This window comes from Symphodus melops (genome assembly GCF_947650265.1).
Source record: "Symphodus melops genome assembly, chromosome: 2".
Taxonomy (NCBI): Eukaryota; Metazoa; Chordata; class Actinopteri; order Labriformes; family Labridae; genus Symphodus; species Symphodus melops.
Genome location: NC_136692.1, coordinates 9,696,895 through 9,768,364, shown reverse-complemented (window position 1 = coordinate 9,768,364; position 71,470 = coordinate 9,696,895). Strand labels below are relative to the sequence as shown.

General features: G+C 40.3%; 5 protein-coding genes across 5 annotated transcripts in view; 4 read left to right on the top strand and 1 right to left on the bottom strand.

The window, feature by feature from the left end:
* Positions 1 to 27,063: 27,063 nt before the first annotated feature.
* LOC306820080 (aminoacyl tRNA synthase complex-interacting multifunctional protein 1-like) lies at positions 27,064 to 33,222 on the top strand (the record flags this gene model as incomplete). Its single annotated transcript, XM_079337735.1, is given in 8 exon segments — positions 27,064 to 27,119; positions 27,121 to 27,152; positions 27,155 to 27,430; positions 30,031 to 30,197; positions 30,199 to 30,246; positions 30,964 to 31,132; positions 31,953 to 32,041; positions 32,043 to 33,222. Coding segments are annotated over 8 exon segments (915 nt in total). The 3' UTR covers positions 32,121 to 33,222.
* A 1,946-nt stretch (positions 33,223 to 35,168) lies between these two features.
* Positions 35,169 to 58,274, top strand: tbc1d9 (TBC1 domain family, member 9 (with GRAM domain)). The gene is made up of 21 exons (XM_079338552.1): positions 35,169 to 35,988; positions 42,917 to 43,027; positions 45,187 to 45,305; positions 46,548 to 46,776; positions 47,408 to 47,669; positions 48,290 to 48,497; positions 48,827 to 49,033; positions 49,181 to 49,345; positions 49,839 to 49,989; positions 52,067 to 52,281; positions 52,387 to 52,504; positions 52,593 to 52,878; positions 53,046 to 53,175; positions 53,485 to 53,583; positions 53,820 to 53,888; positions 54,317 to 54,557; positions 54,690 to 54,755; positions 55,218 to 55,304; positions 56,072 to 56,140; positions 56,273 to 56,376; positions 56,466 to 58,274. The coding sequence occupies exons 1-21, from the start codon at positions 35,868 to 35,870 to the stop codon at positions 57,240 to 57,242; spliced, it is 3,834 nt and encodes a 1,277-aa protein (XP_079194678.1). The 5' UTR covers positions 35,169 to 35,867; the 3' UTR covers positions 57,243 to 58,274.
* A 1,215-nt stretch (positions 58,275 to 59,489) lies between these two features.
* ucp1 (uncoupling protein 1) lies at positions 59,490 to 62,235 on the top strand. Its single transcript, XM_079336976.1, has 7 exons — positions 59,490 to 59,597; positions 59,754 to 59,890; positions 60,114 to 60,312; positions 60,723 to 60,920; positions 61,017 to 61,118; positions 61,446 to 61,626; positions 61,731 to 62,235. Exons 2-7 carry the CDS (start codon positions 59,765 to 59,767, stop codon positions 61,843 to 61,845), a joined length of 921 nt encoding a protein of 306 aa, XP_079193102.1. The 5' UTR covers positions 59,490 to 59,597; positions 59,754 to 59,764; the 3' UTR covers positions 61,846 to 62,235.
* A 61-nt stretch (positions 62,236 to 62,296) lies between these two features.
* Positions 62,297 to 67,589, bottom strand: elmod2 (ELMO/CED-12 domain containing 2). The gene is made up of 9 exons (XM_079336977.1): positions 67,437 to 67,589; positions 66,023 to 66,171; positions 65,908 to 65,936; positions 65,290 to 65,387; positions 65,067 to 65,196; positions 64,594 to 64,727; positions 63,584 to 63,652; positions 63,248 to 63,381; positions 62,297 to 63,125 (listed from the first exon to the last, which is right to left on the bottom strand). Exons 2-9 carry the CDS (start codon positions 66,165 to 66,167, stop codon positions 62,971 to 62,973), a joined length of 894 nt encoding a protein of 297 aa, XP_079193103.1. The 5' UTR covers positions 66,168 to 66,171; positions 67,437 to 67,589; the 3' UTR covers positions 62,297 to 62,970.
* Positions 67,590 to 69,743: 2,154 nt separating this feature from the next.
* The window catches only part of gprin3b (GPRIN family member 3b), a 4,732-nt gene continuing 3,005 nt past the window's right edge, over positions 69,744 to 71,470 (top strand). Inside the window, exon 1 of the mRNA XM_079337960.1 lies at positions 69,744 to 70,087. The gene's annotated coding sequence lies outside the window, so the exon portion shown is untranslated. The remainder of the gene's footprint in view (positions 70,088 to 71,470) is intronic.

Here is a 71,470-nt window from a genome sequence, read left to right as displayed (position 1 = left end):
GGCTGACTTTTTCTCTTTTTTTGACTGACTGACTTTTTCTCTCTTTTTTTGACTGACTGACTTTTTCTCTCTTTTTTTGACTGACTAACTTTTTCTCTTTTTTTGACTGACTGACTTTTTCTCTCTTTTTTTGACTGACTGACTTTTTCTCTCTTTTTTTGACTGACTGACTTTTTCTCTTTTTTTTTGACTGACTGACTTTCACTTACTGACTGACTCTTTTTTCTCTTTCTTTTTTTTGACTGACTTTTTCTCTCTTTTTTTGATTGACTGACTTTTTCTATCTTTTTTGACTGACTGACTTTTTCTCTCTTTTTTGACTGACTGACTTTCAATTACTTACTGACTCTCTTTCTTTTTTCTGTCTGTCTGTCTGTCTGTCTGTCTGTCTGTCTGTCTGTCTGTCTGACTGACTGACTGACTGACTGACTGACTGACTGACTGACTGACTGACTGACTGACTGACTGACTTTTTCTCTTTTTTGACTGACTGACTTTCACTTACTTACTGACTCTTTTTTCTCTTTCTTTTTTTTACTGACTGACTTTTTCTCTCTTTTTTTGACTGACTTTTTCTCTCTTTTTTTGACTGACTGACTTTTTCTCTCTTTTTTTGACTGACTGACTTTTTCTCTCTTTTTTTGACTGACTGACTTTTTCTCTCTTTTTTTGACTGACTGACTTTTTCTCTCTTTTTTTGACTGACTGACTTTTTCTCTCTTTTTTGACTGACTGACTTTCACTTACTTACTGACTCTTTTTTCTCTTTCTTTTTTTTGACTGACTTTTTCTCTCTTTTTTTGACTGACTGACTTTTTCTCTCTTTTTTTGACTGACTGACTTTTTCTCTCTTTTTTTGACTGGCTGACTTTTTCTCTTTTTTTGACTGACTGACTTTTTCTCTCTTTTTTTGACTGACTGACTTTTTCTCTTTTTTTGACTGACTGACTTTTTCTCTTTTTTTGACTGACTGACTTTTTCTATCTTTTTTTGACTGACTGACTTTTTCTATCTTTTTTGACTGACTGACTTTTTCTCTCTTTTTTGACTGACTGACTTTCAATTACTTACTGACTCTCTTTCTTTTTTCTCTCGTCTGTCTGTCTGTCTGTCTGTCTGTCTGTCTGTCTGTCTGTCTGTCTGTCTGTCTGTCTGTCTGACTGACTGACTGACTGACTGACTGACTGACTGACTGACTGACTGACTGACTGACTGACTGACTTTTTCTCTCTTTTTTGACTGACTGACTTTCACTTACTTACTGACTCTTTTTTCTCTTTCTTTTTTTTACTGACTGACTTTTTCTCTCTTTTTTTGACTGACTTTTTCTCTCTTTTTTTGACTGACTGACTTTTTCTCTCTTTTTTTGACTGACTGACTTTTTCTCTCTTTTTTTGACTGGCTGACTTTTTCTCTTTTTTTGACTGACTGACTTTTTCTCTCTTTTTTTGACTGACTGACTTTTTCTCTCTTTTTTTGACTGACTGACTTTTTCTCTTTTTTTTTGACTGACTGACTTTCACTTACTGACTGACTCTTTTTTCTCTTTCTTTTTTTTGACTGACTTTTTCTCTCTTTTTTTGATTGACTGACTTTTTCTCTCTTTTTTTGACTGACTTTTTCTCTCTTTTTTTGACTGACTGACTTTTTCTCTCTTTTTTGACTGACTGACTTTCACTTACTTACTGACTCTTTTTTCTCTTTCTTTTTTTGACTGACTTTTTCTCTCTTTTTTTGACTGACTGACTTTTTCTCTCTTTTTTTGACTGACTGACTTTTTCTCTCTTTTTTTGACTGACTGACTTTTTCTCTCTTTTTTGACTGACTGACTTTCACTTACTTACTGACTCTTTTTTCTCTTTCTTTTTTTTGACTGACTTTTTCTCTTTTTTTGACTGACTGACTTTTTCTCTCTTTTTTTGACTGACTGACTTTTTCTCTCTTTTTTTGACTGGCTGACTTTTTCTCTTTTTTTGACTGACTGACTTTTTCTCTCTTTTTTTGACTGACTGACTTTTTCTCTCTTTTTTTGACTGACTGACTTTTTCTCTCTTTTTTTGATTGACTGACTTTTTCTCTCTTTTTTTGACTGACTGACTTTTTCTCTCTTTTTTGACTGACTGACTTTCACTTACTTACTGACTCTTTTTTCTCTTTCTTTTTTTTGACTGACTTTTTCTCTCTTTTTTTGACTGACTGACTTTTTCTCTCTTTTTTTGACTGGCTGACTTTTTCTCTCTTTTTTTGACTGGCTGACTTTTTCTCTTTTTTTGACTGACTGACTTTTTCTCTCTTTTTTTGACTGACTGACTTTTTCTCTTTTGTTGACTGACTGACTTTTTCTATCTTTTTTTGACTGACTGACTTTTTCTCTCTTTTTTGACTGACTGACTTTCAATTACTTACTGACTCTCTTTCTTTTGTCTGTCTGTCTGTCTGTCTGTCTGTCTGTCTGTCTGTCTGTCTGTCTGTCTGTCTGTCTGTCTGTCTGTCTGTCTGTCTGTCTGTCTGTCTGTCTGTCTGACTGACTGACTGACTGACTGACTGACTGACTGACTGACTGACTTTTTCTCTTTTTTTGACTGACTGTCTTTTTTGACTGACTGACTTTCACTTACTTACTGACTCTTTTTTCTCTTTCTTTTTTTTGACTGACTTTTTCTCTCTTTTTTTGACTGACTGACTTTTTCTCTCTTTTTTTGACTGGCTGACTTTTTCTCTTTTTTTGACTGACTGACTTTTTCTCTATTTTTTTGACTGGCTGACTTTTTTCTCTCTTTTTTTGACTGACTTTTTCTCTCTTTTTTTGACTGACTTTTTCTCTCTTTTTTGACTGACTGACTTTCACTTACTTACTGACTCTCTTTCTTTTTTCTCTCTCTTGTCTGTCTGTCTGTCTGTCTGTCTGTCTGTCTGTCTGACTGTCTGACTGACAAACTGACTGACTGACTGACTTTTTCTCTTTTTTGACTGACTGACTTTCACTTACTTACTGACTTTTTTTTCTCTTTCTTTTTTTTGACTGACTTTTTCTCTCTTTTTTTGACTGACTGACTTTTTCTCTCTTTTTTTTGACTGGCTGACTTTTTCTCTTTTTTTGACTGACTGACTTTTTCTCTCTTTTTTTGACTGACTGACTTTTTCTCTCTTTTTTTGACTGACTGACTTTTTCTCTCTTTTTTTGACTGACTGACTTTTTCTCTCTTTTTTTGACTGACTGACTTTTTCTCTCTTTTTTTGACTGACTTTTTCTCTCTTTTTTTGACTGACTGACTTTTTCTCTCTTTTTTGACTGACTGACTTTCACTTACTTACTGACTCTTTTTTCTCTTTCTTTTTTTGACTGACTTTTTCTCTCTTTTTTTGACTGACTGACTTTTTCTCTCTTTTTTTGACTGACTGACTTTTTCTCTCTTTTTTTGACTGACTGACTTTTTCTCTCTTTTTTGACTGACTGACTTTCACTTACTTACTGACTCTTTTTTCTCTTTCTTTTTTTTGACTGACTTTTTCTCTCTTTTTTTGACTGACTGACTTTTTCTCTCTTTTTTTGACTGACTGACTTTTTCTCTCTTTTTTTGACTGGCTGACTTTTTCTCTTTTTTTGACTGACTGACTTTTTCTCTCTTTTTTTGACTGACTGACTTTTTCTCTCTTTTTTTGACTGACTGACTTTTTCTCTCTTTTTTTGATTGACTGACTTTTTCTCTCTTTTTTTGACTGACTGACTTTTTCTCTCTTTTTTGACTGACTGACTTTCACTTACTTACTGACTCTTTTTTCTCTTTCTTTTTTTTGACTGACTTTTTCTCTCTTTTTTTGACTGACTGACTTTTTCTCTCTTTTTTTGACTGGCTGACTTTTTCTCTCTTTTTTTGACTGGCTGACTTTTTCTCTTTTTTTGACTGACTGACTTTTTCTCTCTTTTTTTGACTGACTGACTTTTTCTCTTTTGTTGACTGACTGACTTTTTCTATCTTTTTTTGACTGACTGACTTTTTCTCTCTTTTTTGACTGACTGACTTTCAATTACTTACTGACTCTCTTTCTTTTGTCTGTCTGTCTGTCTGTCTGTCTGTCTGTCTGTCTGTCTGTCTGTCTGTCTGTCTGTCTGACTGACTGACTGACTGACTGACTGACTGACTGACTTTTTCTCTTTTTTTGACTGACTGTCTTTTTTGACTGACTGACTTTCACTTACTTACTGACTCTTTTTTCTCTTTCTTTTTTTTGACTGACTTTTTCTCTCTTTTTTTGACTGACTGACTTTTTCTCTCTTTTTTTGACTGGCTGACTTTTTCTCTTTTTTTGACTGACTGACTTTTTCTCTATTTTTTTGACTGGCTGACTTTTTTCTCTCTTTTTTTGACTGACTTTTTCTCTCTTTTTTTGACTGACTTTTTCTCTCTTTTTTGACTGACTGACTTTCACTTACTTACTGACTCTCTTTCTTTTTTCTCTCTCTTGTCTGTCTGTCTGTCTGTCTGTCTGTCTGTCTGACTGTCTGACTGACAAACTGACTGACTGACTGACTTTTTCTCTTTTTTGACTGACTGACTTTCACTTACTTACTGACTTTTTTTTCTCTTTCTTTTTTTTGACTGACTTTTTCTCTCTTTTTTTGACTGACTGACTTTTTCTCTTTTTTTGACTGACTGACTTTTTCTCTCTTTTTTTGACTGACTGACTTTTTCTCTCTTTTTTTGACTGACTGACTTTTTCTCTCTTTTTTTGACTGACTTTTTCTCTCTTTTTTTGACTGACTGACTTTTTCTCTCTTTTTTTGACTGACTGACTTTTTCTCTCTTTTTTTTGACTGGCTGACTTTTTCTCTTTTTTTGACTGACTGACTTTTTCTCTCTTTTTTTGACTGACTGACTTTTTCTCTCTTTTTTTGACTGACTGACTTTTTCTCTTTTTTTGACTGGCTGACTTTTTCTCTCTTTTTTGACTGACTGACTTTTTCTCTCTTTTTTGACTGACTGACTTTTTCTCTCTTTTTTGACTGACTGACTTTCACTTACTTACTGACTCTCTTTCTTTTTTCTGTCTGTCTGTCTGTCTGTCTGTCTGTCTGTCTGTCTGTCTGACTGACTGACTGACTGACTGACTGACTGACTGACTGACTGACTGACTGACTGACTGACTGACTGACTGACTGACTGACTTTGTTGAAGCCATTTGAGTCATTCCTAACGTTCGGCGACATTTGAGTCCCCATGACATATTATGGTGTATTTTGTTTAAAACTGGGTCAATACTCTTTTTGAAACGTTTTTCTTCAAGTATAAATCTTACTCTACCATAGAAAAAAAGATATATCCTCAGAATTGATTGTTTTAAATTAAATGTTCTCATGTTAGTGAAGGGCAGGTTAAAATGCCATGTCCCCAGTCATGTTTACGCAACTAAAATTGCATAAATATTGCATAAATATTTTAAAAAATCCAGATTTCTTTTTATTGGTATATAGTCTTTTTTTAAATGTTGCTCATCATATAATAGTTTTTGTCATTTATATAATTTTAATGCATAAAATCATTAAAAGACATTGTGTCCCTGAATTGACTGTCCACCCTGTTACTCTGGTGAGAGTCCCTTTGGACGCGCCCCCTAAATGTTCCCATGGTAACAGAACTCTTAGGCTATGCTCTCAAGAAGTGATACATTTTTGGAGGGAAACATCAACAAGAAGCCCAGTGAGAATCACTCTTTAGTCAACCTTTTGTTCATTGTTTTATAATTGTTTATTGATGTGGTAAAGCATAACATGTCCACTCTGTTACCCTTATATTTAGTGGAAAACAGTATTTTTTTGTGGTATTGAAAATATTGCTGATAAATATGTACAAAATAGTCCTTAATGGTCATTTTGTAATAGGTTGTTTTCCTTCATGGGGTAGAAATGGCTAGGTTTAGGATAAAATGTCCCCCCTGTTACCGTCCACCCTGTTACTGTTATGAATCAGTAACAGGGTGGACACAGTGAATGAATTTGTGTTTACAGTATGTTTTGGCATTTGTTATACGTGTATTATGTATTCTCTATTATAATCATTATTTAAAAATCAATTATTTAAATCAGTATACATGTATTTGTTAGAAAAATGGCACCAATGTCTGCTGCGGAAAAGCAGCAGCGTTACAGGGCACGTCGTGATGCAGACCCTGTGAAAAGGTTAAATTACCTGAAAACAGAGAGGGAGAAATGGAGAAGGGACAGGGAGGAAGGAAGGAAAAAGAAAATATCAGAACAAATTAAACACCGGGAAATAACGTGCTTGTGCCAAGCAGACAAAGGTGTGATTGATTGTGCTTGTTTTGATCTCAAAGAGGTTTGCCTTGAAGAAGAGGACAGCAGACATTCCTCTGAAGAACCATCAAGGCCAGAGATCATCTCCACAGAATGCATCGGGCAGTGGTGCATTGTCAGCTATGATGGGGAGCTTTACCCAGGAATCATCCAGAAAGTTGATGTCAAAGTAAAATGCATGCATAAGAACGGGGCCAACAAATTTTTCTGGTCAGGTCCACGAGAAGACATCAGCTGGTACAGAGATGACCAGATTGTGTGCCTTATGAAGGAGCCACTACCTCTGAATAAGAGGTCTTTCCAGCTTGAGAAGAAACTATGGAGTTTCTTAGAAAATAATCTTGGGATCTGGTTAGGAAAATAGTTAGCGTTTCCTCAAACATCTGGTTAGTAACAGTAATTTTTTTTCCTATGTTGTTTAATGGGTAGGGAGTAAATATGAAGTTTGAGGTGGAAAGATTCCTGTTTTGGTCAGGCGGTGGGGTAGATGAATTGTATTTCTTTAATAATAGGAATGATTGTACTTATTTGGTAATTTTGTTTATTTGTTAAGATCCCCAGTAGCTTCTGTGTTAAACAGTAGCTACTCTTCCTGGGGTCTCCATATTTTCATTGACGATATTTCATTAAATGGTGCATGTGTGTGTGTCCACCCTGTTACCCATGTGTTTTTGGGATATTAATAAAATACAACAATATGATGTTTATCTTTGTGGTTATTTGCAGGGAATAAATTGGTGAAATACAATCAATTAAAACATTTTTCAAATTCCATCAAACTTCCTTTTACTTCTAAAAGACATCTGTAAGAATTACGTTTTATGTTGTGACTCAGAAAATCTTCGGAACCAAGCGCACGACTCAGAGACAGAAGGACGTTTAACAAATAATTTATTAATAAGTGACACGGGGTGAAATAATTGTGCAATACAATAATCAATGTGATTCTAGTGCAACCTAACAACCCTAAACACGCGTGATGAGGAGCCAGATCGGACACACGAGACGAACAGGGGAAGACGGAGTCGCAGGAAGGACGGGAACGGGGACTACGGAGAAGGAGAAAATACAAGAGGTTAACAAACACGAGTAAATACAAATATCCAAAAAGGTACGAGGAGCAAGAGCAAACACTGGAGAACAAACCCATGGAGATGAAACAATAATCTGGCGCTGGCTTCCTGCAAGGAGCCAGCTTAAATAGCCTGATGATGAGTGAAGACACCTGTGACCGCAGCTGAACCCGATTGAATAATTAGTGAGGGAAGGGGAGACACGAGGGAATGACAGACGGAAAAACACAACACCACAGCACGTGGAAAACACCCAAACATGACAGTACCCCCCCCTAACGACCGCCACCTGGCAGTCCACCAGGTTTACCCGGGTTGTCCCGATAAAAGTCTCTGATGACAGAATGGTCCAGAATGAGAGCTCTGGAAATCCAGCTCCTTTCCTCCGGACCGTACCCCACCCAGTCCACTAAAAACTGGAACCCCCGACCTCTCCGTCGAACGTCCAAAATCTTGTTCACAGTAAAAGCCGGATGACCGTCGATGAGCCGGGTGGGTGGAGGGGCAACGGCCAAAGGGCTAAGATCACTGGTAACGAACGGTTTGAGTTGCGAAACGTGGAATGTGGGATGAATCCTGAGAGCCGGAGGAAGTCTGAGACGAATAGCAGATGGGTTAATGACCTTTTCGACCTCGTATGGGCCGATGAATCGAGGAGCCAGTTTCTTAGAAGCAACGTTCAAAGGAATGTCTTTAGAATTAAGCCAAAGCTGTTGCCCCGGAACATACACCGGGGCCTGCATCCGCCGTCGGTCAGCCATTTTCTGGTTGCGTTCCTTCGTCCTGATTAACGCAGCACGAGCCTCTTTCCATGTCCTGTGAATCCACCGCAAGTGGCTTTGGACTGAGGGTACTGCGATCTCCTCCTCCTGACTTGGAAACAACGGAGGTAAGTATCCCAACGAACACATAAACGGAGCCATACCTGTGGCCGATGAGGTGAGCGAGTTGTGGGCATACTCCACCCACGCCAGATGTTGGCTCCAGGTGTGCGGTCTCTGCTCACACACACAACGAAGCATCGCCTCCAGGTCCTGATTCGCCCTCTCTGTCTGTCCGTTTGTTTGCAGGTGGTACCCGGACGAAAGGCTCACCTGAGCCCCCAAAGTTCGACAGAAAGCCCTCCATACTTGAGACGTAAACTGGGGTCCTCGATCAGAAACAATGTCTAGAGGAATGCCATGCAACCGGAAGACGTGCGTTGTCATCAGTTCGGCAGTCTCGGAAGCAGAGGGCAATTTGGGAAGAGCGATAAAGTGAGCAGATTTGGAAAAACGATCAACAACCGTAAGAACAACTGTTACCTTCAGAAACTGGTAATCCCGTGATGAAATCCAACGCCACATGCGACCAAGGACGTCCTGGTGTCGGAAGAGGTCGAAGAAGACCCGCAGATGGTCGATGAGAAGCTTTACTCCGGGCATAAACCGTACACGCCATGACGAACTCCTTGACGTCTTCGTTCATGGACGGCCACCAGAAATGTCTTTTTAAGAAGTCCGTGGTTCTGGTGATGCCAGGATGGCACACCATCCTAGAAGAATGTCCCCACTGCAGAACCTGTGAGCGAACCACATCTGGAACAAACAAACAATTAGGCGGACCTCCCCCAGGGTCCGGATGATCCTTTTGAGCCTCCCTAACTACCGACTGGATCTCCCACGTAACTGATGCCACCAGGCATGACGGAGGCAGAATGGTGTCAGGTAACTCAGTGTCTTTACTATCTTTAACAAACTGCCTGGAAAGAGCATCAGGTTTTATATTTTTGCTACCAGGGCGGTAGGTAACTGTGAAATGGAATCTAGTGAAAAACAAGGCCCACCGAGCCTGTCTCGAGTTTAATCTCTTGGCTGTTTGAATATAGGACAAGTTTTTGTGATCCGACCAGACCACAAAAGGTACTTCCGCTCCCTCCAACCAGTGGCGCCATTCCTCTAGCGCCAACTTCACCGCCAGTAACTCCTTGTTACCCACATCATAGTTCTTTTCCGCAGGGGAAAGTTTGCGTGAAAAGAACGCACAAGGATGTAATTTTTTGTCGTTAGAGTCTCTTTGAGACAGCACCGCCCCTACTCCGATGTCCGACGCATCCACCTCCACGATAAACTGCTTTGCAATGTCATGTTGCACCAGGATAGGTGCTGATGCGAATCGTCTCTTGAGACCAATAAATGCTCTCTCAGCATCCGTCGACCAAACAAATGGGACAGCGAGTGAGGTGAGTTTCGTGAGCGGTGCAACCACTTGACTATAGTTCCTGATGAACCTCCTGTAAAAATTTGCAAATCCCAGGAATCTGTGCAGTTGCTTACGTGACGTAGGGTTCTCCCAGTCCAGCACCGCCTTGACTTTCACCGGATCCGTCCTCACTTGTCCGCTTTCGAGAATGTATCCCAGAAAAGAAACAGAGTCAGCATGGAAAACACATTTCTCGGCTTTCACAAATAGTCTATTCTCCAGCAGTCTTTGAAGAACTTTTCTGACCAAGACCACATGTTCCTCGAAGGTCTTGGAGAAAATGAGAATATCGTCGAGGTAAACAAAAACTGAATGATCCAAAAAATCCCTGAGAACATCATTGATGAGGTTTTGAAAAACCGCAGGTGCATTCGTCAACCCAAATGGCATAACCAGGTATTCGAAATGTCCGAGATGAGTATTAAAAGCAGTCTTCCACTCATCCCCCTCCCTTATCTGAACCAAATGGTACGCATTACGTAAGTCCAGTTTGGTGAACACCGTAGCACCATGAAGAGGTTCAAAAGCAGAACTGATAAGAGGTAATGGATATTTGTTCTTTACCGTGATGTTGTTGAGACCTCGAAAATCGATACAAGGGCGCAGGGATTTGTCTTTTTTGTCCACGAAGAAAAAACCGGCACCCAGAGGTGAAGACGATGGTCGAATGAACCCTGAAGTGAGAGACTCGTTAATATATTTTTCCATAGCGTCTTTTTCGGGTTTGGACAAATTAAACAACCTGCTCGAGGGTAAGGGAGCACCCTGAAGAAGATCAATCCCACAATCATAGGGCCTGTGAGGCGGCAGAGTCTGTGCCTTCTCTTTGCTAAAAACCTCGCTGAGATTGTGGTAAACCGGAGGAACAGAAGATAAGTCAGTCGGTGAAACAACGCAGGCACTGGGAGGCGATTTTACCAGAGGTGCAGCAGAATTTAAACAATTAGCATGGCAAAAATTACTCCAACCCGTGATCCGACCCGAGGACCAATCAATGTCCGGATTGTGATGCTGCAGCCAGGGGAGACCTAACACAATGGGAGCGTGAGAGGAAGGCATGACGTGGAAACTTACTTTCTCTCTGTGATTGCCAGCTAATGTAAGCGACAACAGTAGTGTCTCAGAATGAGCTAGTAACTGACCATTTAATGCGTCCACTTTAAGAGGAACCGAAGTGGAACGACAGCTAATCTCAGCCTGCCTAACTAACTCAGAGTCGATAAAATTTGAGTCAGCACCTGAATCCACTAAGGCAAGTAAAGAAAAGGGTTTCCCATTCACGAGGATGCTAGCCTCTAAATTGAGACGGTTTTGAGGGGATTTAATTATCTCCGCTCTGCTCACCAGCACCCCTGCTGCAACTGGTGAGCGTCCTAGTTTAACCGTTTGGGGCAGTTAACTAGCCGATGTCCTCCTTCCCCACAATAAATACAGAGTCTCAAAGAAAATCGTCTATTCCGCTCTGTCGCCGTCAACCGACTCCGTCCCAATTGCATTGGTTCCTCAACATGATATGAACTGCTCGGTGGGTCATTATGAGCAGGAAAACCCGCACATTGAGCCCCGGACTCCTGAGCACCCGGAAATCCCCATTGCTGAGCTAACTGCAACTTGTCTCTACTCCTTTCGCGTTGTCTCTCATTTAGACGATTGTCAATTTTAATGGAAAGAGTGATAAGATCTTGTAAACAGTTAGTCTCAGCACGACCCACAAGTCCATCTTTTACCGGCTCATTTAACCCCTTTAAAAAGATCCCCTGTAAGGCTTGATCATCCCACCCCAACTGGGTGGCTAGCGTCTGAAACGCCACCGAGTATTCGGCAACGCTATGGTTACCCTGACGTAACCCAAGTATTTGATTCCCAGAATCTTTGCTGGCCACCGGGTAATCAAAAACTGTCTCCATTGCTTCGGAGAAGAGCCGGAACTGAACATTATCATTACGAGGGTTCGTCCAAAAAGCTGTTCCCCATGCCCTCGCTCTGCCCGAGAGTAACCCCAATACATAAGCGATTTTAGCTCTGTCGGATGCATATGTAAGTGGTTGGGTCTCAAACACAAGTGCGCATTGAAAGAGAAAAGACTTACATTCTCCTAGTTTACCACAATAACGTTCAGGAGCCGGGACGAATGGCTCACAAGGTTGCGCCCCACTGGGGACAGAAGCGACAGGGTTAGTGGGCATGACAGAGGAAGCCTGAGACACTAGTAGCTGATTCTCCACACGATTTAAACTAGCAGAGATCACGTTAAGTGAGTTAGCTAATCCCCGGAGAGTCCGATCGTGGTTACCTAACATGATACCCTGAGAAGTTATGGCGTTTCTCAGCAGACTATTCTCTGCGTCTGGGTCGGCTGGTTCCATTTTTGGCCAGATTATTCTGTTGTGACTCAGAAAATCTTCGGAACCAAGCGCACGACTCAGACAGAAGGACGTTTAACAAATAACAATTTATTAATAAGTGACACGGGGTGAAATAATTGTGCAATACAATAATCAATGTGACTCTAGTGCAACCTAACAACCCTAAACCTAAACACGCGTGATGAGGAGCCAGATCGGACACACGAGACGAACAGGGGAAGACGGAGTCGCAGGAAGGACGGGAACGGGGACTACGGAGAAGGAGAAAATACAAGAGGTTAACAAACACGAGTAAATACAAATATCCAAAAAGGTACGAGGAGCAAGAGCAAACACTGGAGAACAAACCCATGGAGATGAAACAATAATCTGGCGCTGGCTTCCTGCAAGGAGCCAGCTTAAATAGCCTGATGATGATGAGTGAAGACACCTGTGACCGCAGCTGAACCTGATTGAATAATTAGTGAGGGAAGGGGAGACACGAGGGAATGACAGACGGAAAAACACAACAACACAGCACGTGGAAAACACCCAAACATGACATTTTACGTCAAGCTATAACAGCTTTTTCAAGATAAAGCTTGTTCAAGAAGTAAAATGTTACAATGCTTTTCCAGTGTAAAGAAAGGGACATTTGAGCTTTAAGAAAATGTAATTAAGAATATGACTCGGTTTTCAAAACAATACGTATTTGTTGCACACTTATACCCGAAGGACCAAGCGTGCATGGGATTTTTTTATTTCTTTAATTTGCTCTGAAACACAGAGACACAACATATCAACTTCACGTGGCTGCACACTCTCGGACGTCTTGGTCAACTGCTATGCATGGCATCAAAGATCCGCTATTCAAAGATGATGCTTATGCCTCTCAACAATAATACAAATATTCTGCACACACATACACACAGTAAATATTCAAGAAGGCTAACTGTGGATTTTCTACTGTCATTTACATCACTTTTCTTACCTGAAACACAGAGACACAAACACAACAACTTCAATAATATGAGAGGGGGGGTGCCTACTGTCCACAAACATGCCTGAAATAACACGGGCCTCACATAATAGAGATGATAATGTCTGGTAACAGGGTGGACATTTGACCTCTGTCACACGGAAAGAATCTATCTAAAATTAATAGATTATAATATCCTGAGCTGGACTAATATCATTTTCTGATAGTTTATAAAGCCCTCCTTCAGATCAAATGTTGAAATCATGAACATTTTGACATTTTTTTATGAAAAGGTATCGAGCTGAAATGGCACCGAATAGCAGGAATGACTCATTTATCTATTCGCTCCCATTTGTTATTATTTCAATATACTTGTCATGGTTGTTATTATGAGTGGGCATGGCTACCTGGCATCGGGGGTAAGCGATGTCATGAGAAGGTGTGGCCGGGGCCTTTAATTGGGGACAGGTGTAAGATTCGGGGGAAAAGAGTGGAAGGGCAAACAAATTTCCAACCACGCCACACCACACCACACTACACCACTCCATAGCACACAAAGAAACGCTGTACTTAAATCCATTACAACGAATAAACGAACTGAAGAAGGATGAAATCAGGGTGTGCGTTGTCTAACTGACCACTCTTAACATAAAGTTGAAAATTTGCCCGTCCGATCACGGGGAGAGGAGGGGAGAGAGCAATGCTGGAAGGATTCCATGAATGAAAACCAGGAAAATAAGGATCGATCAGCTGTTCTGGTGTCTCGGAGAGCCAGGAACTCGCCGGTACCGTGAGTAGAGGCGCCGCTTCCTGACTGTGGCAAATCAAGCATTAAAGAAGATATACGAAATGTTTGGATGTGCATAAAGAAACCCCACGGTGACGTGAATTAATAAATACGGAAATACACGAACACAGCCACACAGCTGATCGCCACCTCTGCGCAATCAGCTGATCGTCTCTCCTTGTAACGCACGGATAAAACACAAAGCATCTTATGGAATAAGTCATTGTGCTCACATGAATCCAGTGATTAAAGCGCTAATAAACCCGAGGGTTTCTTGACAGACACTGAGCGGTGACTGCGCGTACCCGACACAGAGCGCTGGGTGCGCGTGCCGGACACAAAGTGACAGCTAATAAATAAAGACAATTAAACAAATCCGGCCAAGTGTTTATAAATAAAACAAATGAATAACGGGGAATCTGTGACGATGGCTGCAGGAGGGGATCTCGCGGACACAGAAACAGAAGCTGAAATGAACAGTAGACAGTATAAATCACTAAGCGCATCACGCAGAGGTAAACTCGGACATTGCACGCGCAAACTAAATGAAATTAAAACAATGATGGAAGAAAGTGCTGATGTTAATAGAGTACAAGAAGGTTTCGCTGAACTTCAAAGACTGCTTGATGAATTTAAAGTGTGCCATGAATCTGTTCAGATACTGTTGCCTGATGACGCAAGAATAAATGAAACTCTTCACTGTAAGCCCGGATGTCATATCTACAAAAAAATATTAAGTACAATGTACTTAAATTTGAAAATTTTGTTTCGTTACTAAAAAAATTTAAGTATGTTCTGCTGATCTGCAGAAAAAGTTGATTTTGTGAATAACTTTAAGTTTCATGCACTCAAATAATTAAGTTTTAGCCCTAACCACAACCAGAAGGCCTCATGAAATTTACTGAAATTTTAAACCTGTGTTCTGTTGTTGCTTGTTAATTTATCTTTTATCTGCCAAATATAAGTTTTAAAAAATCATATTGATTATTGAGTGTTTTTACATTAAAATCAGTTTCTTCTCTTCCAGTTTCGTATGTTTTAGGGCTCATCCTGCACTCAGGAGTATTTACTAGATTTGCACCCAGTAAAAATGCTTACTTAGATTTTTATATCACACTGTGACTCTGAATTTACAGCCCCTGTAAGCTAGTAGGCATGTGCAAGACCGACCACATTGAACATCCTGTTTCAAACTCGTATTTATAGTATAATGAGCCTTTATTTTGAAAACAACCGAAAGCGCGTTATAATTACTGCACACTTGACCTTAACATCGCCCCTCCCCCACAACGGTTACCTGCTGCATGTTTGACAGGTTGAATTGACATTCGGCTGCAACTTGTCTCAGTGAGAGGTTTCTACCTGCCATGTGGTTCCTTCCTTTTTATTCACTGGATATTTATGAGCAGTGGAAACTTATTTGAACTTAGCAACTGCGGACGTTTTCGGCTGCTAGCTTGCGGACGTTTTCGGCTGCAACTTGCGGATATTTTCGGCTGTTGGCAGAGGACAGTTTTTCGTGTGGCAGTTCGCCACTTTTTCACTGGAGAGGCTGTTTTTAAGTTGTGGACAACTGTTTCAACCAGTTCAACGGACCTTTTTTTTTATTGTTCATTCTTTCGGCGGACACCGCCCCACTTTGAACCATAGACTGTCCTTGAACCCGCGCCCCAGCAAAGAAAGGAGGGTGGACGGGACAAACGCTGCGCTAAGGTCCTCTGAATTTGGTGAGTAATTATTGTATGTCACTTGCATGCCTCGTTTTTGTAGCAGACGTTACTGTCATAACATTTTCTCTCTAAATTTGCTTTGTTTAACTGTTGAGGGTAATCAGGAGAGATGCTTTGGAGGTGCAAGTATTGTTCTCTTAACTATGGTAAAAGAGGAGAGCTGTTTAAACATTACAGGCTTAAACATGGAACTTATGCCAGGACCGAATCATTTCCTTGTTTACATCAGGAATGTCTCTGTACCTTTACTTCCCTAAATGCACTGAAAATACATTTATCCCGCCTTCATCCTAAAATTCAGGACCAGCAACCAAGTTTAGGTGTACCAGTTAAGTTTTGCTGTCTGTCATGTGACTTTGCTGAGTCTTGTTCTGAGACACAATACTTCAGTCACCTGCATACTGTACACTTAAAAGTTAACCATAAAATCAGGTGCCCTTTTAAAGAATGTAACTTTGAAAGCAGTGTGTACTCCACTTTCAAAGCTCACAAGAGCAAAGTACACAAGGGACAGAACTGGAAGAGTTTCAAGTCACAAATGATCGTTTCTGATGATGACAGTGGTACAGCTCGAGAGCAAATATCAGAAATGTCACATGATGACATGGACGAGTTAGAAGAGGATATTGGTGAGGCCAGTGCAAGTGATCTTTTTGATTTACAAAAACAGCTTGAACACAATTTAGCATCGCTAAAGTAGCCCAGCTAGCGGGGAAAAACCACCATCAACTGGGACGGGGGAGCATTCATGCTGTCCCACACCTGGGACTCTCTCCTCCAGAGACCATTGGACAGCGGGGGGCGCGGCCAGCCTGATAGACCTGTGAGATCCGTCAGGTTGACCACTCCTAGGAAGAACAACATATAAGGATACGTCACGGCGATCAGCTGACGCCTCTGAGAAAGACTGCAGATGACGGTCGAAACATGTCAAGGTAAAAAAACATCTCCTACTATTACTCGTCTGAAAAGTACAGTTTTATTTGTTTTTCCCAAGTATAGTTTTAAGAACATAAATGTTATTGGGTGGGGGTAGCTTTTCTTTATCTTTTCCCTGGTACCTTTTTTGTCATCTCTTTATTCTTCTCCTTTCCTTTCCGCTCTTCTTTCCTGTCTTTTTTTCTGTACATTCTTAAGTGTCCTCCTTTTTCTTGAATGGTGGTGAAAGTTCTGGCATTTAATTGACAAATACATGTAAATATCTTCAGCTAACTTGTGTTCTTTTGAGTACATTTTAGACTACTGAGCCCACTGAGACCAGATGCATATGTGTTCGGGGCCTGCCAGTTATCTTGGGGGATGATCCCTCAGACTTCTTCAGGACCAACACAGTAAGTAACTTAATTTTAAATTGTATACAATATGGTTTGCTGGCTTTGTAGCTAGGGACAGTCCCAGTCATGCTGAAAAGATTGGGAGGGGGGGATAATTACTTAAAGTACAGTTTATATAGGATGAAGCTTAATGATTATGTTCTCTCCTGGTCCATCTCTCTCTTTCTTTGCTATGCTGTCGCTGACTAGGAATCATTCAGTCAGACTGCAGTGGGAATCCTGTGCGTAGATGAGGAACATCATCAGCTGAACCCATCCAGAGTGGGCATAATCTTGGAAGGAAATGTTGTCATGAATGAACTGTCCAACCTGCCTCAGGCCTTCTGCATCCTTTTTGGACTGATTTATGCCCTTCACCTGGACTACCCAAAGTCCATGTAGTACACTTTCCACTTTGTCCAGCAAGTGCTACTCAACCTGGGTAAAAGTGAGCTGGCACCAAAAATTCAAACACTGAAAAATCTGCTTACCTTGTAAGTTCCAGGTAGGCATTTTATGACGTTTATGTTTGCTGTTGTGCACTGTTTGCATTGTAAGTTTTAAAGTTTCTTAACAGTTGCATCAGAAGGGCAACTCCCATCATTTATACTTGTTCAAGATGTCTAGTTTCTACTTGAACGGAGAGCCGTTACACATAATGCTGTATCTTAACATACGTCTTCACAAATCCACTGAAAAATTACAGACCGAGATGGGTTGGTAGTGATTAACCCATTTTAAAAAAAAATGGTGCGACATAACTTGTTTTACCTTTTTTTTTAGTTTTTTATGTGAAGTAAAACCCAGTGCTGGGAAGTTTTATTCAGTGCTGACTATTACTGCTCGCATGCTGAAGTGCACCTGTTAAAACAGGCATTCAATGTTTACGTTTGTAACTTACTTATGTTTGTGAAAAACATTCTTCTGTTGCAAATTACATTATTCCACTGTTTAAAATATGGAAATAAAAAGAATGTACTTCTGTATTTAGTGTTTTGATGTTTTCTTTATTTAGTTTTCTGGGTTAATTAAACAAATATAATCATAAATGTACTTTAAGGAATTAAGTGGAGTAATTGGACAAAGCAATTGAAATAATACATTATTTAAAGTTTAACTTTAACAACTTAGAATTTAGTGTATTGAACTTAAAAAACTAAGTGTAATCAGTGTGCATAGCAATTGATAGTACAGATGATTTTAAGTTAAGTCAACTTGGTATTCAGTGTATTGAATTCAAGCTTTTAAGTTAAATGCACTCAAGCTTCAAGTCCATTGTACTTTCTTTTTTAAGGCAACCGGTTTCCTCGGATTTTTTAAGTAGACTCAACTGAAATGGGTTTAAAGTGTTGATTGGTATGATCCAAAAATGTCTGATTTCACTGCATTCATGAGTGAGGTGGAGCGCTGGATAAAATCCCAGTCTGACCTACAGGCCCTTATTGATACGACAGACAGCGTATCTAAAGCATCAAGGAGCAGCTCAAAAGCCTCATCGGTCTCATCAGCCCGCATTAGAGCTGCAGCAGACAAAGCTGCTCTATTAGCCAGAGCTGACACTCTGAAGAAAAAGCATGAACTGGAACTGGAGAAGCTTCAACTATGTTCAAAAATGGAAACATTGGAATTAGAAGCAGATGTTGCTGCAGCTGATGCAAGAATGAAGACCCTGCAAGAATTCAATGACAACATGGAACATAACTCAAAACCCGGACTGACAAGGATGGAAATAAGTCGGGATGAACATGAATATGTGAAAGAAAAACCACCTGACCCAAAGGAATCACTGGAGGCAAAATCAGTCCTGTTTACAAGAACAAATGGAAGCCTATCACATCTCGGTTTTGCAGAGCTTGGAGCAATACCAAAAACCCCACTACAAAGAATAATTCAGGCTCAACAGATCCCAAAATCACACGGCAAAATAAAACCAGAAGAGCGTGCAAAAACTATAACTCATAAATCTAATACTGACGCGCCTGATCAGTCATATAAACAAGAACATTCTACACCTAAAAATGAAATGAATCAAAGCCTCGACCTCACAACCATTATGCAAAGACAAATGGATCTAGCAAACCTGCTTGTAATTCAGCAGAGACAGGCTTCACTTCCAAAAAGAGAAGTGCCTGTATTCAATGGTGATCCTTTTGCTTTCCGACCATTCATACAAGCTTTCAAGCATAACATCGAGGAAAAGGCCAACAGTGATGAGGATCGACTGTACTTTTTGGAGCATTACACTTCAGGACAGCCAAATGAGTTGGTTCGAAGCTGTTTTCATATGAATGCCACAAGTGGTTATGCTGAAGCAAAACGCCTGCTTAAACATCACTTTGGTGATGACTTCAAAATAACAACAGCATACATTGACAAGGCCTTGAACTGGAACTCAATACAAACAGATGATGGAAAGGCTGTTCACAGCTACGCTCTTTACTTAAGAAGCTGCGGCAACGCAGTGCAAGATCTTCCATACATGACAGAACTGGACCTGCCTTCAAACATGAAGCAACTGGTTTCAAAGCTCCCATTTAAGCTTTGAGAAAAATGGAGATCTGCTGTATGCGACATAATGGAAAGAACACAGCAAAGACCAAGGTTTCAAGATCTGATAACCTTTATTGAAAGACAAGCCAAAATCATTCAAGATCCTGTGTTTGGAGACATTCAAGATACAACTGGAGGTGAAAAGTTAAGAAAACACAAAACTGACTCATTGTACAATAAATCAAGCAGCAAGAAAAGTTTTGTCACCGCAGTTACTCCAGTTATAACCCGCACAGAACCCAACATGGTCCATGACAAAAAAGTAAGAGGAGAAAAATTACAGTGTACCAGTACAGTTAACAAGGATGCTTTTATAAGGCCTTGTGCATTCTGTCAAGGAGATCACGTGATGGAAGCATGCCAAGCTATGTCAAAGATTTCCCACAAAGAGAAAATTGAGTTTCTGAAGAAACTGAGATTCTACTGGGAACACTGGGACAAGAAAAACCTGTGAAAACCTATACCTTAGGCGGACTGGAAGTTAGCAGCCTAGATGACAGCGACTTCATAGAACTTTCAGAGGTCTTCACACAGACTGCTATTCCTGTTAGTCGAGAGAACATTCCTACAGAGGCAGATATAAAAGGATGGCCTTACCTGAAGGACGTTCACCTAAACTCCATCAGAGCAGAAGTTACACTGCTGATTGGTGCAAATGTCCCAAAAGCAATAGAGCCAATAAAGGTCATCAACAGTCGATGGGCCCTATGCAGTCCTAACACGCTTAGGCTGGACAATAAATGGACCGCTTGGAAGCATTTCACAAGCAGATATGCATGGCCGACCGTGCATTACAGCTAACCGTATTTCCGTGTCAAGATTGGAGGAACTGCTAGTCCAACAACACAATCAGGACTTCTCCGAGTTGGCCTACAATGAGAAACAAGAACATTTGTTTGAAGACAAAAGGTTCCTGAGGATAGTTAACAATTCAATCACAAAGAAAGACGGCCATTATGAAATACAACTTCCATTTCGCCAGGGTAACGTATGTCTACCTAACAACAGAAAGGTGGCAGAACAAAGAGCACTAAGTCTTACCAAAAGATTCAAGAAAGACGAAGCATTTCAGAACGATTACTTTGCTTTCATGAATGACGTCTTGAAGAAAAGATACGCTGAAAGAGTACCTAAAGAACAGCTCACCCGGAACGACGGAAGACTGTGGTTTATTCCTCACCATGGCGTCTACCACAAAAGAAAAAAGACAATCCGGGTGGTCTTTGACTGCTCTTCTTCCTTCCAAGGTACGTCCCTGAACTCGGAGCTGCTTCAAGGTCCTGACCTTACGAACACCTTGTTGGGTGTACTCCTCAGATTCCGACAGGAACCAGTAGCAGTGATGGGGGACATTGAAGGAATGTTCCATCAAGTAAGGATACCCAAGGATGATACAGACTTCCTTAGATTCCTGTGGTGGCCTGGCGGCGACACCAGTCAACCACTGGCAGAATACCGAATGATGGTATCTGTTCGGAGCAGTCTCATCTCCGAGCTGTGCTAATTCCGCACTGAAAAGAACTGCCGACGACAATAAAGGGAAACGTGGCACTGAGACCCTCAACACCATACGTCGCAACTTCTACGTGGACGATTGTCTGAAGTCTGTCTTCACAGAAGGACAAGCAGTCTCTCTAGTACAGGAGCTGAGAGCTACATGTGCCACTGGTGGATTCAAGCTCACCAAGTGGACCAGCAACAGTCGATCTGTCCTTGCTGCTGTTCCAGCAGAAGAGAGAGCTAAGGAGGTAAAAGATTTGGATCTCGACAGAGACAAGCTGCCTATAGAGAGAGCCCTCGGCATGAGATGGAACATAGACTCTGACACATTCTTCTTCATGATAACCCCTAAACAACAGTCAGTTAATCGCAGAAGTATCCTGTCAGTACTGAACTCAGTTTACGATCCTCTTGGATTTCTAGCACCTGTTCTGCTTAGAGGAAAAATTATACTCCAAGAACTCTGCAGGCTGAACTGTGGATGGGACGAAGAAGTTCCAACAGCCTTTGCAGAAAAATGGAAAGACTGGCTGAAAAATCTTGACCTGATCCATAATCTGAAGGTCAACAGATGCTTAAAACCCTCAAACATCAACATCTGTAGCGCCCAGCTGCATCACTTCTGTGATGCAAGTGAGCGAGGTTACGGGACAGCCACCTACCTGAAAATGACGAGCAGCAATGGATTAGTTTACACATCATTCGTGATGGGAAAGGCAAGAGTTGCCCCCTTGAAGGTGGTAACGATCCCAAGGCTAGAGCTTGCAGCCGCTGTCCTTGCCGCTAGGATCGACAGAATGCTAAAAAGAGAATTCGAGTTAAATCTCACCGACTCTGTCTTTTGGACAGACGGCACCTCTGTCCTGAAGTACATCCTAAATGACACACAGAGATTTCAGACTTATGTGGCAAACCGTGTATCTACCATCAGAGATCTAAGTCACAAGTCACAATGGCACCACATAAGAACCGAACTCAACCCAGCGGATATTGGATCAAGAGGTACTACAACTGAGACTTTCCTCAGAGAGGGACGCTGGCTAAAAGGTCCTGACTTCCTTCTGCAACCTGAAACAGATTGGCCAGTGCCTGCTCAAATATCACTTGTAATCTCCGACACTGATCCGGAGATCAAGAAACCTGCTGCTATCTTCGCTACAATTGCTTTGAAAAGCCAAGGCCCTTTGACTCGCTTCATTCAGCACTTCTCATCATGGGACAAACTGATCCGATCAGCAGCATGGCTCCTGAAAATCAAATGGATTCTGAAAAAACAGAGTTTACAGAAAAAAGCAGGTCACACACAAATATCCGTAAAAACTAACATTACTGAACAACTATCAGTGGAGGATCTTACCAAGGCAGAGGAATCCCTTTTGTCCTATGTCCAACAGCAATCCTTTCAAGACGAGGTGACTGCTTTACAAAGGAACCAATCTGTGAAAAGGAGCAGTAGGATCTACAAACTAGACCCTGTCCTTCAGAACGGAATCCTGAGAGTCGGAGGCAGGCTGAGCAGGTCGGTAATGCCGGAGGAAACTAAACATCCGGCTATTCTGCCCAACGACAGCCATTTCTCAGGTCTACTCCTGAATCATATTCACTCTTTAGTAGGTCATTCTGGACGAAACCAGCAACTGCGTAATCTGCAGACGATGGCATAGTGCTGCAATGAAACAGAAGATGGCCGACCTACCCCTTATACGCATAACACCTGACTTACCACCCTTTACTCACACCGGTCTAGACTACTTCGGTCCCATTGAAGTGAAGAGAGGCCGTAGCAGAGTAAAAAGGTACGGAGCCCTGTTTACATGTCTTGCCAGTAGAGCCGTACACCAGGAGATGGCTTACTCCCTAGATACAGACTCCTGTATCTCAGCACTCCGAAGGTTCATCTGCAGAAGGGGTCAAGTAAAGGAAATTGTCTCTGATAATGGTACAAACTTCGTTGGCACGGAACGTGAACTCAGAGAATCACTCACTAACTTTAAACTGAACAAGATCCAACAATCGATGCACACTGAAGGTATCAAGTGGACATTCAACCCTCCTTATGGTTCTCACCATGGAGGTGCATGGGAGCGCCTCATCCAAATAGTTAAAAAGATCCTTTACTCCATCACAAAGGAACAAACCATGGATGATGAATGCCTGCAAACAGCTCTGTGTGAAGTGGAAGCGGTCATCAACGACCGCCCCATTACAGTGATATCTGAAGATGCGACAGATCCAGAACCTCTTACGCCTAATCACTTGCTTCAACTAAGAGGAAGGCCCATTCTTCCACCTGGACTCTTTGAAAAGAGTGACATCTATTCCAGAAGAAGATGGAAACAGGTCCAATACATATCAGACCTCTTCTGGAAACGTTGGACACGGGAGTACCTTCCACTGATGCAGGAGAGACAGAAATGGAACGAGGTAAAAGGAAACCCGAAGGTTGGAGATATAGTGCTGATGATCGATGAAAGCTCACCACGCAATTCCTGGCCTATGGGACGCATTATGGAAACCTTTCCTGACAAGAGAGGACACGTGCGTCGTGTCAAGGTCAAGACCCAGAATGGCACGCTGGAGAGGCCAATTACGAAGCTGTGCTTCCTGAAAGACATGACCTGACAGACCCGACACACCTGACAGACCGACTTTCTTGACTAGGTCCTTAAGTTGACTATTATAAATTGCTTTAATACCTTCAAATCATGATTAATTTGAGCTAAGAAACTAAGAAGGATCAAATAACATTTTCTCCTGTATGTGTACATATAGTAAACCAGCTTGCTGGTGTTATCTAATTACCCTGCAGAATATTACAAATTTAAGTCCTGATAAAGGAATATTTGCCATGCATTTGTTTCGTGATGAACTCCGAAAGGATAACTTAACTTTCTCTCCAGGATGAACTTTTGACTTTGGTGAACTGTTCGAACTCTTGAAGATTTCTTCTTTTTCTACTCTTCCCCTTTTTGCCCAAAGACAATCTTGAGTTAATGGCTTCTTTATGATTTTAATTTGATATGAATTGTCACATAATGGCCAATTGGGGGCAGAGTGTTGAAGCCATTTATCTATTCGCTCCCATTTGTTATTATTTCAATATACTTGTCATGGTTGTTATTATGAGTGGGCATGGCTACCTGGCATCGGGGGTAAGCGATGTCATGGTGTGGCCTTTAATTGGGGACAGGTGTAAGATTCGGGGGAAAAGAGTGGAAGGGCAAACAAATTTCCAACCAAACCACACTACAGCACTCCGTAGCACACAAAGAAACGCTGTACTTAAATCCATTACAACGAATAAACGAACTGAAGAAAAATGAAATCAGGGTGTGCGTTGTCTAACTGACCATTCTTAACATACTTACTCTCTTCCTTCCTTTCTTTCTTTCTTTTTTTGTCTGTCTGTCTGTCTGTCTGTCTGTCTGTCTGACTGTCTGACTGACTCTTTTTTTCACTCTTTTTTTGACTGACTTTTTCTCTCTTTTTTTGACTGACTGACTTTTTCTCTTTTTTTGACTGACTGACTCTCTTTCTTTTTTCTTTCTTTTTTTTGACTGACTGACTTTTTCTCTCTTTTTTTGACTGACTGACTTTTTCTCTTTTTTTGACTGACTTTTTCTCTCTTTTTTTGACTGACTGACTTTTTCCCTTTTTTTGACTGACTGACTTTTTCTCTTTTTTTGACTGACTGACTTTTTCTCTCTTTTTTTGACTGACTGACTTTCACTTACTGACTCTCTTTCTTTTTTCTCTTTCTTTTTTTTGACTGACTGACTTTTTCTCTTTTTTTGACTGACTGACTTTTTCTCTTTTTTTTTGACTGACTGACTTTTTCTCTCTTTTTTTGACTGACTGACTTTTTCTCTCTTTTTTTGACTGACTGACTTTTTCTCTCTTTTTTTGACTGACTGACTTTTTCTCTTTTTTTGACTGACTGACTTTTTCTCTCTTTTTTTGACTGACTGACTTTTTCTTTTTTTGACTGTGTGACTTTCACTTACTTAATGACTCTTTCTTTTTTTTCTTTTTTTTGACTGACTGACTTTTTTTCTCTCTTTTTTGACTGACTGTCTTTTTCTCTCTTTTTTTGACTGACTGACTTTCACTTACTTACTGCCTCTCTTTCTTTTTTGTCTTTCTTTTTTTGACTGACTGACTTTTTCTCTCTTTTTTTGACTGACTGACTTTTTCTCTCTTTTTTTGACTGACTTTTTCTCTCTTTTTTTGACTGACTGACTTTTTCTCTTTTTTTGACTGACTGACTTTTTCTCTTTTTTTGACTGACTGACTTTTTCTCTCTTTTTTTGACTGACTGACTTTCACTTACTGACTCTCTTTCTTTTTTCTCTCTTTTTTGTCTGTCTGTCTGTCTGTCTGTCTGTCTGTCTGTCTGTCTGTCTGTCTGTCTGTCTGTCTGTCTGTCTGTCTGTCTGTCTGTCTGACTGACTGACTGACTGACTGACTGACTGACTGACTGATTTTTTCTTTCTCTCTCTGTTTTTCTTTCTTTCTTTTTTTGTCTCTTTCTTCTTTTTCCTTTCTTTCTTTCTTTTTTCTCTTTTTCTTACTTACTTACTTTGTTGAAGCCATTTGAGTCATTCCTAACGTTCGGCGACATTTGAGTCCCCATGACATATTATGGTGTATTTTGTTTAAAACTGGGTAAATACTCTTTTTGAAACGTTTTTCTTCAAGTATAAATCTTACTCTACCATAGAAAAAAAAGATATATCCTCAGAATTGATTGTTTTAAATTAAATGTTAATTGCCATGTCCCCAGTCATGTTTACGCAACTAAAATTGCATAAATATTGCATAAATATTTAAAAAAATCCAGATTTCTTTTTATTGGTATATAGTCTTTTTTTAAATGTTGCTCATCATATAATAGTTTTTGTCATTTATATAATTTTAATGCATAAAATCATTAAAAGACATTGTGTCCCTGAATTGACTGTCCACCCTGTTACTCTTAATAATAGGAACTTATTTGGTAATTTTGTTTATTTGTTAAGATCCCCAGTAGCTTCTGTGTTAAACAGTAGCTACTCTTCCTGGGGTCTCCATATTTTCATTGACAATATTTCATTAAATGGTGCATGTGTGTGTGTCCACCCTGTTACCCATGTGTTTTTGGGATATTAATAAAATAAAATACAACAATATGATGTTTATCTTTGTGGTTATTTGCAGGGAATAAATTGGTGAAATACAATCAATTAAAACATTTTTCAAATTCCGTCAAACTTCCTTTTATTTCTAAAAGACATCTGTAAGAATTACGTTTTACTTCTAGCTTTAACAGCTTTTTCAAGATAAAGCTTGTTCAAGAAGTAAAATGTTACAATGCTTTTCCAGTGTAAAGAAAGGGACATTTGAGCTTTAAGAAAATGTAATTAAGAATATGACTGGGTTTTCAAAACAATACGTAATAGAGATGATAATGTCTGGTAACAGGGTGGACATTTGACCTCTGTCACACGGAAAGAATCTATCTAAAATTAATAGATTATAATATCCTGAGCTGGACTAATATCATTTTCTGATAGTTTATAAAGCCCTCCTTCAGATCAAATGTTGAAATCATGAACATTTTGACATTTTTTTATGAAAAGGTATCGAGCTGAAATGGCACCGAATAGCAGGAATGACTCGTCTACTTTCCCTGTTTTAACATTATTTGCCTTTCTGGGGTATTCACTTTGTAAGGATGGCCTTGTGGCTTAAATGCTAAAAATGCAGTGAATAAATTTACATTGAAATAAAAAAAAAAGTGCAGCAGCAATACAGTTCATGGAGAAAATGAAACATTTCTCTACAAGAAAAAAAACCAACATAATGCAATTACCAAACAAAAGAGCTTAAAAAATACAGGGTCCTCGCAATGTGTTTTCTGACTTTGTTTCGTTTCTGTACTTGGATCGTGTATGATGCATATGCAGCAGTTTGCCCCTTTGCAGCGCGTTTGTTTCTTTTGCAGCGCGTTTGTTTCTTTGAATTTGTGAAGGAGTCTGCTTTTGCCTTTGAATGTGCACCGTCTGTTTCTCAATATGCAGCGCATTGTCGTTTCACTGCAATGCGTTTAATGTCCCGAGGAGAGCAGCAATGTACCCAGTCGCATTTGATGTCAAAAACCATCGAAGAAGACGGTTTATAGACGAGGAAGACGTAATAAATAAATAAATAATAATAATAATAATAATAACGTAAGATGCACCTTTGCAGTATCATGGGTCGCCGTGAAGAGCTTTGTGACTTTCAGAGGGGAACTATCGTTGGTTGTCACGTGTAAAAAGTCAGTCCGGGAGATTTGTGCTCTGTAAAAGCTGCCTCGGTCAGCGCAGTGATACTTCAGTGGAAACGTGAAGGTATAACCACGGCTTTGCCCCGGAGCGGCAGACCGCGCAAGCTGAAGGAGGAGGACCGACAGGTTTTGGAGAAAGTGGCGCTGGAAAACTGTCTGCCCTCGGTTGAAGCTATTGCCACCGAATTTAGGTCCGCCTCCGGGACCGACATGAGCCCCAGGACCGTCCGCCGGGAGCTCAGAGACATGGGCTTCCGCGGCCGAGTATCCAGTCCATACAATAAGACGAAAGGTGACTTGGGGTTCAATTATGGCAAAGGTTTCATATCAGTCCACATACTGCAACATGCTATGCACAACATTTCATTTAATTCCCAAACGCATCATTTTAGGGCTATCCCTGGGTATAATGGGAGCCCAAGCTAAATTTCTAATTTCTGACAAATATACCCAACACAAGCCCCTTCACTTACTGTATTATAGTATTGACGGAATAAACTAGTGATCTACTGGAGTAGCGACCAATAAAAGTCCTGGCATTTAGTCATCCGCTTTTGATTTGGTTTTGGTTTCTGAAGCCGACTTGTAAAGTTCATTGTAGGTAATGGTGTCTGAAATTAACTTTAAATGGACCCAGTTGAGGGCTGAAACTGAGGTGGGCCTGAAGCCCTCTGCCACCCATCCCTTATTATCAATATCTCTTATTCTTCACAAAATCATAGCTATGCAGACCAAAATCGTTTTTGAACGAGACTGTAAACATGTTTATTTGTGCTCTCTAACTTCCTGTGTGTGCAGACCTTTGGGGTCGTTTGTAGTCAGCCATAAGTGCAGTGTTGCCTTTCCCCATTGGTTTCATCTTTCAAAACCAGATGTTTCCACTTGGTCAGTCAACAAAATTAAAGTGCAAATATTATCATTCTTTTTAAATGCATGATGTCACTCATATGCTGTCTCTCTATCTCTTTTCATATGTGAGAGTATTTTCATCTGTCTTTTATTCCATATAATAATCAACTAAACAGCATTACTTGGATTTAGGTTTTTGGATCAAGTGGCTGATATTAAAAATTGTTCAGTTATTGTTGCACAGAAAGTTTGTAGTTTAAAGACTCCATAGTTGAGCCTTTTGAGTATCCAATGAAATAAGAGGATACAATATTTTCATAATAAAACCACAGTACTACACAGATATAAGATCAAATACAATTACAACAATGCTCAATTTACAGACATAAACTTCAGACCACAACTACTGCTTCTTAACAGTATTAAACTATATTTTGAAAACATGTCTCCTCCACAAAGTATAGTGTAACAATGTTTACCGGACCAGTCTTTGTGGATATTGAATAATTTATTAACATACTTTGAGTTAATGAAGTTACCCAAACCCATTGACATGCCGTGAACTTGGGACTTTGCCTAATTGATAATCCAGCTTTGTTGCCTGATATTTGTCAAAATCCATAGATGTTGTGAAAAATTCTGATTCCTTTAACCTGGACTCAGTTTGTGTAAGACTCTTACACAATTCTGCCATTGCTGCAGTAGCTAAACACAGACACTAATAGAAATGCAGGATGGGTAAAAACTGTTATAAAAGAGAACCAGATTTTGTTAAGAATTTTGTCAGGCCTTGTTTCTGTTTGCATTTTATTCAAGGTAATCTAGCTCTGTCTCAAGGTTTGTGATTTATGTTCTAAGGCTGATGTGTCTGCTAATTCACAACACATTTATGGCACAATATGTTTGGATCAGAAACTTTTAAGAGGTTTTGATCAGCAACATTTGCGCAATCTTTATTTCAAGCTGAAATATGGAGTCTTATTAGTTGAGGAAATGTGAGCAATTACAATCATGGACTCAAACAAGCTGCAGATTATCCATGCTTTACGCCAACGTTGTACTTGTAGTGGGAGAAAAAAGCCAGGAGCACATTTTTTTCACTTCTTGTTTTCCCTTGAGTGCACTTGGTCTTGCTCCAAAACCATGGACACAAATATGCAGACTCCAAAGGATATTAGAAACTGAGTTGGAGGGATTGTTCTTCAATCAGACAGAAGAGCTAACTATTCAGGGGATAAGATCTGGACTACAGGCTGGGTTAAACAACAATCAAAATATGTGAGTTAAGGACAGAGCTCAGTGCAGTTCAGTTAAGAAAAAATGAAATCCATTTCATCATAGAATTGGTTTTATGAAAAAGAGCTTTCATGTCAAAATCTGAAAGTTGGCAGTAAACCTTTATTAGAAATGTTATTGAACCCTGCATGTTTCATCTGTCCCGCTATGACCTTTAAAACTCATGGGCAGATTTTTTACAAGAGCACTCAAAACTACGCAACAGACAATGAATACGTATTTACAATGCCTCTTACCACCGCCACTGGATGGCTGTCAGACGAGGGGGTTAAACACGCTGCCATGTCTTCCGTGAAAAGATTTCAGAGGGGTCATATGTTTGTTAAAATGAAGCAGGATGAGGTTTTTGTTACAAACAATTGTTACACATGACCAGAATGAAATCATCAAAGAGTTAGGATGAACTGTTTAGTCCACAGGGTCAGAAAATCACCTAAATATGAAAGCGCCTCACATACGGCCGTAATTTTCCATCTTGTTTACAAGTTTTCAGAACACATTTACAGTGTTATACAACCAACACTTTTAGATTTATTGGTAGAAACATCGCAAACACTGGATGGATATCTGTCCAACAGCCGGTGCTCATTGTGCTAAACACCTAATGCCATTCAGATTTCAGACTTTTCTTTGCACATCGAGAACATTAATTGAGAAAGAAAATATCAGTCCTAAATGCTTTTGAGGCTAAATCCTTTTTTTGTCTACATAATTATTATGACAAAATGTCTTTTTTTTTTGTGCCAGGAGGAGAAAAAGCTGAGAAGACGCAGGCTTCCCCGAGCCAAAACGAAGTGAAGGTGGATGTGTCTCGCCTGGACGTGCATGTTGGACGAGTAATCTCGGCTCTGCAGCTTCCGGACACAGACGGTCTTTATGTGCAGCAGGTTGATGTTGGAGAGGCTTCTCAGAGGACAGAGGACAGTGGTCAGCGCACTAGCGAAGCACACTCCTCTGGACCAGGTACAGTATGACTCTCATGTGCAAATATATGCTGTAAAAAACTATTCTTAATACAGTATGTTGATTAAAATGCAAGTGGTTCAACTTACAGTTGTTTTCACTGTACAGTCAATTTAACTTTGATAGTGTTAATCAACAGAGCCATGAAATCTTGGCAGACAAGAATGTGCAATGTGTGGTTAAGAGCTGAGTGATTTTAAACATGGCACTGTCATTGAATGAAATCTCTGCAAGACACCGGATTCACTCCACTTGAACTGCCCTGCTATTATCAACAACAGATTTGCAGACCTCGGTCAGCCACATAGCAGCTCAAACCAGCAATGAGGCAAATAAATCAGAACTTGATTAGTCTGCACAGAGTCCGGACTCCCAGCACACTGAACCTCTCTGAACAAAATTAAAGTGCAGCTTGCAAACCATTCCTTGTAGTCCAAAGCAGTGCTTGACCTGAAAACAATTTTCTTTTGGCTCAATAAGCACAAACATCCAGACTAGAACATCTTGAAAGCTTTCCAAGAAGATTGGCAGCTGCTAAAATCACAGCCCGTTATTATCAGTGGTGTAGAACAGGATGTCCAAAAGCTCATATCACTGTCATATGTGTATTGGTAAGGTAATCCACTGGCTTTGGTCAGTGTAGTGTAACAGACGTTTTTTAGTGAATATGTTTTATAGCACAGTCTTCTTCAGTCCTGTTTTGTATCTCCAATGCAGATGCAGAATCGCATGGTAGTCCTGCTGTGTAACCTGAAGCCAGCAAAGATTAGAGGAGTGCTGTCCCAGGCTCTGATCATGTGTGCAAGCTCACCCGACAAAGTGGAGATCCTTGATCCTCCAAGTGGAGCTCTGCCAGGGGACAAAGTCGTTTTCCAGGGCTTTCCAGGTACTCTTACCCAGTCACTGTTTCTGTAAGTAAAGATAAATCATTACCACTATTTCTAGATGAAAAGACAATACCATTGTCATCACAATATTAGCAGATGACTTGTCGATGACTGGCAGAGTGGTGCGTACATGGTGCCGCCCCTAGAGGACAGAAATCACATTAAAAAACATAAGGTGGCGGAGTGGCACTGCGCACGTCCCCATGTATTGAGGCACAGTCCTCGCGTGGGCGGCCCAGGCTTGCGCTCGGCCTGTGGCAGTCCCTCCTGCATGTCTCTCCCCACCTTCCGACCCCATCCACGTTCCTCCTCGCCCCAAAATAAATCTTTAAAAAAACAAAAACTTAAAATGTTTTCCCGCCCTGTGAAAATCTATCCACATTTGGCACATGGCGGTTGTTAATTTACCAGCAATTACCTGATTATCAAATAAGATAATGTTGTATTTCCTGGTCTGGTTAGGTTTATGCCGGTTGTCATCACTTGCTTTTGAAGCTTTATTTGTTTACTTTTCACTCCTGTCAGAAACCTCTCGATACTGGAAGTCCCCCATGCCCCCTGTCGGGGGGGGCGCGCTCCACTGTTTGAGAAGTACTGGCCGAACCCGATCGATTCCCTGTGGCTGAACAGGTGAAAATCCCTGCAGCCAGTTTCAGTGATTTTGTAGAAAGCCTGCAGGTTTTTCTTGTCTGAGACTTGTTATGCAGGGACGTGATGTATATTATGTCAGTCCAGGACCCATACAGCTTGCATTAGAGATGGATGAGTGGAGAATAAAGGAAGTTCCTCTAATGTATCAATCTGATTTGTTGATTGCAGGTGAAACAGACAAAGAGCTGAACACATCACAGGAGGTCTGGGAGGAGGTTCAGAGAGACCTGTGTACAGACGGCCAGTGTATTGCAACCATACAAGGGAGCTGCCTTTGAGGTCATTGGCAAGGGAGTGTGTAAAGCCCAATCCATGAGCAACACTGAAATCAAGTGAACTCCCTGAGCTGCCAGAGCTAACTCGGAGCAAGTCCCTACAACAAGCCAGGATCCAAAATGTTGTGGAAAGCCTCCTCAGAAGAATGGAAGCTGTATATAAGGACCAGCTGTCTTGGAAAGACATTACTGACAATGTTTGACTGGTCACAAACTTAAGTACTGTAAGACAGGCAAAGTGAAGAAAGTGTGTGATGCCCTGAAAATCACTGATATAGAAGTTTCTTCATTTGTCCAAATGAGGGCACTGCAGGAAACATGATCATGTACAACATGAGTGTGTTGAAGTGAAACATGCAGCACACAGTCATCATCAACTCTTTGAAAAGAAAATAGAAGTTCCCCCAAAAATCTTTTTTGGTGTTGGAATTTTCGGCAAAAATGAAAATGTTTTCCCATGATGCCACAGCGGTCATTTCCACTGAACTGTGGATGAAACTCGGCAGTGCAAAAGTCCCTTTGAAATTCTAAGAACAGTTTACTGTGTTTTTCAAAGAGGGTAGAGCATTGGAACAAAGAAGGGACATTACTTTACAATAAGGAAATGTACCCTACAATGATATATGGCATATAATGTATAAATACATGTGTAATAATAAAATGTGCTCACTTAGCTCCTTCAGTTTAAGTCTCAAAACAAGCGGGATTGCAACAGTGAGATTTCACAATAACCATCTCAGAAAAAAAGTCATACTCTTGTGAAATACAGTATTAAAGGTATACTGACCCTTACAGTCATTAAACATGCATGGTCTGAACACAATGATTTGACTTATTAAATATCCTCATAAAGATGTATAACGTTTTTTTACACTCGTATAGGAGAGTTACATAACCACATAGTAAAACACAGTCCAACTAGTTTCACCATTTTTTTTAATTTATCCTACTTATTATTTATAACGTGAGAGGTGTCTTACTTTAAACAGTATTATGCCTGAGATGTATTTTTTTTTATCCTAAAAGGTTGCTTTTGTTCATTTGAGGTTCACAAGGAGTCCAAAGAAATTAAATACAGACATTTCCAAATATCGGCTCAAATGTTAACTTGCTGTTTCGTCAGTAAAGATGATTTGTATCCTTCCTGTCTTTGAAGAGTGCTACGCTGTTTTTTACATCCTGTAACAGGTCATGTTAATCTTGTCTGTAATATGTCGTGTTAGTATCTCAGCCTTTCATCATTATTGCTTGTAAGTATATGTTTCATTTCATTGAAGGACAGAAGTAACAAATGTCTTTGTTTTATGTCATGCTGTTTTTGTGTCTGAATAGTCTGAATCAAGTCCATAAAAATAACCTAAAACACAAAACGTGTGAATGTTCTTCTTCCCTAATTTTGTAGGAAGAACTGAAAAGTGCATGTGAAAAATGAGGATGTGATCCAGGAACTAAGAAGTGGAACAGATTATCCAAGCCATAGTAACTGGAGTTTGTAACGTCTGCACAAGAAAAAAAAATTTATATATATTTTAATTGGCTTTGTTTTATATAGTTAAAATTTAAATACACTCTTTTAAATCTCTTTAATATTTTTGGCTTCAATGCTTAATTCAGCTTGAAAACTTTGATTACCATATTATCAGTTTATAGTTGGAAGCTATAAATAAAATTTGGCAGTTTCAACAAGAAAAGTCAAGTTTGATAAGTTACATGTCGGTCAATGTGTATTCTCTTTAGACGCAATTGTTTAGTGAATATGTTTCAGTGTCTGTTCATATGAGGTCATGAAAGTTGCTTCTGTAAAAACCCTACACCACAATAACAGACAAAGGTGCTTTTCATCTCCTGCCCCAGCATATGTTGACTTTTACTACAGGCTGACCTTAATAGAAGCGCTTTCATTTGAAAAGGTTGAAGCGTGGTGATATTATTTGTCTATCATCCCCTTGACACACCTACAGTACTTGTGTTCAAACCCCACAGGAAACCACTCAGGAGTGAGAGCAGGTACTGTAGCGGTCCTGCACTCATTTCCGTCCCTGCGTCTGCAACAACAACTCGCGTGGAGATGTGAGTCCTGTAAGTGTGCAGTGACTCGCTGCGCTTCACCAGAGCTGAGTCAAATCAACCTAAATAAAGTGCTCCCCCTCATCCCACATCCTGTTTTTGAAAACAGGAAACCCCACAAAACCCTCCCTCACATCTTTGACATAAGCGGATTGTGTTTGTGTGCTACTTAAAAGCCAAACAGGTGTATTACTTCTTTGGCTTTAATGATAGACACATAAATCATAGGTGTCATTTAAGATAATATTATATTTAAAATCATGGGCCAATAATCTATGGTTACGGCAATGGCAGAGTCAGTCAAGAGCACAATCCTTTTGGGGTAGGGCCAGTCTGTACAAAGTCATGATATATTTATTCAGAAGCATTTCAAAGTGATTTAGATACACCTTTGATAGCACACATTGGTGTGCTGCATCACCTTTGCTCCTTAGCCACCCCAAAGGTTTAGTTCTGGGTATCTTTGTGTGTCTCTGATTAAGGGGTCCAGAGCTTATTTTGCCCAAGGGCCATATAACTGGTTATTCTGGCCCTGGAGTTATTTAAAGTCATCAATGTAAACAATACAAAGGGAATGTTGCATCTCAAGAGTTTCAAGCTGCTTTATCTACAGACAATTGCTTACAGCTCCACAATATGAGTGACATTATTAGACAGACAGACAGACAGACAGACAGACAGACAGACAGACAGACAGACAGACAGACAGACAGACAGACAGATCCATCTTTGTATAGCCTATTGTGGAAATTGGCACAACTCTCTAGTTACTCTAGCCCAAATTAAAGATACGATAAGATCGTCTTTACTTACCCCCTTTTAGGGAAATTAACATGTTAGAACAGCTCATAAGACAACAGAAATAATGGCAAAAATAATTGAAATAACAAGAGCAAATACTACTAAAAATGAAGACATATTTTGAATATTTTACTTAAGTACCTATGACTATACTAATGAGTATTTCACAGAGAGTGATTGAACCATGGTGTCTTTCATGAATTACGTCTCCACCTTCCGCACGCTGACGTCGCGCGGTGGTCAGTCCATGACGCGCTGACTGTATTTTGCGTGCGGCAGCAGCGGCGGCGCTACAGCGCAGGAGAAGGAGGCGGAGAGGAGAGGAGAGGAGGAGTAGGCTTTAGGAGAGAAGCGTTTTGTTGGGTTAACTGTTGAAATATAATCTTACTGGCTTCTTATTAGAGCGAGCACTGCATCTGAAAGAGCACACGGACTTGTAACTGTTCATGTTGATAGGCTGTTACGCAGTTTCTCCGCTCGACAGCGACGCAAACCTTGTTTCTATCGGGATCGCACCTGCCACGGGGCATGAACAACAACAAAGCCTGATCCAGCACTGCGCTGTGCCGCAGAAAGACCGAGCCAGGCTGCAAATGAAACATCGAAGAACTTCATTTAAAATATTGAAACCCACCCGTGCCGCACGCAGGAGACTGGTGCTGTAAGGGCAGGTTTGCGTGCACGGACTCTGCTGTTGCACCTCCGTATTGCAGGCCGACCCCAGTCGAATCGTGCCTTGCATGTTTTTTTTTTTAAATTAACACTTACATCTGCGTCTTACTCTCGCTCGGGTAGCTATCTGATATATTAAGGAGGTGTGGGACGACATCAGGCCTCCGTCTGGGTTTGAATAATTGAATAACCTCTCCCGGTCGGAGCAGTTTGATGGTCGCCGTCACAGTCCAGTGTGTTCAATGTTCCCTTAAAAACCAGGAGAAATATGTGGGTCAGTCCCGAGGATGTGTTACTGGCAGGCGCGTTATGGATCACCGAGAGAGCAAATCCATATTTCATCCTTCAGAAACGGAAGGGCCATGGGGACGGAGGCGGGGGACTGGCGGGTGAGTTCATTTTTTAAGCTGTCATTGTTAAGCAGGAAACTGTCGACATGTCTATATTATTTAAAATGTAGGGAGTAATGTAACTGCAGATTAGGATTCCAGATGGGGATTGTGAGTTGTTGTTGTTGGCCATGAGAAAACACATGGACTGATGGGTGATGATCACATGACCTACCAGCGGCCACAGGTTGCCTTTCACCTCAATGTGCCTGGTAGTAAAGAACGCCTCCAAGTCCTGTGTCTTTTAGCTTCTTCTTGGTTTGTCCACTCTGGCGTACCCTGATTTCAAGGGACCTTTGACCAAGGTTGATGAAATCAAACAAAGCCTCAACAGACAAAGTCCAGCACGTGTAGGTTATCTGTGATCTTATCCTTTCTTCAAATTAGGTCATATTGGCAGTCTGTGGTGGACATTAATCCAGCTGTTCCTGATCTAAAGTGGACCTTAAATTTCAGGACTACAAGCAGTGAAAGATGCATCTCTTGTGCAGCTGCTAATGGCTGGGGAGTCTTAACAACGGTGCATCTGTTTGACCACCAACCAGAGACATGGTCTGGTCATGGTTTGCTTGCTCATGCTGAATCATTCTCCTTTTTCCTCTCTCTCTCTCTCTCTCTCTCTCTCTCTCTCTCTCTCTTTCTCTCTCTCTCTCTCTCTCTCTCTCTGTCTGTGTGTCTCTTCACACTCCTCCCTTTTGCTTATTCTATCCAAAATGGGTCAAGCAGCAGCAGGAGGATGATGAAGATGAAGAGGAGGAGGAGGGACAGGTTATGGAGATGGCTGTCTGAGGTCCACTGTTAACAGTGTCCGTCCTCTTTTCTGTCAGTGTTTTGAGCGCTGGTTTTGTCGCTTGAACTGGATCTCGTTTCAGTCAGAAAATGTCAGGCGTAAGAGATGAAGTGCATCGCCGTCTCTGAGGAAATACGGTTATTATTTTCTAGGAGAAACCATAAACACAATTGTATGGATCCTTACTGGAGGGGTTGAGTTTAACACTATAATGTTCAGGATTACCTCTGTGGAAACCTTGCAAAAAATAAGGATCTATTTCTCCCCCTTGTTGAACCATGTTGAAATACTTGGACTAACGAAGAATTACACATTTCACAATGTCCATATTGGTTTCATGAAGACCATAATGCCACATTTTGACACAAGGCATTATGGTCAGGTAAGAAGTAATCACACGTGTTCCTGTTGCAATATTTCAAAACAGATTTATGAAATCTTCTTAAACCATTTGACACACTCAACCTGGGGCTTTGGTGTTTTCCTAATTGTGTCCTTGATATCTGAAGTTGATCTGTGGTGTTGATCAGCTCAGTTTCTGCTCCCTGTGAAGACTTCTCACTGTGTGTCCGTCAGTGACACCACTCTTTGCGCCTGCAGACTGAGAACGGCTTCATGACATTACAATGATGACCTGCAACGTTTCTTGCCTTGTTTTTACCCGAGACACCGTTTGCTCTATGATTAGTAGGTGTATTTTTTCTTTGTTGGTATTTTGTCTGTTTATGCCTTCATTGGATCTTGAAAGTGTTGGAGAAACAGGAGATATTTGGTAGACAAATGGGATGACATGGGATGACACCATGGTTCAACAAGAGGGAGAAATGGGTCTTTAATAGATCTATCTATCTATCTATCTATCTATCTATCTATCTATCTATCTATCTATCTATCTATCTATCTATCTATCTATCTATCTATCTATCTATCTATCTATCTATCTATCTATCTATCTATCTATCTATCTAATAGTAAGAGAGGGAGGCATACTGTGCATCAAATCTTGCCTTGAGGTGTTTCTTATTTTATTTTCCCTTATCTTGGTCTGACTAATAAAGACCATTAATTTCAGGTTTCAGACTTGCCATACAGTACATCCAGATGTTAAAACTGGTTTCAAATTCAGAGAATGATATCATATTTGTGATAATAACTTCCTTGGCATGAATAATTTAAGATAAGAGTCACAGCTGTCTCCTACCCTGGCAGCATAAAGCGTGCCGAGCGCTGCCAGTCGATGATGTCATTATTATGTAAATGCTGAGATTGCTGACCAGCACTGCGCGCCAGTTGGCACTCAGCGCCCAGCAATCCTGTCATTGTCCACCAGCTCTTCTTCCTAGAAGGGTAGAAACCATGAGCAGAGCCAGTATGAAGCGTTTTACTGAGACCTGCAGATCTGACCTCACAGGACTTTAGCTCTATTGTCAGAGCTGAGGAAATTAGCTGATCTTAATGACCTTAACTTTCTGATTCTCATACAGAATTCAGGTTGATCTAACATTGTGATCAGTTTGTGCAGTTCCTTGTGAGAACTTATTTTTGTGTTTGAACATTAAAGTGTAGACGTGTAAGCAAGCAAATGTGATTATAAACAGCACTCTCAGGATTTACATGTCTTAGAAAGAAATCCTGTTTGCAAAAAAATACCACATGTGTTAGACCAGCAGGGTTTAAATAGAAATCCTCAATGTGATCAACCTCAATATGGCACAGTCTTATAAAAATACAAAGCGACCAAACAAAGCTGCAAGTAGGTCAGGCTACAGACTGGTGTGTCATCTGCTCACTTAAGTGGTGTAATATGACATGTGAAAGCTGATAAACTACCAGCTTCTCACTGTCACCTAATGGGTTATCTGATAGTAGAGTTTGCATGCAGAGGCACATCTGGGAGGAAGGACAATTTAAAAAAAAAAAAAAAAAAAAAAGTTCATGCAGATGTTCATTGTTGTCCGTATGTGGATATGTTGACAGTATCTTCAGAGGAAGCAGAAAGAATCAGGCTGTACATACACTCAGCTGTTGCACAATTTGAAACACGGGTGATAAACGCATAAAATGACACAATCTATTGAGTAATTGTACAACATGCTATTGCACAATCCAGCTGGTACTTACTGTACGTTTAGCTGAAAGTGGGCCACTTCAGACGGATGCAGACCATCTCCCTTTTATAGGTACTTACCTTTATGACTTGTAAAATTTCAGACAGTTGATGCAAATATGTCGAGATATGACAGAGAAGCTGTGACACACATTTGATAGCATTGTGTGGAGGTGGGGAAACTGTGATATAGGCTTGTCTCATGTTTCTGTAATCTGACACAGTATTGATTTGAGTCCGAGGGAGATTTTGGTCCCTTGTGTTCTCGATGCAAAACATCCTTCAGCAGCATCCAGCCCCTCTTTAAAAAAGGAGATATAAACAAGACGCTGGTTTATACCTTATGGGTTTTGGTTTTCTTGTTACTTCTCTGAGTAAATAAACACTAACATTTTAGGGAAGGGGATTTGTTTCGCTTCAACAATAGGAAGCTCTGATTGGTTCCTTGTTTCTCATAAGAGATTCACAGAGATTCACATGCCTTTTTATAGCTTGCTCTTTTAAGAGGGAGGGTGTTTTCCAGCCCCTCGAAATAACAAGTGGAACACTACATCCATTACAGTGTCTGTTTTTTTCCTGTGGGCTCGTGCACCCACTCATTCAGGAAGGCATTTCTTTAAATGCGGAGGTGTGAGGTGGAGTGTAATCTGCATGAGCAAGCTGCTTTCTCTCTTTCTGTTTGTTGGTTTTCACTTACTGTCTGGAGAAGAGGAAGGTGGATGGTGAGGGGTCTCCAACTCTCGGTGGTCTCGTTTCTGCTGTGAACCCCCCCACTTCCATTTCCGTTGTTACACCTCAACTCACACGCCTTAGGTTGCACATTTAACATCCACATGTTTTGCTTTTCACCACAAACAAGACTTGAGGTACACGACAAACTACACTTGCATGTTGCAGTATCACTGTTATTTCAGTTAAACACACACACAAAAAAAAGAAAGACACATCACAAAGGCATCACTGAGGTCAAAGTGTGAGCAACAGTTGAACTTTCTAACCTTTTGATTGTCTTTCGTCAAAGCGGACTTTTTTTCACACTGACATCAGTTGTTTGCTTCTCACAAAGGGAAGAAAACCCAAGTGTCAGAAAGCATTTTCACTTGAGTTTCGGTGTTATTAACACCTTCCCCACAATAAGAGACAAACATTGTTGTTATCCACTTCCTCATCTCTGAGGAAAGGGATAAGAGGTTGAAATGACAAGAGAATATATTAGGTGTGCATGCATAAGTCATCATGCATGCACATCATGATCCACCTGCTGTTTGTCAAGTGTCAAATTGCTTTATTGTTGTTTTCTTAATAAGCATAGGAGAGCGATAAGAGGAAACATGGAAGTGAGGAATGGACGTAAGAGGATGAGGAGACAGAGAGCGATGGATCATGATATTTGCATGATGGGTGATCTTTGAGTCTAAACCACACAGTGTTCTTTTTTCTTCTTTTTTATTGTTTTTTTTTTTTTTTAAGTAATTTTTTGGGCCTTTTGCAATTATTGGATAGGACAGCTGAGAGAGACAGGAAATGGTGGTAGGAGAGAGTAGGTGGATGACATGCAGCAAAGGGCCGAGGTCGGATCTGAACCCTGCAAGGAGGGACTATAGCCTCTTTATATGGGGTGGCGACATACTGTAAACGCCTTTTTATTGTCTTTTTTTATCTGAGGAGCGACCAAACATTTCAGCTTCCCTCACTTGTCTCCTCTCTCTATCCCCTCCTCTCTCTTAGTGTGACTCATCGCCGGCTCATGAGCGGCTAAACAAAACAAAAAAAAAAGATACAACCTGTCTCTTTCATGGTAGTTTAACATATACAGTCTCTCTCTCTCTCTCTGCAGGTTTCTAAATTATAAAAATGGTTTTGGCACCACTGGCTGATTAGCCACTCTTTACAAAAGGTTTTAAAGGTTTAAACTGCTCTAAGATATGTTATAAGCTGTTATTAGGAACAGCTTTTTGAGTTTCCAGGTTGTAAAAATCTCTTTGGATAGCGGGTCAAACGTTGCAAAGTCAAAGGTTTTTCTTCTAATGATTAGAGCTAGACAAATCTTTTAAACGCAAATGCAAAATTAACTGTTATGAAGACAGTAATGAAGTGTTTTACAAAAGTCATCATGGTTGTGGTTGTAGCTGTAATTAGCATTTGGGATGTGCATTATTTCCTTTAATAGCTGTCTAGCTAAATCTAAAAACCAACCAATCGAAGCACACACCGCAGTTTTAGCTGCAAGGGTTACAGGTTTAGAGGAATCTATGTGTAGAAATAGAACAATATTCACATGTTTTCAATATGGTATGGCAAAATATAAGGAGAAGTATCTTTAGGTTTGTTTCCATACAGTCAGCCATGTAGCTGCACCATGTTTCCTGCAGGTCTTCCTACATGCACAATCAAACCTCTGCAGATGATCCAAAATGCAGCAGTGCGACTGGTCGTCAAAACTCTTCCATGTATCCAAAACAGCACATGACTTCTTTGTTTAGCTCCCTCCATTGGCTCAAAGTTGCAGCGCGCATCACTTTTAAAACTCTGCTGCTCGCCTACAAAACAGCGACAAAAACGGCTCCTCCTTACCTAAAGTTTATCATCCAGGTCTACACTTCCTCCTGCTCTCTACACGCTGCCAGTGAAAGCCATCTGATACAACTTCAAGTCTCTAGATTGGATCTCCTCTGTTGCCCCCTGGGTGTGGAAAGAACTACCAAACTCCATTCAACGTGCAAAGTCCCTTTGCACCTTTAAGAAAAAGCTAAAGACCTCGCTCTTTCATGAACACCTATGCATTCAATGATATTGATAATGGCAATATTTTGGATGGTTTTGATGCGGATTAGAAATCTTAAGAACAGCCATCAATTTTGTTTTTTTATCATGATATTCTTCTGACATTGTTTTCACCTTTCTAGATTTGTTGCATGTGTTGTACTGTCTCTCTGTCTGGTGTGCATCGCTTTGGACAAAAGCGCCTGATAAATGAATTGTAGAATGGCTCTAAAGCTAGTCATTTCGTGTCCAGCATAGGTTATCCTATAATCCTGGAAAAGTAGGTTGAAGTCATTTGGTTTATAACCTTTTAATAATACGCAAACCAGTTCATTAAAAGCTAAGTAAAGGACGGACGATGCAAAAGTGCAACTCGAATGTTTGCTTCAAGTTGAACAAAGAGAACATTTTCTGTTTTACTATATTATGCATTTGTTTTCTAAAAGCTTTCAGGGAAATCAACTGAGAGCTATTCCCCCTTTTGAGAGATCAACAGCTCGATGTTTTTGCATTGTCGACATAGTCTGTGTTCTGTTTCTACTACCTGTAGTTCAGTCGAGTAATGTAAGAAGGATTTATCACCTCTCCCACATGCTCAGGAGAAACATTAGCCAATTTAGTTGTTTAAAAAACAGCAGCAATTTTCCATACAGAGGAACACCCTCATCCTATTCAACCTTTTTATAGCACCACTGTTCTCTTCATATTTTATAACCTTATTACCTCCTTCTTGCTCTTTCACAGATGACTTTCATCTCAGCTTGTCAATTAGTTTCAAACCCATGGTTATCTGCTTTCATGTATCTCAGGGCTTTAAATAACAAACCCAGTGTAGTGAACATGTCCACAACAACAACATAATCCTCATAAAACGGACTCACATGGAGTACATACAAGTGCAGATCAGCTGTGTAACAAGTCAACAAAAGGAATTAATGTCAAGCCTCAGGATGTTTTTCTTACATTCAACTCTGAACCACAAGACCTCGTGGGTTTCCCCTGTGCTTATGCATGACAAACTGCTCTGAAAGTATTAATACACTCACTTTGTTAAGCATCTCACATGGTTATTTATGATTGTTGCAATCTGTGAGGCCTTTGTTTCTCTGCTGAACACATTTACTATAGTTATAGTTATGTGTCAAGAGTGAATTTCAGAGTGTGAAGTTTTCGATGGTTTTTGCAGCAACACATCTAAGTTCTCTTTTCAACAGTCTACGACATCTGTTCATTTGATTCTCCCTTTGAAATTTTTGGCTTTTTTACAGGTTTGCTGGTGGGGACCCTGGATGTGGTCTTGGACTCCAGTGCTCGTGTGGCCCCTTATAGGATCCTGTACCAGACCCCAGACTCCTTAGTATACTGGACCATCGCTCATGGTATGTGCAACTAAAGTCTTGGTTTTTAAACTGGGTGAAGATGCATTTATATTGAGCAAAGAAGACCATCGAAAAGTCATGCTTCTACAACGTCAGCTGCACATTTAGGCTGTACGTGCATGGGATAGTCCAGTTTAGACCCCTCTGTTTTTACCCCCTGCACATCTCTCTCAAGCCTTCACACAACACATGATAATCATCCTTCTGCAGAATGCCAAGCTGTACATCATGCTCGGGTGGTTTTAAAGTGCAGGATTAGAGGAACATGTGCAGCAGGCATACCTTTAAAAAGGAGCACATGTGTTTTGTTCACCTTGATCAAGTTTTATCATGATTTCCTGCCTTATGCTGCTTTTCTTAATAACAGAATTTAGATACTCTGCATGCACAAAGCTTTACTTTCTTATCTGTTTTTTCCTCCAGTAAGAATGCTTTGTAGATATTCTGTGAAAGTTAATCATGCAAATTAGCAGCCACACTGCTGACTGATTAGCGGCAGCACTCGCACTTTTATTTTGTCACTGAATACACTGAGCTAAGAAACACTTATTGTTATTAGCAATGCATTTGTGATTCTGAAATAATCAAACTGTGTTCGGCCATTGAGTGTTTCCTGAGCCATCCGGATTCTATAGCAATAAGAAAGGTCTTTTACCTGCTTTATGTAAACATAACAGTGAGTATGCTCTTTTGTAATGTTAACAGACAAAGAGTAAGGTCCTTTACCTGCTTTTTGTAAAATGTCTCCAGATAACAGTACTGGCTAAAGTAAACGCCTTTATTGGCTCTGCAGTATCACTTGAGTCAGCATTTGTTGGGTATGCATATCTAACTGTCTGCAAATGAGTTGTATTGATGTAGAGGTCAGCTTCTGAAGAGGACGAAGAATGAGTGAAATCAATTTAAAATATCTGGTTGTGCTGGATATATTTAAATCCTGATTTTTAAAATCTCTCCACAGTGAGTTCAATTGTAGTTTTAAGTGATGCGTTAGTCGAACGCTGAAAATGAGACCAATAAGAAACAATCTTAATAAATTTTGGGTAAAAATTCCTTTCATGGTTCTTCTTTGTTCGGCTTCGTGGTTAATTTGGCTTTGTTAAAATGTTGTTGTGACTCGCCCCTTGTTCATTTACACACTGACATGTATAAGATTGAAAGTTTGTTTTGTTATGTGCTGTGTGTGCCGCTGGTATCTTTATTTACATATATGCGTGAGTGTGAGGGGAATTAAAGGCAACTCACCTCACCCCATGTTGTAAATGCAAAGAAATAAGTCAAGATGCTTGATGAGAATAACTTTTAGGGTCAATATGTTATTTAATTAATTTAACTTCTACAATATTAAACATAAATGTTGCCATTTGATGTATTGCACCAGAGTTAGCTTAGAGCTAGTTTACATCTGCAGTCCCCCCTATAATAAGTTATAGTTCCAAGTCTCATCCCTTGAGATGCTGTTAAGAGAATTTACATTTATTTTTGTATATATGCAGTAATGTGTTTGATTCAGCAAGTCCTCACTGTATTGGCATATGGTCCCTCTCTGAAACAGAGGGTTACAAAATGCTAGCCTGGCTCTCTTTAATGGCAATTGATCCCTCCCTCCCTTCCCCTCCCCTCCCTTTCCATCCCTCCCATTGCTTAAATCCTCCACCCAGAGATAGCAGCAGAGTGGAGCAGTCTGGAAGACATGGCTAATTCAGTGAATGTGCACTCTCTGAAGGCTGTGTGCAGCACTGTCAAGAGGATAGTGAGTCACAGAGGCAGCCATTACTGTAACCCACTTCTCCTTCGGCGTGAGCAAAATCTCCTCAACCTCAATGACGACAGAATCAAAATGATCCTCTAACTGTTTCTGTTTAAACATAAACTCAAGCTTGAGCATGTCATTCCACTCTTTGTTTTTGATATTCAAGTTGCACTAATGCTCTTTGACATCATTCACCTGGTGCTCCTGTTAAAGAGGATCCCCCATCCCATAGTTTAGAAAAACAAAATAAAGGGTCCAGTATCTGTCCTGAGCCTCAGCTATGTTTCCATCAACCCATCAACGGCTTAGTACTGGAACATTTCAGTGTCTGTTATTTAAACATTACACCGTCATGCTGTGGACTCAGGGGTGTAGCGCTCTGACTTTCCTCTTCTCTTCTGTGCAGGAACGTCCCGTAAAGAGATCACCGAGCACTGGGAGTGGCTGGAACACAACCTGCTGCAAACCCTCTCCATCTTCGAGAACGAGAATGACATCACCACCTTTGTCAAAGGAAAAGTCCAGGTAACTACTACCGTCCGGTACTACAGGTACCGTCCAGTCAGGAATTAAGTTAGAGGTCTGGACTTCAAATTCCAAGGTGTCCCATGTGAGATACAGATGTAGTTGTTAACATCTAAACCAGTGGTGTCCAAACTTTTTTTCTTGCGGGCCAAAATTGTTGCGTTAGAATCGCTCACGGGCCACAGGGTTTGTTTGTTTTTAAATATTGGAAGGAACTTTTTGTATTTTGACCTCTTCAAAAAATAATGTAAATACACAATAACTAATTGCAGTGGGAAACTGTTGTGTTCTAATTTTTTGTAAAGAATAGTCAGGCTTTTATAGGTCTCCCTCGCTAACATGAAAAAGAAAAAAAGAACGAAATATGCCATCTGATGAGGCCTGGGGCCAAAATCTTCTAATTCTTCGATTGAAGTCAAGGGCCACAAACAATCCACTCAAGGGCCACAAATGGCCCCCGGGCCGCACTTTGGACACCCCTGATCTAAACAAACAGAGACAAAGATAGAAGCACACTCATGTTGTAACCATGTGTGAGTAGAATTATTTTGCATAAAAGGACATTAAATCCTAAAAAAGTTTTAACATGGTAATAATGACAACGTTACGGATCAATAGCTATCTCTTGAGCAATTTGCATGTTAATAGAAGTGAGAAAATAAATGATGAGAGAGAATAGACCAGCTCTAAAAAAACACTTCTGTGGGTTTTTTAAAGGTCATTATTAAGCCCTTGTACCCTTTATTAGGTAGGATATTTGAGGAGAAACAGGAAATGTTGGGAGCAGAGCGTGGGGAATGACACGCTGCAAAGGACTGAGGTCCAACCCACGGTCACTGCAATGAAGACTATCGACTTTGTACATGGGGTGCACTTCGGTTTTAATAATTTTGAACGGTCTGTGTTTAAAATGTGCCATTACATACTCCTGCCAAGGGTTTATGAGAAAGTGGAGCATTCATTTTAAATACAATGAGGCTTAGTGTGTGAATTGTCAAGTGGTACAACTGCTGCAGTTAAGATTGTATTAAAAAACAGAGAAATCCCCCAGGCGGGAACAATGTCTGTATTTATTCTTGTTAACTCATAAAAAGTAGCCTGTAAAAGGCTACGTAGAGCCAGTGTGGCACCCTGAGCTGGAAAAATGAAATCATATTGATATTGTTTATTTTTATCAGTAACAGACTGCCTCTGTTTCCCTCTTAACGATCCCTCATTCTGTTTATTACTATCTTGCCACAGGGCATCATCGCAGAGTACAACAAGAACCATGATGTCAAAGAAGACGACGACACGGACAAGTTTAAGGAGGCCAGTGCCAAGTTCCGTAAGCTCTTTGGGATGCCGGAGGAGGAGAAGCTGGTCAACTATTACTCCTGCAGCTACTGGAAGGGCAAAGTGCCGCGACAGGGCTGGCTCTACCTCAGCATTAACCACCTGTGCTTCTACTCCTACTTACTGGGAAAAGAAGGTAGGATAGAGACTCTGTGTAGACACAAACACTCAATTACGATGCATATTACCTGTGCTTATAAAAAGTGACTTCGTATGCCAACCTTTACTGTCCCATCCACTGCTAATTCATGTCTAATTTTACACAGGCATAAATGGGCAACATATTTAGACGTTTTATGCAATAGTTTCATTAAAATCAATGTGAAGGAATAGTCAACATGAGAGGAAAATGATAAGCCAACCTTTTTAAGCACACTTCTTAATGCATTTGTTGTGTCCCTTGAGAACTTGAGAATTCGTACTGACTATCTCTTCACTTTTATCTCTTTGCCCCTTTTTAGGATCTAGATTCAATTTCTGAAGTCTTGATTTAAATTTAGTTTTGTTTTTGTAGTCTACATTTGTTTGGATAAATCTGCACAGTCTATATAGTATATTTATTTTATATACTCTAATCACAAATTCAAGTGCAAGAAGATAGTAAACCTGTTTGAATCCCGCCCCTCTCTGTAAGCCGCGTTTAAAAAAACGTATTCATCATTTTAGTATTTTTTACGTTTTTCTTCTTACAAACGAAATCCTGACAATAACTTATGTTTGTCAATATAAACATATGTCTCTGTCTTAATTTTGTTTTTAATGTTCAGCCAAACTGGTGGTGCGTTGGGCAGATATCACCCAGCTGGAGAAGAGCGCCACTCTCCTGCTTCCTGACGCTATCAAGGTCAGCACCCGTATCAACGAGCATGTCTTCTCCGTCTTCCTCAACATCAACGAGACGTTCAAGCTTGCCGAGCAGCTGGCGAACATCGCCATGCGTCAGTTGCTGGACAACAAAGGCTTCGAGCAGGACCGCTCTCTACCCAAGCTCAAGAAGAAGTCTCCCAAGAAGGTGTCCGCACTGAAGAGGTGAGGAAGCGCTGATGCAGAGCGGAAACACTTAATGCTGATCAATAATGAATGCTGGTGAAGCTGTTAATGACATAAAGTCAATTTGACATTAATGTGTCATGATTTGTGGACCAGTTTGTTATCAGGACACTCAAGGACAGAGGGTGAAAGTGTAGAGAGGTATCGCAAGTTTAGTTTTCGAAGGCTACGTAAGAACAACTCAAATTTCTGAAAATAAAGGGCTATTTACGCGTTTAAAAAAAAAAAAGCTTTACTTTATCTGGTGTTTGAGTTCATAAGAATGGTCTCAAGGACCCAAATGTTTCCAGTCAACACATGTAAGCATGACTTTGATTCCCTGCAGTGTTATTTAATTAGTCTATCTGGGGTGTTGCAATGGTTGCTCTTGCACAAAACGTATTTAGGTGTCCAAAAGAAAAAAAGATTGTTGTTTATTTGAATTTTAAAACACAATATATAGAACATATATTCTCTGGTATATGAAGTATTTTTTTAGGTTTTTTTTGTCATTTCCCCTATATGTGGTAGAATTATACTATTAACCAAACCATCATATGTGAAAAAATTCTAATATCAATCTGCGTTTGCCTTTTTTTATTTTTTATTTTTTTTTATAGGGATCTGGATGCCAGAGCTAAGAGTGAACGTTATCGAACGCTCTTTCGTCTGCCCAAAGATGAAAAACTGGATGGGCACACAGACTGCACCCTGTGGACTCCCTTTAACAAGATGCACATCCTGGGACAGATGTTTGTTTCCACCAACTACATCTGCTTCACCAGCAAAGAGGAGACGATGTGCAGCCTCATCATTCCTCTACGTGAGGTGAGTTATTCTGATGAAATGTCTTTTACTGTTTAGTGAAAGTTTTGTAATAGTAGTAGTTTTTGGTCATTTTATGGGGGTGTTAATCGTAACGTTAGCTTAGCCAGTTAGCTTAGCCAGCAAGGCTAACACGATGTAGAAGTAATACAATATTTATGTAAGAACCACTTTCTGTGTTGCTATCTGTTTTGATTCAGTGAATATTCTTGACCTCATAGCTTTGACGTACACAGCTATCTGGAGTGGCGTGAGATAAAACCCATGTGGCTACCTTTCATTTATCACTTTGTTTCTTGAGAGAATGAAAGCTATCCTTGTTCTGCTTTCAGGTTACCATCGTGGAGAAGGCAGACAGCTCCAACGTGCTGCCCAGCCCGCTCTCCATCAGTACCAAGAACCGTATGACTTTCCTGTTCGCAAACCTGAAGGACCGAGACTTCCTGGTCCAGAGGATTTCTGACTTCTTGCAGCAGACCAGCTCCAAGATCTACCTGGAGAGGGAACTCACAGGCAGCCTAAACAGCTCAGATGATGAGGTAAAAATCGAATTGGCCTGTTCTTAACATTCTTCAACTCTTATTTTACTGTGAGAAGATGACAAGAATAAAGTAATTTAAATGATTGTAAATGACGGCAACCATTTCAAAGCTCTCAATTTTAAATATTTTGCCTCACCCCTCCAGGCTTACTCTCAGCATGGATCTCTGCTCTCCAGCAGCCCACAGCACAGTTTGGGCTCAGATAGCGAGCGTACATTTAACCTCAATGACAGCAGTGTACCCACTGCCACGCAGGCCCTCATGACATTGTACCGCCGCGGCTCACCCGAGGAGTTCAATCCAAAGCTGGTGGGTAAAACACACTTTTGTTAAGTATGAATAAACATATTTAATCATGTCAAGCGTGGTAGGGAATTCTCGTCTTATATTATTTATATTAATCCTCATTTGTAAAGCTTCAGTCAAAGGCGTTTTAGGGCTTGGACATTTCTGTTTGCCTTTCCATAATTTTCATTTTCACACCCTTGGACTCATTGTATATAAAGCTGCATGACCAATTGCTACAGACAACAATTTAGCTGGATTTCTCTTTTTCCGACAAGACTGGATCTAGCTAAAGCACAACATTAACATTAACATTTGTAGAGCTCAGTTTAATGGGACAATGACCCTGAGTAATGCTACATTAATCATGTTTTCTGCCAGAGATTTGTCTCCCTAAAAAAAATATATATATTTATCCAAACAGCTGCTGTGGAAAGTCAATGAACAACTCTCTGAAAAGAGGTTTAGTTATTGTGATTCATCTAATGCTCATACATTTGTTTTCCTTTTTGCTCAGGCGAAGGAGTTCCTAAAGGAGCAGGCGTGGAAAAACCACTTTGCAGAGTATGGGCAGGGAGTGTGTATGTACCGCACGGAGAAAACAAAGGAGCTGGTCCTCAAGGGGATCCCGGAGAGCATGAGAGGAGAGCTGTGGCTGCTCTTCTCTGGTGAGTAAATGTTCAGAGAGGCCTGAAGTAAACACACCGAAACACACCCTGAGCATACAACACTGAGAATGATTCATAGGCATGTAGAGTTTATCCAATGAGACCATGGCCCTGCATACTAGGCTGATTGCTCTCTTTTGAATTAAAACATACTGTGCAGATGTTATGCCACTCTGTAGGCAAACGCATGATGTTAGGGAAGTTAAAAACGTACATAGTTAATGTGAGACATGAATACAATAAAAGCATATCTTTATATTGGTATTATTAAGGGAAACTAGGTTTCGTGATCACAGCCTGTAGAGATACATGGTAATGATGGATTTGAACTTACCAAACTTTCAGTTATTGCTAAAGGCAAGGTTTTTTAAATAATTTAGATTATTCAGAACTGGAGTTTGTTTTTCGAAAACACACAGTGTCGTCCTCAGGCACGCTCTTACAATATTCCTTTTTCCCATTTTCAATATGCATATATGGAAAGATAAAAGCCATTTGCCTTCCAGCTATTAAACTTCACTGACATGTCGTTTCTATTGACACATTTTTCCTTTGGAAGATTAAGTCCTAAAAAAAGACATTGTGACATCGTACAGAACTTCCTCTTTTCTTATTTTATTTCTTTGGGCTGCTTTTATATTATATATTATATATATTTTATATACCACGGACTCTTTTTTTAGGTGAACAATCACTGGTTAAAAACCGTTTGTCCACAAAATGTGTGTTTTCTTGGAGACTAAAACATGCACAGTTTTCCTCCAATAATCAACGCCTTGTACCGAAATGTTGCTTATAAATGTCAGTAGGAAAGTTGGACACAATGAAGGATTTCATGTTAATGTTTTAAAAAGATGTAAGAAGTGCAGTATTGATTGATTTACAACATATTTATCACAAATGTTACTCGTTGGAGAAAGATTAGCATTAGCGTGTAGATTAGCATGTATTAATGCAATAACTGTAAATAATCAACTTATTTGTTATGTCTTGAGTTACTCTAGCTCTTTGTAATGTTGCTTTAAGTTTAAACAATGATCTTACTTTGAAAAGTATGCAAGCATGCAAACACACGTAATTTTCAACGTGTGCGTAAACACAACAGTTGCCAAAGGAAACCTTTCCATTACGTACAGACAGCTTGCGGCTGTCAGACTTTAACAACATGCTCCATATTCAGGCATGCACCCACACCAGACTTTCTGGTTTTCAGGCCTGGTCATGCTTTGAGCAGCTCGCAGCACATGCAGCTTTTACTCATCCTCACTTCAGCAAATGTGGGTCACAAACAGTCCCGCCTACTCTCCCCAGTGACCCACTTTTCTCACCTTACCTGCACCTTCTCTTGTGACTTTTCCTTGCATTGACCCTCAACAAGACACATATTTACCGTGTCTGTTTGAAAGATGCCTAGAACCAGAAATAGAAGAAAACTGTTTGGGTAGTTGTCCTGTTTACTGAAGAATCTAAATAACTTGTGAAACCTGTGAGGAAACCTGGAGCATATACTGATGTAAAAAGATTCTCTCCAGGCTTGTTCCATGTTTGTTCTGTTCAGATATGTATATTTATATATGTACAGTGTAGTGTTTCTAATTTTTTTAGACTTGTCCATAAATTGGGATATCATTATATTATAGATATAGAAGAAGGGGTTGTGTTAGTAAGATGAGGTCCTAATTATACTGACACAATCCTTTCTTTATCCATCAGCATCGATAGATAGATTTACTTTATTGATCCCAAACTGGAAAACAATTTCAAGCATTATGGTTTTGTTACGCGACAAATGATTTGCTATAAATAGTGAATGTTTTTTGAAAAGGTTTGTTAATTTTGTTAAAATTAAATACAGACCATATATTCGACCTTCAGGTGGCATAAAATGATTTTTAACATTATACTCCTTTGCGAGATACAGAAGCTGCAGTTTCTCATCGCAGCATACGTTAAAGTATGTCAGCCGAGTGGAGGGTGGGATTCGGTGCCTTTTTAGTTTATTTATTTCATGCCTCACTTGAATGGTTTGTTTTATTAGAGTTCATTTTCAATTTGAGTGTCCTGCGTGTTATCACAGGGGCAATCAACGAGATGGCCACCCACCCTGGATACTATGAGGACTTGGTGGAAAAGTCGATGGGAAAATACAACTTGGCCACAGAGGAGATCGAGCGCGACCTGCATCGCTCTCTCCCTGAACACCCGGCCTTTCAGAACGAGATGGGCATCGCTGCCCTACGCAGGGTCCTCACAGCATACGCATTCAGAAACCCAAACATCGGATACTGTCAGGTACACACACGTTTTTTTGTTGTTGTTTTGTTTTTTTCCCCTTACTCAAACGTTTAGTCCTTGACAGTTCTGGGATTCTCACTCTGCTCTCCCTCCACACCGCAGGCTATGAATATTGTGACATCTGTGTTGCTGCTTTACGCCAAAGAGGAAGAGGCTTTTTGGCTGCTGGTGGCCCTCTGTGAGAGGATGCTGCCCGACTACTACAACACCAGGGTTGTAGGTCAGTATGTTTGTGATCTTTTGTGTTTTAATGCGTTTCATTAACTATTTTCCTTTTTTAACGTTCTTTTTTTGCTTATTCTTCACAGGTGCTCTAGTCGATCAGGGTGTGTTTGAGGAGCTGGCCCGTGAATACGTCCCTCAGCTGTACGACTGCATGCAAGACCTGGGCGTCATCTCCACCATCTCGCTCTCCTGGTTCCTCACCCTCTTCCTCTCCGTCATGCCGTTCGAGAGTGCAGTGGTGGTGGTGGACTGCTTCTTCTACGACGGCATCAAGGTCATTTTTCAGCTGGCGCTCTCCGTGCTGCACGCTAACATCCACCAGCTGCTGGGCTGCAAGGACGATGGAGAGGCCATGACCGTACTGGGCAGGTAAGGAGAGGATAAGGTGACAATATATCCAGAGTTTTTTTTTTTTTTTCATGAAGCGTCTTCTTTTTCTCTTTGTCAGAACACAAACTGTACCCTAGAAAACAAATATATCAGATGTGTTATCCCATAAACCTGAAAGAGGTCTTTCTAAATATTGTGTCTTGCAGATACTTGGACAGTGTGACCAATAAGGACAGCACCCTACCTCCTATCCCCCACCTCCACTCCTTACTGACAGACAACGGTGAACCACATCCTGAGGTCGACATCTTCAAACTATTCCGCAGCTCCTACGAGGTATTTAACCAAGATGATGTTGGTGTTTGTAAAGCTGCTTTGGCCTTTTTGTCCGCGGCCTTTTTCTGTTTCTGGAGACATGCAGAGGAAAAAAGGACAACTCTGAAAAATTATCAAATTCCTTCCTCTATCTGAATGTGTTATTTGTGCTTTTAGTGAATTCTGATGAAAACTTCATATGATCCCACTGGGCGCCCTGCTGTCTGCTCACAATCATCTGTGGCCGTTCTTATTGTTTAACTGTAGAATCAGATTTAGTCATGTCACATTTGGAGAGACCTTTAATTTTTCTTTCTCTTTCTGTGTCAGAAATTTGGTTCAATCCGTGCTGATGTGATTGAACAGATGCGCTTTAAACAGAGACTGAGGGTCATCCAAACCATTGAAGATACAACTAAACGCAACGTGGTAAGGAACCCACCGACTTTCTCATGTTTACGACATGTTTCCATATTTTGGAAAGGTGATGATGAAAAAAGAAATGTGTTGTTATGCTGTTGTGAAGTTAGCGTCATAAAGGGCTTTTAATTCTTTGAGATATGGAGCTGTGAAAGGTGCATTCATCCGGATTGTGATAGACTTTTCTTTTGCAAAGGGGTTCTCTGTCCTCTGTTTAAAGTTCACGTCATTATATGATGTTTCAGGTCAGGACCATTGTAACAGAGACGGCCTTCAGTATCGATGAGTTGGAGGAGCTCTACGTGCTCTTCAAGGTGAGTTGTGGCTCCCTCAAACTGTTCTCCCATGAGGCTAAAGAGAAGGACAAAAACCAAACAAATTAACAGTAATTGTGTTTCATAAATAATAGCTGAGGAGCTCTGTCATAAGTTCCTTAACTTTTTCCTCTCACATAAGCTTTTTTGTGCAGCCGGCGTGGATAAACACATGGTTAAGATTTATTTGCTACTTTAATGGCAGAGCGTTCCTAATGATTCAGATTATTCAAGAGTGAAATTGCTTTCTTAGTGTCAGTGTATGTTGTATTTCACAAACATGACACAATACAGCTATTGTTAGGGGTTTGAGTCAATTAGTTAATGCACATCCATTTACACTGCCCACCCAGGAGACAAGTTTATTAAACTTGTTTCCACCATATATATGGAATGTTTTATAGTTGTCACTGGCCTCCTCTCTACAGGCAGAGCACCTGACCAGTTGTTACTGGGGTGGCAGCAGTAACCCCACAGAGCGGCATGACCCCAGCCTGCCCTACTTGGAGCAGTACCGCATTGATGTGGAGCAGTTTAAAGGCCTCTTCGACCTGCTGTTCACGTGGGCCAACGGAGCCCACTCGGACCCACTCGCCCTGCGCTTCTTCCGCCTGCTCGACCAGAACGGAGACGGCCTCATGAACTTCAGGGAGTTCATCAATGGCCTGGGTGAGTGGTGTGAAGTTGTTCTTTGTAACTCAGTTGTCCAGTTTGAAAAAATGTGTGTGCAATGCTGTTTTGACTGAATCAGAAGCTTCTCGGATGTATCCGATGATCTCTAAAGCTTGTTGTGCTTTCCAGGTGTTCTGTGTCATGGAGACCTTATAGAGAAGCTGAAGCTCCTTTACAAGATGCACGTGTTACCTGGTGAGTGTGCATCCGCGCAGGCCAGAATGGTCACTCGCTAAAAAAGCGAAGAAAATCTTTCCTTGCGGTCGAGCAGGATTATGAACTGTATAAATGAGTTGTTCAGTGTGGAAGTTTGAGCTCTTTGACTCACATCACTGAGCTAATCACTTCCCCAGGATTACATGTGTCAGCATGACAGAGAACAAAACATTATAAACTACTTGTTGTACTTAAAATTCTGTGTTGAACTTAATGAGTACTTAAGTATGCCATGTATTAACATTTTGACACACTGAACAATTGTCACATTATCTCACCTGCAAGTGTTTATGTGAAAGTGTTATTTCTAAGACCGGCTTGTTCTCTATAAAAAAAGGGAAATGTCAGTTTTTAAATTGAATTTAGAATGAAGAATTGTTCACATGATGTTTTAAAAAAAAGATTATATTTTGACCCCAAGCTTAAATATTTTTTCCACAGAAATCACCCATGAACAGGAGGAGCCAGACTCTGCCTTTGAGGCCACTCAGTACTTCTTTGAAGACATCACTCCAGAAACATCCATTGGTAACAGCTGCAGCCTGTTCATAAAGACACTATGTTTTAAATATCCAGCTTACTGCACCTGCATCAAGATCCTATGACCTTACAATGTGTGAACCCATGTTTTATTTCATATCAGTACCATGAAATATCCTTCAAAAAGAAAGCTTCTTTTTCTGGATACATGAAGTTTAAAAATGAAAACAGGAAAGCTTTTCTTTCAGTTGGTCCTAATTTAAGAAAAGCAAGAAGTTGCATGTTTTGTGTGTGTGTGTGTGTGTGTGTGTGTGTGTGTGTGTGTGTGTGTGTGTGTGTGTGTGTGTGTGTGTGTGTGTGTGTGTGTGTGTGTGTGTGTGTGTGTGTGTGTGTGTGTGTGTGTGTGTGTGTGTGTGTGTGTGTGTGTGTGTGTGTGTGTGTGTGTGTGTGAATATATGTTTTCTATTCCTGCTTACATCAGTTCAGTTTCTCTCACTTTGCTTTGAAATGTTGCTATTTTCAATGTCAAATACTGAGGGTTTTCACTTTGATGTTTCTACTATGTTTCTGTTATTAGTTTTAGTGATTTTAGGCGGGTAACGTTACAAGGTGTGGTTTGGTTTTTATAAACATTTACAATGTAGACATCTTGTGCAGCATGCAGTGCACACGCTGACATAGATGGAAGAGTGGGTCCAACAACACAGATGTCCATTAGTTAAAAGATGACTTCACAATACAAGCCTGCAAACTCAAACCTGGGAGGAAATGTCAACTGCCAATATTTGATTTCGTCCACTCTCTTTGCTTCTCAGGCAACGACTCAAAGTGCAGAAGTGAGAGGGATGATGGCTTCGTCAGAGTTACATTTAAGACTGAAAAAGGTGAGCAGCACAGTATGACACAAAACAACCATCAACATATTCCCAATTATTGCTATCTTTATCATCAGTCTCAAAAACCCTAAAACATACAGTACTTTGATGCTACTTCCACATTCTGTGTCTATCTTACAGTGAAGAAACTAAACACTCCTGAATGCCGACATTACCTGAAACTGTGGAACCAGGAGACAAAACCTAAACTAGAAAACATGAAAGACCTCCCCAAGCTCAATCAGGTAAGACTTTAGCCTCATTATTATTATTTTTATTTTTTACATACATTTGTGAAAAAGACGTGGCCAACCTTATTTGTATTGTCCAACAGAGCCAGTTCATTGAGCTTTGCAAGACCCTGTACAGCATGTTCAGTGAGGATATAGCTGAACAGGAGCTCTATCACGCCACAGCCACAGTCACCAGTCTGCTGCTGGAGATGGGAGAGGTGGGGAAGCTCTTCTCCTCCTCCTGTGGTAGAAGGGAGCACAACATGGAGAAATCTGAGCCAAACATGTGCAGGAGAAACCCCGCAGTTCCCAAAACCACCCATGAGGAGCCCGTTTCCGACGACACCTTCGTTCCCCCAGGTCTGGAGAACAATCCCAGCTCATGCGAGGAGGGGAAAGTGGACGAGCAGCTGCCACTTATGCAAGACATCAAGCTGGAGGACTCGTCCCCCAAAGACACAGGCGCGTCCTCCGCCATGCTCATCTCAGATGATGAGACCAAAGATGACACCTCGATGTCGTCTTACTCGGTGCTCAGCGCGGGTTCCCATGAGCTGGATGAGAAGCTGCAGTGCGAGGATATTGCAGATGACACAGTGCTAGTACGCAGCGAGGATGCCCATAATGTTGAAAGAAGTAGCCGACCTCGCGGCGGTGAACCACAGGACAGAGGTATGCCTCACAGCACTAGCATCGATAAAGACTGGGCCATCACATTTGAGCAGTTCCTGGCCTCTGTGCTCACCGAGCAGGCCCTGGTGCACTATTTTGAAAAGCCAGTGGACGTGGCTGCTCGTATAACCAACGCTAAGAACGTGCGTAAAACTGGGCGCCCCCTGCTGTCAACAAGTGACTATGAGATCTCGCTTTCTGGCTGAGGATAGTATGAAGGGGATTTCCATAAAGACTGCTGTTTTAAAGGGAAAGATGTTCTCATCAGTCATAGGTGTGAAAACGTCTGTGAGTCATTAAGAGGAGAGTTAAGGTCAATGTAAAATATGTTTGTACGATGGTTGAATGGATGTTTCCAAAACCTTGGTGTATTTTATCTGACGTGAAAGACTTTTATTATAACAATCACTAGATTCTGTCCAGCTAAGAGGGAACAGGACGTTATGAATTGGATGGTTTGCTACAATGAAATCAGTGTGAACATGTAGTAGCTGTACTGTGTAACACATTATGCATAGGTGGAAATATATTTAATCTCTAGTTCTCTTACACTATATACTAGATGTAAATGTCCACTGGAACAGAAGAATTTTAAACTGAGATGTTGATGTCTGTATGCAATCACCAAACATTATACCCATTGAAACCCAGTTTTTATTTTTACTCTACCATTCCATTTGCTGTAATCACAAACTATTTTGAGTTTGACTTTTGTTGACGATATGAGAAAACCCAAAACATACAGTAGCTGTGGAAATACGATGAAAAGGTGAACTGTCATGTGATTGTTGAAAACACAACTAATCTCTTCACGAAATAATTGCTCCTGTGAGGTTTTCTCTGGATAATTATCGTAGATGCAAACACTAAGGGTAATGTCATAAAAAGAATGAATTAACCTAATATTTCAGATATAAAGTCACCTGGTGGTCAAAAAGTTATAAGGAAGTTCTGTGAGCTAAGAAATAATAATTACACTATAAAGTACAGTTAAGTAGAGAGGCTGCACTATCTTTATATTTACAATGTGATGTGATTCACTAACATGTTTTTGCTTGCCATCTACATACTGTAACTGTTGCTGTCTGCACTCCAAACATAATGTCTGCCTTTGATTTTTTTATTTTGCACATGTTTTTTTTTTTTTTAATCTTTTTGCTCTGTACATTTTTTACATTGCTCTTTTTAAGGTGCATAATTTTATTTTTAGTCCAGGTGTTACTCTGGATTCTGATGCATTGTGTGTGTTACTCCATCTAATTAAAGTAACAGTAGGATTGATTCAGTACTGCACTGTACAATGCCTCAGGCCTGTTTCTTTGACATCATCAGACTGAGGACCATTATGCAACTACAGACACTGAGTGTTACTGCCACCTGGTGGAAGATCATTTATTCTCCAAATAAAACTAAACTCATTTAGTTCCTTGTTACTGTATACTTAAATAAAGTGGTCTTACTATCAGCATGACACAATAAAACTCAACAGACAACAAACTGCAGCTTCAGCATTACCTCGGTTACCTTTCAGTCTAAATAAAAAATGAGCATAAGTTCTTATCTTGAACTCCATAAACTGTCATCAAAGTATCATGTTAATAAAGTATAGTATCTTCTTTTTTATTCTTCCCATAAATCAGTTTTTCCCATAGTGTCTGTCCTGTTTGAGAAAGTATGCAGGTCACAATTCGGAGAAAGAATTATGAAACTGGGCCCGCTGCTGCCAAAATGCTAAGAGGCCAAACACTGTGATGCAAAGCTCTTATCTGTTATAGGGTGAACCTTAGTCACTAACTCACGTCACCAGCCCCATAATGCTTTTGTCGTACCACTGTTCTGAAAATCTGAAAATTCTCTGCCGTTGAGAAAGCATAAAAAAACACCATATGACATGTTGTATATATAAAAAAAAAAAAAAAAAAACAAGTAATGACGAAAGTGAAAAGCCAGACTGGTGTGATGTTTGACTGTTACCCCTGCCAACTAACTGAACACCTCCTCTGCTCACACAGCTGTTCTCATTGGTTGAGAGCAGAGACAAGTGTGCAGTGAACATATCTGACAGTGCCTTATGACGGCTGTAAGGTAGGGGCACCTGATAGTGACGTAAACACTGACTTCTTAGGGGAACATGGATATAATGATAAATATATATCAAAGAGAAGAAAATACAATTAGAAATACTGTAAATATGGTAATTTAGAGAATTTTTTTATGTACTCCATTTTGGATGCAAAATAATGATATGTTTACAGAACGGGAAAGTAAAATAGTTGTTTTTCTGAAAGGAGCCTGCACTGTGGACTACATTGAACATTGACTTTCTGACAGCCGGTGGACTTTGATTTGACCCGTGCGTAGAGGGATACACAGTAACGCCTCTCTGTGGATGTCATAAAAAAAAAAAAAGCCAGCCAAAAGATATATAAAGACCCGGCTAAAGATGCATCTCTCCTTTTCCTGAAGTGGGGTCCTTTATGGATTATAATCCAGCCAATCAAATCGTACCGTATAACAAATATCTGAGGATCAACAGGGACTTCTAACTCTGGACACATAATGTAAGTATGTTTGATTGTTGCCTCATAAAATATATTATCTTTCAGTTTAAAAGATGAATGACAAGGACATCATGTGAGGTTAATGTTTTGCTGGTTTGATGAGATTGTAATATTCTCTGTGTATGTGTGTGTACTTTTGCATACCTGTAATCCCAGTTTTAGGCACCATGGTGGGACTTAAACCGTCAGATGTTCCTCCTCCTCTGGGGGTGAAGATGGCGAGCGCTGGAGCTGCAGCCTGCATAGCTGATCTTGTCACATTTCCTCTGGACACAGCTAAAGTCAGACTACAGGTATGTGTTCAGAAACACTGACAAGACATTATCTTACATTTACAGTAGTGCATAAACTATTCTATTGTAACATTAGACTCTGATGTCTCCTACCTTTGTCCTCCAAATAACTAAACTAAATAAATCAACTCTAATCATTTACACTTCTGCAGCTGCAGCAATATGTTTTCTCACTGTGTTCTGAAAAGCTGGTTTGAGCCTTGAGTACCATCTGTGTGTCCAGATTCAGGGAGAGAAGACGCCGGTGGGAGGAATCCGCTACAGAGGGGTGTTTGGGACGATCAGCACGATGATCAGAACAGAAGGGCCCCGGTCACTGTACAATGGGCTGATAGCCGGCCTGCAGAGGCAATTGTGCTTTGCCTCCATCAGAATCGGCCTCTATGACAATGTCAAAAACTTCTACACTGGGGGAACAGACAGTAAGTGGTTCCTCTTCAAGAGCCTGGAGAGGGTTTTTTTTATATATTGACACAACTGTAGATAAACAATATAAACACAGATCAGAGTTTTCCCTGATGAAAATCAGCTCCACTACTTTTACCTGTAGACTCAAAGAGTTCAAATTGATATAAGATTTTTGCAAACTACCATATCCCCTTCATCCCTAAAATACTTTTTCACGTGAGTAAAATACCAATGCAATAGTAAACTGATTATTTATCCTGCAATGACAGATGTGCAACAGCTGTTTTTTATACATTTATTAAGAAAGCTGCCTCTCATTCCAGCTTTATAAGTATACATATTTTATATTATTTTATGTAATTGTGTTAATGTACTAATGGAAGTCCTATTTCACCCCTGGCTATCTCTCTCTGCCCATCTCCAGACGCCAATGTGATGATACGTATCCTAGCTGGCTGCACCACAGGGGCCATGGCAGTGTCCTTTGCACAACCCACTGATGTGGTCAAGGTTCGATTCCAAGCTCAGATGAACCTGAGCGGTGTGGCCCGTCGCTACAATGGCACCATGCAGGCGTATAAACACATCTTTCAGAACGAGGGCATGCGTGGACTCTGGAAAGGTGCCATTTAGATAGCTAAAGGTGTCCTTAATAACTGATTGGTTAAAAAAAATCAAACATTTAATTTTCATGTTCTCTTGTGTCCTCTTTCTTTAGGCACACTGCCAAATATCACAAGGAATGCTCTTGTGAACTGCACAGAGCTGGTGACATACGACCTGATCAAGGAAGCCATCCTCAAGCACAACCTGTTGTCAGGTGAGAGAGGGTGATGTTTGTCTCCTGCATGTTTGTTTAGACTGCAGTAACACATGCACACACAGCCGTCCCAGAGAGACAGCTGATTGGCTGAAATCCACACACCCTCTTACCTCTCTTAACTCCAACACAGCTGATAACAGCACACAGGACATACAGTCTCTAACCCTCACAGTGCTGTAAATATAATCGTTAATGTGCCATTTATCTTAATCTTATATACTGCTCCCTTCGTAGGGTTATATATTCTGCTGACATGACTTTCTATACAGCTTAGAACAAAGGCTACTGTCAATCTAACTCTGGTCCATCTTTTTTTACCCACAGACAATCTGCCATGCCACTTTGTATCTGCATTTGGAGCCGGCTTTGTTACCACAGTGATCGCCTCCCCAGTTGATGTAGTAAAAACTCGGTACATGAACTCACCTCCAGGCCAGTACAAGAGTGCAATAAACTGTTCCTGGACAATGTTGACCAAAGAGGGGCCGACGGCTTTCTACAAAGGGTGAGATGTTCCCCTCTGGTCCACGTTGTTGTTTTTTTTAAATATGCAATGTCTTGCAAAGCTTTCATTCAAAACTGCAAAACTCTATTCTTTGTTTCATTTAGGTTTGTGCCCTCATTTTTGAGGTTGGGATCGTGGAATGTTGTGATGTTTGTTTCCTTTGAACAAATCAAGAGAGCCATGATGATCACAAAGAAGAAAATCGAGGACAGAAACTGAGATTGAACTGGAACCATTACTGTGCTAGAACGTCTTCAGGGAAACCAACTGAATATGAAGTCAGGTCTTAGTTGTCTACAGATGACAAAGAAAAACATCCTTTGTTGAAAAAGGAACACTGGACAGTCTACCCTGTATGTGACTTACATGCAGTTTTAGTTGTGTATTTAAATCTTCAGGATGAACCCATTCCAAATTGAATGGGGGTGAATGGTGCAAGCATTAGGAAGTGTTAACCTTCGTTGAGAAGCTGACTTTGCACTTTAGGACATTCAAATCTGCCAACATTTTCAGGCAGCTTTAGCAAATGTACCTTTATATGAGAAAAAACAAACTGTTGCCCAAAATAACATGTGAAACAACCCATAAATATATTTGACTTGTTTTACAGTTTGTGCTTGATTATTAACCTGTGCTAACACTTCTACAAGAAAAAACATGAATCAAAACATCCAATTATGTATTTATTAAGTTTGAGTAAGATGTGTTAGTCATTATATACATTTCTCAAAAGCAAACCACAGCAGAAAATCACATTAAAAAAGTATTATTTGGACACAAACATTTAAGAAATCGGAGGCAAACAATTGTTTTTGAGTTGCCCATCACCTATATTATACAATACAGATGACATCAGAGGACACACATTAACACATGCAAATACTGGTGAGTGTTCCTCGTTGTAACAACTGTTAGAACACACACGTCATGTTTACAGTAGTACAAATAAGACAGCAACAAATATGTAGGAAAATTTCATATTTCATGAACTGTCTTTACTTGAACAGTTTGGTTGCCTGCTCACTGAAAGTGCGTTGACCCTTACCAAAGAGAGACCCGTTATCACCACAGTATGCTGCAGCAGCAGCAGCAGCTCATATTTCTCTTTAACAAAGGATAATCAAATAAGGGAATGGTCATGTTTGAGGTATAGCCTGTTAGTTTGTGCTGTATTCTATCACTGTGACACGATGAAAAGGGCACAACCAAGAAACAAATACGTGGATTTTCTTTATTCCAGTTTTGGAGGAACATCACCAGTTTCAGCCTGCTTTCATGCTTCTGACCTGTTTCTACCTGAACAAGTGGCGACAGTGTTCATGGAGAGGTCAGGGTGGGTTTACTTTAGTTATTAGAGACAGTCAATGTGAGGGAAACATCCGGGTCCTGTAGATGTGTCTTTACGATGTTGTGGAATTTTTCTCTGTACTGGTTGAAATGCATAATGCTCTCTGGTTCTTCTGACACCCAGAATTTATCAAATTCATATGCCAGATAACCTGAAAGTAGAAAAAACACATTTAGGTCCTTATAAGAGCATCAGATGAAGACATAGTACTTTTTTTCTAGCCAATCAAAATAGAGAAAAGAGATGTTGAATAATGGGGGGGTGGGTTCTTACAGTACAGCTGATGAAAGTCTTGGAGCTTTGGTGCGCCAACAACTGTGTTGTAGAAATGGGGTTTTAAAGCACCGCTCTTCATGAGGCTGTAGGCCATCTCGGTCAAGTTGATCCCAACAATGGCATATGAATACCTGAAACATCAGGAAAAATAAACAAGTATGATCAGCATGCCCAAAATGTCAGTGCAATTGGTAGGCATGTTGACCACCGTACAGTGAATCCCATTCGTTTGATTCGACTTCACTCTGGCTTGTAACAAGGTACGAATGTAGATTTAAGGGAGACCAGACTTTATTTTGACAGCAGCACCAAAGATGTCCCTCTGTTTCTTACCCCAGTGTGGGATGGTTTGCATGCGACAACACCTGACGAGCCTCTTCTGTGTGGTTTTCACTGAAAAAACTTCAGACAGAGCATCATGTCAAATGAAAATCATTACGTCACTCCGCTTACACCCAATGTTTAGTCAAGAGATAAGATCATGTCCGTCCGGTCTGGAGGAGAAATACTGCGTGCTTTTGAGATAAAAGTTGCGTAAGACTTTTGTGGCTCCAGAGGGAGCTGCACTAAGTCGGGGGGATGATTTGGTGATAAACAACGAAACGGAACACCTTATCTTCACCTTAGGAAAGAGGCTCAAGTCTTCATTATAACAAGTTGCCAAGTTTTAAGGTGAATAGTATGTGCACCCAATGCTTTACCCTCGCCTGGACCCGAGCTTTGTGACACTCAACGACAGTTATACACGTTGTTTTCACCACAGGTTTTTTTAAGAGTTATTCTAAATGATGAGTTGGTTATGTGTGTAAATCATCTAAATAAAGAACGAGGCGATGATGTGCATGTGGATTTGTATTTATTAAAGTCATGCTCAGGCTGTAATGCTGTTTGTGGGATGTGGAACACACACACACATTCAAGTCAAGTTGACGGCGTCAGTTTGCATTATCAGTCTTCTATTGAAAGTCAGCTGGGAAATGTGTTCGTTCTGCTTGGTCAGCTTTCTGAGTCGAACAGGGTCTAACTCTTTGCACGTGTGTTGTTGCTGTTTCCAGCCCTATTGACTTCTTTTTAACGATCGTTTACTTTGCTTTGGAGCGAAATAACACGTAGGACTGCCCGGAAGAAACCTAAATCTATAGAACTCATTAACAGGTTACAAAAGACCTACACAACTGCTCAATTCAGTAAAGGTGACAGTTTCTCAATGAAAGGTCTGAATGATAGATGTAACACTTCAAAAAGAGGACAAAAGACGGAAAATGTCCTGAGGCTCAATACAGACATGATCTGTTGTTCTTTTGACTTCATTAATGACTCATTGTTGCTCACTGAAGACTCACACAAGGTTGATCAGCCCAAGCATGCCCATTCCTCTGAAGTCGGTTTTCGGGTCGTCTCCTTGGAATCCAATGTCTCCCCACTGTTTGGTTATCCTTGACTCCAGTTTGACGTCTGGCATCAACAGATCCCACAGCTGAAAGCACATATAACTCCAAGGTTACACGCGTTACTTAGTTACAGCTATCTGCCGCCACATACCTTGGTTATGTTGTTTGAATTCCACAGAAACATAAATGTGGTCTTTCCTTTGTCACTATTACTTTAAATGTGTCCAGATTAACAGAATGTGTTACTTTACAGTACATCAAAATCCTGTCTCCATTGATAAAGTTGTTTTTTAATCCATAACGCGTGACATTAATGTATTGCGGACGTCTCGAATGTGTTTCTTTATCTTGAGCAGGAACCATTTGGCACAAACATGCACGGTTCTGCTTTACCCATACTTTGCTCAAGAAGCAGGACTATGCACCTTCAACAGCATGGCCTCGTGCTCGTGGTTCTCAGAGTCAAAGACTTGCTTTCTAACATCTTCCACTGACACAAACAGACTGTTGTAGCCTGTTATCTGTAACAGACAGGTGTGCAGGTTTTTCCGAAACCTAGAAAAGAAGCGAGAGCAAAGAAGTCATTAATGCATGTATCATTAATGACATGTTTTAAGTATGGCTGCAGACAGAGACGAATAGCCATACAGTGGGTCTTTCTGGGGTTTGATACTCTTCTCCTTCAGGATTTGATCCACACATGCCTCTAACTGGTCCTTACTGGTTTCCAAAGCTCCTCTAAGCACCTGCAAGAGCACAGGAGGGCAGGAGGACGTCAGAACAAAAACAGAACTGAAGCAGCACAGAAAACGAGCAGTCTACTGCTAAATCATTTATTCAGCCAACAATGAAAAAGGAGAACCTTTCTACGGCAACCTGACACGTAATGAAAAAAATGATGACCAAGCACTTCCTTTCCTTTCTTTTTTTTTTTTTTTAGCGGAATAAACTGCTGATCAGAAAATGCTTATTTAGCGATAACCATCCATGACAGGTGGGGTTTATTCATCAGAGAGATAAGGACTGATAAAGGGAGAGAGGACACGTCCTTATGGGAGTTCAAACATAAAAGAGATTATGAAGGCGTTTCTGCTCTGTGGGCCCGAACGGTTTGGACATTACCGTCCAAGAATCAGACCTCTACACAACACGAACCGCAGTGAGACAATTGTCCTGATCTCACAAAAGGAATCACATTACCGGAGTTCTCATTTTCTACTAACTCCCACTAAAAATCCTTCTGATAACATTGATAACATTTCTTACCTTGTTCTTAGACGAGCAGAGAGAATACTCTGTAACAGGACACAATAGCTCAGTTAATACAATGATAAACATTAAATTAAAATAAGAAGACCAGACTCTGGATGATTGGACTCACCTGTTTTTTTTGTTCTTGTTGCCCCAGGTTTGTATCCAGAGCATATTCTCTGCAGCTCACATGTGCCTGTTGCCTGTCTGATGAGCCACTTCAGCCAGTATCTTAGGAAGGATGTGTACACATACTGCCAGATATACCCAAGCATTTCCCTAGAACATGGACAGAAGACAGAGGCTTGAAGAATTCACTACAAGAATCTGAGTCTATTTCATGATGGATCAAATCTAATCAAACATAAATGTCCTTATAGGATCTATCGACCATATTCAGGCACACTAGCTAATATACCATAAACAACACTCTTTTATAATAGCATAAATAGTATGGCGTATTTTAAAACCTATGCATATTATTTACTACAACCTGAAAATATCAAGCTTTCAGTCCCAATAAAAACATTTTCTTGTCTTAAATTTCACTAGACAATACCACTGTGTGGTTTGGAGAAAAACACATTGCAAATATAACACTTTTAGACTGGGTAATTGAAATAACCTTTATTTATGATTGTGTTTTTACAATGTGTTACAACATAAACATTGATTAAAATACTTCCTCCACCACTGCAGGACTGAGACAATGAAGTCTGATAAAAGAAAAAGTCAGTTGGCACAATTCAAAAAACTTTATCTGTCCCCAGGGGGGAATTCAAAGACACACAGCAGTAAATGAGCGACAGTGGAGCTATACTAAAAATGTATCACAAGAATAAAGTGTCAACAAAAGAATAAAGTGTCAACAAAAGAATAAAGTGTCAAGATAAAAGTACAAAGTTAAATAATAAAAAGGTCCAAGTGGGCCGTGATAGAACTAAACAAACATACATGTAGTAGTGAAGAACCCACTATAGTGCAGTAAATATGACGTATACACACATCATACATACATATTATGTGCCAGTAGGCAGATAATAAATAATAAGGTGATTGTCGTGCATGGCGGATGACAGAACTGACTAAATATATCACGTATCTTACAAACCAATTTACTTTTAATTGAATATATTTGAGACCATCGATAGATTTTGATCTAAATACATTCCTTCAAACTAAACAGAAGCATGATAATGTAAGAAGTCTATCTTACTGATGAGCAGCCAAAACAACAAAAGCAGCGAAGGAGCGAACAGACACGCTAATGCTAACTTCAATTGTTATCACTCATTATGTCACAACAACAGCAAAGGATCGTTACGTTAAACAAGCTCATGCCTGTAAGAAAACTTTAAACTTGCTCTTGTTCACGTTGTTGTAGAATTGAGATGATGTACTATCTAATTAACTGGTTCAACAACAGGTTGTCGCTTTTCAGCGGATTGTTAGCGAGCCAACATTAGCTATCTTAGACTTGTGCCGCGAGCAATAATGTGCCCTTTAGAAATCACAGTAAGACAGAAAAGTTATATTCATCCTACCCTCCTGTTTCAGAGATGTGGTTGTCAAATTGATACAGCCAACCTTAATCTTCACTCACAGGCTAACAGTAGTGAGCATCGTAATGTTAGCAACGCTGCTGCTGACAACAGACTGGCTGTGATGCGTTCATGTCCCCACCAGACACTCGGACGTTACATTTTCATTAGTAAATGAACCTGGTAAACCTGGTGTTTTTGGTGCCATTGACATTATGTTAAATAACTGAGTATGATGACAGTGATTTTTTTTAAAGACTGTATATCTGTTACTTAAAAATAAGGACTGATTTTGCAAAGAATCTTCGGCTGGATTAAATGGTTGTTAACATGATGTATATGAACGCAACACACGCCAGCATGTCACTGGCATAGACTGCATGGTAGTCTGTCACATTTGATACTCTGCTTTAGCGCCATCCACTGTCCAGATCATATCTGCTGTGCATGGACTTTATTCAAATGCAATGCAGGTATTTAAAGCATTAGCATTATAAATTAGTATAAAACATTTCAATTAATATAATGAATCATTATTTTCCTGAAGCTGAGAGTGGCCAACTTCATTAGAAAAGAGTAGCAGTCTATAATGTTTAGATTGTTTCAATTGAGACATGCAGTTGTCTTCTCCAATGTATCCACAAGATGATGCTACTTGAACAAAGCAACTATTTGCTATTCTTTGAAGTAATACAGAAGTCTATTCTTAAAAGGTTTTTCTGTTATTTGGCTTTATGCCTACATTTTCCTATTTAAACCTATTTTTTTTTAAACGGTTTTGCTTTTTCTGTTGTATTCTGAATGTGTGCAATATTGGCAACAAACCACACATCCTTATTGTTAAATTGTGTTTTTCATAACCAGCTCTTTCATATGCATGAATTGTCCCTCTCATCGTGAAGCAAAAGTCTCAAACAACAACACTTTGTGCAGCCACCCTGAGTTGCTCACCCATGCTGCACTCAACTGTATCTAAGTCTCTGCCTACCTTCCCACCTAATCAGTCCCTCTGGGCTTTCAGAGGCCAGAGGTCTATTCCTTACAATTACTGCATTCGAGGAGGAACTCCTGCCTCAGACCCTGGCTATGTTTGAAAACTGAATCCCCAATAGTCACTACTTAGATTATAATAACAGTTCAAAAGATCATAGGCCAAGCTAAAAATGAGTCTGCAATGATGATATTGGAACAGCACTAAAAGAACTGAAGATCATGGTGCGTGACATTTTTCCTTACAGTAAATGGTTTGTAAGTGTTGGATAACAAATCATCAGATGTTATCACAAAAATTGAATTAAGGTTTGAATGATGCACTATTTTCTTGTATGCCTAACTATAATAATTCACTTTGAAGAAGACATTTTATGTGTGTTTATATTGTGCTCTTTCTTTTACACCCTGAAACATGAGTTCATTAAAGCAGATGCTCTTTTATTACACTCCTCTCCCTGCCTGTTCAGGTCTCCACACTAATTCATGGTATTGAACCATTTTTAATCTTCTTTCATGGTATCATAGGTTTAATTAGTGTTAAAATGCTCGATTTAGCACAATTCTTTGACTATGTCCCACGTTTTTCATGTCCTATCAAGAATCTCTATATATCCTTTGCTTTGACCCCTTAGATTTTTCTGCTGACTTTTACGGGATTTTACATGTTTGGTTACAAAACGGTGATTTATAACACATAATAAATTCTGTTCTGTTCTGTTTTCTCTGCTATGGTGAAACAAAAGAAGGGATTACAAAGTGTGATACAAACCTATTAACAAATCAAGTCATGGAGTGCAGTGAAGTCATAGTATGAACTTAATTAAAGATGTAGGCCTCATTATTAGTACTTTAGAAAATGTATGTTCATTTCACTATGAAATTAACTTCGATTTTGTAACATTGATGTTTATTTTATGATCTTTCACAGTTTGTTGACTTTTCTCACCACAACCATTTGGTCCATACAAAGTGCTATTTGAGAGAGCAGAACTCTTCACAGTGTCTCACCGACAAATAAGGATAAAGGTAATGCATCCAGCAGACTCTCACAGCCACCCATTTAGAAATATTACTTATACAAAATACTTAAAACAACACAGTTTGTTCTTTTAACAATCCCAGATATGTAACACATCCCCTTTGAATACTACATGTTTTCTTGAAGGAGATATTAATGCAGGGATAAAGGAATAATCAATTTAAAGGCAGGTGACGCTCCTGCGGCTGATGCTGCGTCCATCCTCCTCTCCTCTTCCATTCATTCGCTTTACTCTGCTGCTGCACCACGTTGCCTGCATGCCGGACCAGCTCAGTCTGTGATAGCACACAAACACCAGAGGTTAATTTCACGAAAGGTTCACGTTTTGTCATTAGCATAAGTCAACCCTCGTAAAGACCTCAGAGGCTGCATCCATCCGTTAGCGGTGACTCATTGCGCACGATCATTCAGTCACTCAGTGAGTCTGGGCGCTTGAATTTTTGCGCTTCTCCGCGGAGGATCGATACTAATAAAAAAGACTCTTATTCTGGAGGAAGGCGTGGCTTTTTTGTCACAGGCACACCGCTGATTTTCCATATTCATATCCAAGGTTTTTACTCATCTCGCTGGCACGGACGCACAAACGGCACCCCACGGTGCGGGACAAAAAGCATCTCTCAAGGTAAGTCTTCCACCTTTTCCATTAGACTATTTATTTTTCTTCGATTCAAATCATGATTTTATCCGCAAGGTCAAGGTAGAAGTGCATTTTGTGGCCTCTGGGATCTTGGGGTGGGACAGCACTGCGAATCAAGAACATGCCATATAGACCTTTGATTGGCCCGGATAGATTGTGTGCAGCACTTTAATGGATGCAATATTTGCCGATGTGCATGAATCCACATCCTGCATACACCCTGTCTAAACTGCTGCAGGCAGAAAAGGCGCCCGGGTAGTTTTAATCATTGAGTATCTAATTACAGTCTGGATATGCTTTCCATAAATATTTGCGCCCTGATAACTGACAAGCAGATGCAGAGAGGGAGAAAACAAACACCTGTCCATGAAAACAGAAGCCTACTGTTTTGTTGCATTGAAGTCACGCCTGATCAACATTAATACTGCATTTTAAAGAGATTGCTCTTTGTTCTTGAGCCAGATAGACAAAAATTTAACCTGCTCAGTCTGAAATGCCTAATGTTTGCTGTCCCTCCCAAAGAGGAGCACACTGTGATGACTCGTGTTGCTGCTTTTTGTTGTGAGAGAGGGGGATAACCCCACATACAAGGCTGGGCTCAACCTTAGTGTCATTTTCAGGATCTGCAAAATGCACAAATGTGTGAATACATAGCAGTGAATAGGACATCACTGGTTAGCCTCAAAGCTGTTTTTTATGATTGAAGTCTTGATCACAGTAGAGTCTTTTGTCTTCCTCTGAAGGATAAGATATTTCAGAGCCGTGCTGCACATCAGTTGTAGATTTGGCCCAGATGCTTGCACACTTCAGGAGACAGATCTCATCAGGCTGAAGACGAGGATGAATTTGAAGATTTGTGAAATTGTAGGTCAATGATTCCAACTAGATTAATAACAGGATTAAACAGCCTCCAAAAACACAAATGCATTAGACACAGGCACAACCTATGTATATGTATTTCTCTAGATGTCCCATGACAGAAAATGACAGCTGAACTGGATGACATGGATTCTGGGAGATACTTACAATAAGTCTGGTTTTACATCCACATTTATCTTTTTTTGCTGGGCAATTTGATCGACACTGGTTTGCTGATTTTATACCAGTTGCTTGTGATGGGCTGATATGCAATAATCAGCCTAATTTATATCCTGCATCCTTTCTACACAGTTTTCCATTTATGACAGATCACAGTACTTAAACATTCATTTAGGTGCTGAAAACATGTAGGAATGAGGTTGTGAACTACATAAATAATAGAAACAAGGCATGATTCCCCCCCCCCTTTTTTTAAACAAAAAGCCACAAGAAGGATTCATCCCTCTTTCCTCTCATATACTTTGTTAACATCCTATAGCTGTACCTTGC

Excerpts from the sequence above, each read along its gene's own strand:
- tbc1d9 (XM_079338552.1), top strand. The coding sequence starts at position 35,868 with ATGTGGGTCAGTCCCGAGGATGTGTTACTGGCAGGCGCGTTATGGATC. Across the intron at positions 35,989-42,916 it reads CGGAGGCGGGGGACTGGCGG|GTTTGCTGGTGGGGACCCTG; the intron begins GTGAGTTCATTT and ends GCTTTTTTACAG. Across the intron at positions 48,498-48,826 it reads TCATCATTCCTCTACGTGAG|GTTACCATCGTGGAGAAGGC; the intron begins GTGAGTTATTCT and ends TTCTGCTTTCAG.
- ucp1 (XM_079336976.1), top strand. The coding sequence starts at position 59,765 with ATGGTGGGACTTAAACCGTCAGATGTTCCTCCTCCTCTGGGGGTGAAG. Across the intron at positions 59,891-60,113 it reads CAGCTAAAGTCAGACTACAG|ATTCAGGGAGAGAAGACGCC; the intron begins GTATGTGTTCAG and ends CTGTGTGTCCAG. Across the intron at positions 61,627-61,730 it reads CCGACGGCTTTCTACAAAGG|GTTTGTGCCCTCATTTTTGA; the intron begins GTGAGATGTTCC and ends TGTTTCATTTAG.
- elmod2 (XM_079336977.1), bottom strand. The coding sequence starts at position 66,167 with ATGCTTGGGTATATCTGGCAGTATGTGTACACATCCTTCCTAAGATAC. Across the intron at positions 65,388-65,907 it reads TCTGCTCGTCTAAGAACAAG|GTGCTTAGAGGAGCTTTGGA; the intron begins GTAAGAAATGTT and ends GTGCTCTTGCAG. Across the intron at positions 65,197-65,289 it reads AAACCCCAGAAAGACCCACT|GTTTCGGAAAAACCTGCACA; the intron begins GTATGGCTATTC and ends CTTCTTTTCTAG.